The sequence below is a fragment of the Myodes glareolus genome, chromosome 8 (assembly GCF_982192425.1).
Source record: "Myodes glareolus chromosome 8, mMyoGla1.1, whole genome shotgun sequence".
Classification (NCBI taxonomy): domain Eukaryota; kingdom Metazoa; phylum Chordata; class Mammalia; order Rodentia; family Cricetidae; genus Myodes; species Myodes glareolus.
Window position 1 is genome coordinate 68,683,176 of NC_142033.1, and position 54,808 is coordinate 68,737,983.

General features: G+C 49.5%; 1 protein-coding gene across 2 annotated transcripts; it reads right to left on the reverse strand.

Moving 5' to 3' along the window:
- Positions 1-1,757: 1,757 nt before the first annotated feature.
- Positions 1,758-54,292, reverse strand: Crmp1 (collapsin response mediator protein 1). Of its 2 annotated transcripts, none has more exons than XM_085691961.2 (14): positions 53,838-54,292; positions 30,575-30,663; positions 26,276-26,460; positions 22,106-22,270; positions 18,605-18,666; positions 17,326-17,406; positions 15,560-15,628; positions 14,621-14,741; positions 13,755-13,911; positions 11,212-11,353; positions 9,744-9,914; positions 7,409-7,588; positions 4,852-5,017; positions 1,758-2,789 (listed from the first exon to the last, which is right to left on the reverse strand). In XM_085691961.2, exons 1-14 carry the CDS (start codon positions 54,216-54,218, stop codon positions 2,698-2,700), a joined length of 2,061 nt encoding a protein of 686 aa, XP_085548087.1. In that variant the 5' UTR covers positions 54,219-54,292; the 3' UTR covers positions 1,758-2,697. The 2 variants fall into 2 exon arrangements, with proteins under 2 accessions (XP_085548087.1, XP_048271082.1); XM_048415125.3 differs by lacking the exon at positions 53,838-54,292 and adding an exon at positions 50,185-50,387.
- Positions 54,293-54,808: the final 516 nt, after the last annotated feature.

Genomic DNA, 54,808 nt, shown 5'->3' on the forward strand with positions numbered 1-54,808 from the left:
ATACAGGGGGAGGTGCTTGGTCTTATGGCAGCTTGATGTGCCATGCTTTGCTCATGCCCAGGGGAAGTTCGCCTCTTTCTGAGTGAATGCAAAGGAAGGATGGATAGAGGAAGGTGGGGGGAAGTGGGGGAGGGAGTGGGAGAAGAGGAGGGAGGGAAGGCTATGGTCAGAATATAAAATATATTTCCAAAGTCTCTTTGGAAAGTGTCTGAAGTCTCTAACATTCCAACATCTCTTAGACTCCTGTTTTTAAAAAATAAGAAGACTCAAAAAAAAAAAAAAAAAAGAAAAGAAAAGTTAAATTCCTTACTCCAAGAGGAAAGAGCCAGGCCAGTCACAATCAAAATAAAACAAACCAAAGATCAGCAATGTAAATTTCAGCCGCAAATGTTCAGTACCCATTCACAACCCTGTGGACTGGTAAGAGCCGGGACGGCTCCACTTCGCTGGCTCTGCTAACTACAGCGCACACCCTGATCTCCTAGGCTCCGGCTGACTCCACTCCACACATGCTACTGTCTCTGGTGGTTGTCCCGTGGTACTGGCATCTCTGAAATGCCAAGGTCTTGTCTGCATCTGGGCTGTGCCTTCACCAGTAGCCTCTTCTGTGCTTCCTTCAAATACTCTAACCCAGCCATATGTTGCCAAGCCTCAACTTCTCTCCATGACCCCTTCATACCTTTAAAGCCAGGACCTCTCCTGCATTCCGGAGACCATGCATGGGAAGGCAGCTCAGAGGGGAGTTAGGGACACTAAAGACGGTGATGGCTGGCCTAGGAGAAGCTCTTGTCCAGCACCTGCCCACATGACTTTATTCCCAGGTCAACATAGGAGACCACAGCTCCTCAGGAGGCAGGGGATGGTCAGATTCTGGCTTTCTACGGAGTTGGTACACAGTCCCAAACACAGAAGTGGGGGAGGGAACAGAACCTCCTTCCCAGTGTGGGGCTTGTGCCCTGCAAACTTACCCTTATACAGTCAGGTACTTGCTGGGACCCAAGTTGCCCAGTGAACCTTGGGCACGGCCTGACAGGGATTCTGAAGTCAGTAGCTAGGCATGTAGAAAAGACTGTTTGGGTGCCCAGGAGATCCACAGCAAATCCTAAGTAGGTCCTAGCCTCTCATAAAGTCCTGCAATGTTTTTCCTTCATAGGAATAGCCACCATGAATAAGGATCTTTTCCCCCAAAGCCAAGTTGGTCTAGCCCCATGTCCTTTCTTACAGGGCCTCTATGGAACTGTGGAGAAAGATTGCCACCTCGATTTGCAAGGGTGCCCTTCACTTGGGGATCCTTGGGGTTCTTTAAGCCCAAGCTGATGCAAACACATCATTACTAAACTGCAACCTTTCTGTTCTCATTTGCATACAAGATGCCATGTCTATATTGGTATCACGATATAAAGCAGTATATCTTCAAAAGTTCTAGCCCCTAAAATTCACTTGGAAGGCAGTGTGGCTCCTTATAAAGGCACAGCATCTCCCAGGCCCTCTGCTCTGGAGAGCAACATGGAGAGTATCGAGCACTTTTGTCCTTAGTGACCCAATTCCTATGCAGCCCCGGCTGGGAGCTGAGCTGACAGTCAGTGCCTATCCCAGAAGCCTACCTATTGATCCGGGGTCTTGACCCATCTCTCCCAAGGCATGCATTCATCATTCCCTCCCACCTGCCATCCCAGTGTCCCCAGTACTTGGTCATCACGGAGTCAGGATGACCGCTTGACCTTTGATCCACCCAAACGAAAACACCCACGCAGGTCAACGGGCAATTTAATTTCTTTATTTTTCTTTTCACAAGCTTTGAATTCAGAAATAAGAGCCACCAACAAGTCAGTTATTAAGTAAAAATGGAAGTGAATACAAAGGAAAACTGTACAAAACTGTAAAAATCTGACTGCCCCGCTGACCTCCTCGGAGGAACAGGGACTCAGGCAGCCTGGGCAGAGCTGTTACCCCACCATCCTCAGGCCTGAGGCGGGGGTGTCAGGACACCCCTTCCTGGGTGAGAGCCTGGCTGGGCCCAAAGCCCAAGGCTGGTTGGAAGAACAGACAGACCAGAAAGACACCATGGCCGGGTACAGGGACCGGGTTGTTGACGCGGGACGTGGGTGATGGAGCTCTATGACCAGGTGGAAGGCTTCCCTGCCATTCTGCATATTCACAGGTCTCAGTCAGGGTGGGGATGGGGACGGCAGCTTTCCAGTGAAGACTCTCGGGGAAGAGCCTTCCTTTTTAAGAGTTTGGGAGTCTCCCCTGGGGGCTAAGGTCTTGGCATCGTGTCTATGTCGGTCCTCGGCGATGTCCGTCAGCCGCGCTCAGACTTGCATACGTAACTTACTAACATGCATCCTATCCTAGAACAGCTACAGGGCGCAAAGGAACCATCACTCAGAGGGGCGTGGAGGAACGGAGGGGATGGTATAGGACGATGCTACACCTGGGGATCATCACTAGGAAGGGAAAATGGAGACACCATGCTCTGAGGTGGAGTCTGTGTGAACACACACTGTGGGCAAGGAACTTCCAGGCAAACACACCACACTAGTACCACTTCTTCCTAAACAGAGAAGGAAAGAGCATCACTCAATCTCCCCTCCATCAGTACCAACTAAAACTGTGGGCTTCAAAAAACAGAGACAGGAAAAGGAATGGACATTTTCCCAGAATCCTTCACTCTTGCGTTATCTGGCTCATCCGAGGTCAACCGAGGCTGGTGATGTTAGAGCGGCCACCAGGGGGAGCCACAATGCGGTGGCCCGTACGCCTTGGATTGTTGTCGTCTATCTGGGCACCTGAAAGAGACAGAAGGCCAATAGTGTGTGGGAAAAGACCTTGGTGTGCTAATGCCCAGCCTCTGCCCTCCCCACCGTTGTGGGTATTGCACCCCATCTTGAAATGCTCCTCACTCCAACCCACCTTCAAGACCCTGTCCAGGTTCACTCAAGGAAGCCTCCCTGACTTGTAGACCTGCCTGATCTCTCCTGGGTACCTGCCAGCCCTCCCAGGTCTCTGACTCCTACAGAGTGAGTTCCTACTGTGTGCTGGCAGTCGTGGGGCACTGGTTTGTGCTGAGAACACATACTGCTATGATGGATATGTGTTTTATCCACAATTCAAAGATAAGGGAGTTGAAGCTCAGGCTGAATGTCCGAAGGACACAGACATTAGATTGAGAAGGTAGGACTCATGCCCACTGGCTTGTCCCCAAAGCCCACCTTCCTTTGCACAGTGTTCCTTACTCTAGTGGCCTGTGTCTGCTTATGACTTCTCTTTTGACCTTGACCGTACAGGGCCTGTGTAGGTGAGCCACCGAGATCCTGCCTTAGAGTACAGATCTGGTTCTCCCGGCCATGTCACTGACAGCCGTCTGTCTTCCTGGTAACTCAGGACTCAGTCTGTCATTTTGCTCATTTCCCATCATAGCCCACACACCAGGTCTGCTGGGTGACTATACCATGAATAGTTAACACTAGCACACTGCACCTATGTACTGTAGCCCTGTCCTGCCTTGAGCTGGACAAGGATGAACTTGACAGTAATGCAGGAAAACCAGCCATGTCACTGGCAGCAATAGTGACCCTTGAGCCCCTGAGAGCAACACCATGGGCTTCAGAGAGAATGGAGGGCATTAACACAGGCTTGTTATTACATGGCTATCTTTATTCTAAAGATTTTCTATTCGCATCTAATGGTAGATCTACAGTGTTTAGTTGCCTGATGGGACTAGAGAGCCAGTCTGCAAACTGGCTGTGAGATGCCACTGTCTCCAGGGCGCCTCATAGCACAGAAGGCAGCAGCTCTCTGTGCACACCAGACAAGATGCTAGGGTTGTGCATGGGGTCTCTTTGCGCAATAACGTCAGCCACCCTTAGCATCAGAATTGCACTCATATGACTATTCCAAGAAAGGATTGTCGAAAGAGAGGTGTCCTGGGGTCCCCTGACCCAGGATCCGCTGCATTCTCGCTGCAGGGTACCTCTAGTCCTCCAATACTTTAAAGTGAAATTTCATCCTTCTCTCTGCTCCTGCCCCCCTCTGTTGCTAGCACATACCTTTGCTAGTATGACCCACTTTAGCCCACTGTCTGTTTTTTACAGAGCTCATGAGCTCATGTTCATATTTCAAACGGTTGCATCTTAAAAATCCATTGACTGCAATATCACAGCCTTTGAACTGGGGAATTCAGCAGGCTTCACAACTCATCTGAAGCTTTCCAGCTGTGCCTAGCTCATTATCAAATCCCTAGGACCCTACACTGCTCTATTTCAACTGAGATCATTTCAAGGACTGGGCATTGCTCTCTCGGTCTCTCTGTCTCTGTCTCTCTGTCTCTGTCTCTGTCTCTCTCTCTCTCTCTCTCTCTCTCTCTGTGTGTGTGTGTGTGTGTGTGTGTGTGTGTGTGTGTGTGTGTGGCATGCTCCCTCCTGTGGCCATCTGGTAGAATTGCAAGAACACGTAATCCTGGAACTTTGAAACTGTATTTTGTGAAGCTTCAAACGATACCAGAAACACAGCACCACCATGTGGGGATGACATAAAATCCAGATTGTGTTTCCTAAGCCTGGGAGTGTGGGGGATGGCTGAGGGTGGGGCACAGAGCAGGTACCCAGCAAATGACAGGACCCCTGCCTCACACCCATCCTTGGGCTCCACACTTAGCTTCACGGTATGAGAGTGGTAACATTCCTTGGCATGCTTAAACCCAGGGCTGACAAGTGCCAGGTCAAAAACCAACATGCTGTGCTGTACTCTAGAAGCATTTGCCTATGCTGTGCCCCTGGCCTTGCAGCCTTCTCCACTTATGCCTGAGGCCGTGGGCCCATTTCCACGGGAGCCTGGCTACCAAGAGACTACCTGATAGGCTGAAGTTGGACTGGTGGAGGTTCCTGATAGGCGGAGGTTGGTGTTTGGAAGGCGAAGATTTGGCAGAAGGAGCAGGAGCAGCATGTTTGGGTGTAGCTGGCACCTCGTACACAGGGCCGTCGTACATTCCCCTGGAAACACCGTGTAACCCAGACACCTAAACAGAAAGAGGGAGGGGGTCAGATTAACACGTGTCTGTGCCTCTGCCCTGCCAGCAGATGACCTGAGGCCATCTAGCTGAACATCACACATATGCTCACACAAGCAAATGAGTACACACAGACATGTGCTGCAGTGCAACACGGCTATACATTTACATGCATGCATATGCTTCAGAGATGAGCACATCTGTTCACACACATGCACACAGAGCTTCGCGCTGAAGGACCTCAAGCCATTTCTACAGTCACTTTCCCTGCCTTCCCTCCTCTGCAGCTCCTCAGGCCCAGACTACAGTGTTCAGGGGGGCAGTTTTCCCATCTTTATGGAAGTACACAGGGAAATGAGGAACTGGGGGCATGTGGCTTGTTAAAGGAAGGAGTGAGTGGGAGGCAGGGAGGGCAGGGGAGTCAAGGAGCTCCTCAGTGATGACCTCAATAGGGCAGGCCATCCCCATCCAGAGGCAGAGAAGCTGTCAGGAGGCCCACACAGCCCAGAGTGGAGAAGGAACCCACGGGGCCTGCTGGATATCTCACACAGCACAGAGAACCTCAACAGAGACAGAGAGAGAAGGCACTGACTCCAGGTCTCAGAGAACAGAATTCATCCAGGGAACCGTACAAGGCCCTCTAGGGACCAGTGGTGGCAAGGAACCATTCGCTGACCCCACATCCAGGCTCCTCCCACAAAGCTGGCAGGCTCAGCTTGTACCAGTCGAAGGGACCGCCTTGACCTGTACCACTCTCCTGTCCCATGGCCCTGTTTCCTGACTACCAAGGCCTCCACTGACCTGTGCCCCTTCCTCGGCCCCTGCCATCCTGTTTCCCATGCCCTCCTTCAGTCGCCACCCTTCCCCTGGGCTCAGGGTGGCTAAAGGCAGATTCTATGCCCATTCCCAGCCTGGCTCCTGCCCACTACCCAGGCAGGAGAGCAGGGAACCCTAAGTACAGCAGCCTGTCCCCCTGATATAAACTGATGACTTAGCATTGGGCCAGATATTTTCTCAGTGGCAGTTAACTATTAACTGTGGGCCTCAGTTGCAGAGCAGATGAAAGGGCTACAGCCCAGCATGTTGGCAGGCCTTGGTGGGGAGTGGGCATCCCAACCACTCTGGTACCTGAGACCCCAGGTCACTCTGCCCCTCCCCAAACTTAAGTCTTCCCACCTGATGCACAGAGCCTGTGACGTGCACCTCTCCGGTTCTGACCTTGTAGCAGAGGCAGAGGGACAGCTGACAGATGAGGGCAACTCTGTGGGGCCTAGGGCTGAGAGAAGGTGTCTGCCTTTCTGTCTACATCAGTAGTGCTGCCACTGAAGTACAAGGGTGGGAACACACACACGAATCCACATTCACTTGTGTAAAATGTGCACGCACGTGTATACGCACCCCAATATACAAGGCACACACCTACATGTATGCATACACGTACAGTACATGCGATGAACATACATGTATGAATAGCACACTCAATGGGCACACACATGAGTACATGTATAATATACACAATGGATAAGTGAATGCATACATACGTGTGTGCACAGTACACAATGGGCACACACATATGCATACATGTATAATGCAAGCAATAGACAAATGTACACACATGCATGCAAGCACAGTATACACAATGGGTATGTGCACATGTGCATGTGTGTGCAGTGCATGCAATGAGCACACATGTATAATACACAAAGTGGACACACAAGTATACATTCAAACTACACACAAGAAACAGAGACACACAGGCAACATACACAGCTGGCCCTTCTGGCACACGTCATGCAAGTAAAAAGTTTATATGGTGACAGGAGGGTCACAGACAGGTAGGACAGCCACAGTAAGGAGATCAAAATTCCCTTCTCTGAGTCAGACAAGGACAGCACCTGCTCTGTGCTTCCAAGGTTGAGTCTCGAGATCTTGGAGAAGGTAGATACAGATCTGGCAGGACGGGAGGATGAGAGGGCTAGGGAGGTCAGGAGGGAGCCAGCCCTCAAGAATGCTGGGCTTTACATACTCTCACTGTGGTGGCTGGGTACCCAGGGAAGTCTTTCTTGGCCCTGAGAATCAGGTTCTGATTGGGGAAATGAGGCCCATGACCCTCCAACGGGCCATTTGCAGATCCTCCAAGATGATGCAGAACAGAACTTTGAGCAGCCCATGGACACCTCTCACACATAGGTGCTTCCAGCACAGCCTTCAAAGCCCTGCAACCCCCCTGACCCTGTCTGATCACCTGGGCCTAAGATACAAGCCCACTTCTCAGAAGAACAAACAGGGGCACATGCAGCCATGATCATCAACTGTGCTCAGGAAAGAGGGGATGAAGCAGCCTTCAGCTCCCCAAGAAGGGGATGGCACAGCACAAGGGTCCTGAACGCAGATGCTCACCTTGTTCCTGATCCTCACGCGCTGGTAGAGGTGCTCTGGGAATGGCTTCCGAGGGATGAAGCGGCCCATGCCCTTGCTGACGCTGATGTTTCCATCCTCAAAAACAATCTTGCCCTGGCTGATGACCACCAGAGGTGAGCCGTGGCACTCCATGCCCTCAAAGATGTTGTACTCCACAGTCTGTGAGTGCAAGAAGCCCAGATTTACTTCTGCGCTGCACCCAAGGCTTCCCCTACATCTGCATGGCACACACAATTTGCTGCTCCATTGTGAGCATTGCCCAGTGACTTCTTCTCTGTAATGGCCCACTGTACACAGCACCTTTTGGAACTGACTGTTAGCACTTACCTTGGGCCTCTGGAATGGGAGCCGTCTCCTCCGTGGACAAACACTATGGACATTCTGGCCGTAATGTCCGTTTCTGTGACATTATCTTTTTCAGGGGAGAATTTCCTAAACTAAAAGGATATGGGCTTCCCTAAAACACTTGCAGTACACCATCAAATCACATCCCAAGGACTGGGCCCAGGCTGTCCTGCCGGGGCAAGATGAGGAACATTGCCCACTTACAATATGAGCACAGGGCAAAGTCACGCTGTCACTGTCTCATCAGCTGGAGAGACAACAGTTTGCGTGATGACTCAGTGGGTAGGGATGCGCTTGCTGCCAAGTCTGATGACCTGAGTTCAGTCTTTGGGACCAGTTTGGTTGAAGGAAAGAACTGACTCCCTCAATACGTTCTCTGACCTCCATATCCCACAGCTAAACACACACATATACATATAGTTAAAAAATAAAATAAAGGGTCTGGAGAGATGGCTCACAGGTTAAGAGTACCGGCTACTCTTCCAGAGGTCCTGAGTTCAAGTCCCAGCAACCACATGGTGGCTCACAACCATCTGTAATAAGATCTGGTGCCATTTTTCTGGTGTGCAGGCATATATGCAAGTAGAGAACTGTATACATAATAAATAAATTTTAATAAATAAGTAAAAATAAAATCTTAAAAACAGTAAAAAAAAAAAAAAAGTAAGCCAGAACCTCTAAAATCCTGCACTTGGCTTGTGACCCATGAAGAGGATAGTCAATGCCATCAGCCAAACACCACCCTCCAGTGGCTTCTCACCTATGCTTTTCAATCACGTTTACTTTTTTTAATCAGTTATTGCAACAGCGGGTCACGTGTGGTTGAAAACAACCACGTGGGCGGAAGAGTATCTAGAAGAAAAGCTTCTCTACCTCCGATGGAGCTGAGTGTCTTCCTGTTTGTGACTGTCTCGCACCCAAGTGCTGTCTGCACACCATGAAAGTATTTCTTTGATGCCTTACCCAGAGAGCCTCAGCAGGAGACCAAGGCTGAGAACTCTTTACCGTTCTTCAGCTGCTGACCTGAGTCCCATCATGCCCTTGGGCTACCACCCATCTACCCCCTTCCCAACATCCCATCTGTTTGATGCTTTTGCTAAAACACACTGTGCATGCGGTCCTCAGGGGTGATCATGTGATTTCCATCACCCAAAGAGGTGACACTAGATTCCAGCTTTGGCAACACTGTGAGTCTCCCTGTTGCTGTAACAGTACCGAGGGGCACACACTGCCCCCTGGCGTCTGTCTCTGCACCTGTCCCTCTCAGTGCTCTGACTTGCAGCTGGGAGCAAGAGCGGGTCTATTCCCCCAGCAACACGTCCATCTGTACAACCGTTACTGCACACTGTCTCTGCACTCCTCTCTATTCATTAGGCTCACAGCGTCTCCCCACTTGCAAAGAAGCTACCCTTCCTTCGGTGAGTGGCAGATCCCCAACCCCAATACCCAATCCTTGCCCTGAACTTTGTATCTCATACCATGGTGCGTGTGTGTGTGTGTGTGTGTTTTGGCAGGGGACTATACAGTCAATTTTGGTTACTTTTTTCTATAGCCTGCTCACAAACAGGACAACAATTTCCCCTGCAGATTCCAAATTTGGTGCTACAATTTCTATTCAAAGCTGTTATTTTAAAAAGTTAAGCTGGGGACAGGAGTGATGGCTGTAAGGGTTAGTGCACAGGCTGCTCTTCCAGGGAACACTTGGTCAGGAATAGATATATCTGCCCTGTGTGTGCAGCCAGAGAGAGGCAGAGGGAGAAGAGCGTATTTGTAAAACCATAACCGCAGCCTGGCTTAGCCAGGTCAAAGGACCGTCTTGGAACCTCTCCAATGGAAGTGTGAGTGGCTGGTGCAGTCACAGGCAGATTTGGGAAGTCCCGGCATCACCTTTAACCAGAAGCTTCTGAAATGACCCAAAGTAAAAATCACCCACCCAAAGTAAGAGTCTTGTGGATGAGTTGGGACTTACTGATTTATGGCTTTTGGCTGTTATGGTCTTCATCTTGTCCGGATCCCAGATGACTACATCAGCATCAGAGCCCACAGCAATCCGACCTTTCCTGGGGTACAGGTTGAAGATCTTGGCTGCGTTGGTGCTGGTGACGGCTACAAACTGATTCTCATCCATCTTGCCAGTAGCCTAAAATCAAGACCCAGACATTGACGAGATGAAAAGATGGGTACAGACCTGGGCCTCCCAGTGGGGTCCTCACAGATGAAACCAGGCTTCATTAAGAGGTGGATCAGAGCAGGCTAAAAGGAACCATGGAGGCCTGCTGACACTTGCACAAGAGCCACCGTTCTCTGCCCAAGTTTTATAAAAAGCAAAAACTGGGCCCAGGAGGTATCTCGGTCTGTAAAGCATTTGCCACTTAAGCAGGAGGACCCGAGTTCAATGTCCAGAACTGATGGAAAATGCCAGGCACAGCAACACACACCTGTGATCCTAGCACTGGGGAGCAAAGGCAGCAAGGTCCCCGGAGCTAAGGCCAGCCAGCCACACACCTACTCGGTGAGCTCTAGGCCAGAGAGGGACCCGTCTCAAAAAATTAGATGGGAGAAGCTGGAGAGACAGCTCAGTGGTTGGAACACTGGTTGTTTTGAAGGACTGGGATTCCATACCAGCACCCACATGTAAGCTCACAACAGTTCATAATTTCAATTCCAAGGTCTCCAGGACCTTCTTCTGGCCTCCAAGGGCACCAGTCACACATGTAGTACACAAACATACATATAGCCGAAACATTCCAACACAAACAATAATAATTTCTTTTTTTTTAAAAGATTTATTTATTTATTATGTATGCAACATTTCTTCCATGCCATTTCTGCATGCCAGAAGAGGGCGCCAGATCTCATTATAGATGGCTGTGAGCCACCATGTGGTTGCTGGGAATTGAACTCAGGACCTCTGGAAGAACAGTCAGTGCTCTTAACCTCTGAGCCATCTCTCCAGCCCAAACAATAATAATTTCAAATAAATAAGTAAGTAAGGTTGGGAATGGCAAGATGGCTCAGCAGGTAAAGATGCCTCCCGCCAAACCTGATGACAGGAGTTCAATTCCTGGGACCTGGCAGAAGGAGAGAGCTGACTCCCAGAGGCTATCCTCTGAATGTCACACAAGGCACCGTGACACGTGTGCACCCATGCTTACACATGCACACATGACGATAGACACACACAATGTTACAGAGCCGTTTCCGGCAAGCTAAAGCACACTTCCGCCCACCAGCTGCTTTCTATCCTTCACTCAAGAATTATCACATCAGGAGGTGAGGACCCCACAGCCTGGGAGAGTTTCCCAGGAGCCCTCTGTTCCCATCTCCACCTTCAGGTAAGAAAGGAAAATTTGAGACCCTGAGCCCATACCATTGTCCTGGGTGGGCCAGGCAGGGTACATCTAGACTCTTCCAGGAAAGAGGCGGTGTAGACTTACCACTGCCTTGTCCCAGACAACAGTCATCCGCTCCTCTATACCATTGACGCCCTCGGGGATCAGAGTGAAGTTGTCCTTGCCGACAGCTTTCTGGGCAGTACTGTAGGGACAGTGGCCACTACCTGTGACCTGCAAGTCTCCACTGGCAAGAACAGAAAGAAGGCAGAGTTACACTCACTGTGAACAGCAGTCTCTGGCAGGGGTCACTCAGCACGGGAGTGCTACTTCAAGCCCCAGTGGGTCTAATGGAGGTTTTAAAGGAGGCACTGGGCATCAGGAATTGTATCTGAATACTTTTTTTTTGGTGTTTGGAATTGAACCCACGGTCTAACACATGCTAGGCAAGTGCCCTACCCATGAGCTATGCTCCTACCCCTGTTTCAATAGACAATAACACAATCAGTCATCCAAAGTCAATCTGTCAACTCAAAGCTTGCTGATTCATGTCTGTGTGTCCTATATGTCAGAAGCCTCCCATCTATAACTCAAGCCTGGCATCTCTGCACGTCACAGGAGAGTCACACACACGCACATGTGTCTCTTAGAGTGAGGTTGCTGGCCTATGGCAGCTGGGGCTTCTGTGCTGGGCTCAGAGAACAAATACTACCTGTGGGTAAGAGCTGAGGGAAACAGATCTCTGGGTCTGTCATTTGGTCTCTAGAGAGTTTGGAAGCAGGGACCATCGGGTGCATCCAGAGCCTGAACCTGGAACCTAGTATCAGTGAGGAGAGGATTGTGACTTGGGGCTTGCAAATGCAGGCTGAGGCTGTCCTCTACTTTATAGTATTAGGATACGTAAGTCACTTAGCTGCCAGGCACATGCCTAAGAACAGTCCTGTTTAGGACTATCTGTACTTACATGTTTAGCAAACTCACATCACACAACATGCTCTGTGCTTAGAATGTTGTGAAGCCATAATGATTGCCAGCAGACCGTGACATGGTGGGTATCGAAACAAGACCACAGCATGTTGGGACAGGAGTGCCCCAGATGAGCTGAACTGCCCTTGTAAATCTGACAGCCAGAAGAAGGAAGCTTCCAGCCAAGGTCGGGAAGCAGTAAATACCAACTGAGAGACACATGAGAGAGATGAGAGAGTGCCAGGCAGCGTGTGGAGCAAGCACCAAGGCCCTGAGACACAGTGTTTTCTTGGGGGTGTCACTGTCAGTCCCAGACTGGTAAACTGGGCAGAGGGAGTCAGCCTGGACAGAGGCCAGGTGATAATCTAGTCAAGGAGTGGGGTCCAGGTTATGCTGTGCCTTCTGGGCTCCACTTTGGGAGGAGAAATCATGAGGGTATTCTCTTTGGTCCCAAGGATAGCTAAAGTGCTAAGCACCATGGACAGTGACTAGGGACAGCATCTTGGAAACAGGGTTCTGTGGAGACAAGAGGTGCCAGCACACTGAGCCAGAGTGGTCATGAACAAGGGGGCAAGACATCATAAGTTCCTTTTTAAAAAAAAAAAAAAGTTTTTTTTTATTTATTTATTTATTTATTTATTTATTTATTTATTATGCAGTTAGCCAGAAGGGGGCACCAGACCTCATTACAGATGGTTGTGGAATGTGGTTGCTGGGAATTAAACTCAGGACCTTTGGAAGAGCAGGCAGTGCTCTTACCGCTGAGCCATCTCTCCAGCCCCAAGATTCTATGGACTATGGTCATGTTCCTGGTTTTTTCTGAGTTGGCCAAGGCAGTGGACAGGAGATCCTGGGGAGATGTGAATTCTTTTCATAGTTTGTAGAAGTGTCAGACATTTACAAGCTATGGGCTTGGGTGCTGAGGTGGTACCCGAATTCACCAGCAAAAAGTGTCTGTATCATGTGGGGACAAAGATTTCCACATGGTGCCCATCCCAGAGTCTCCTTGTTCATGCACACAGTTCCTTATATCGGGAAGTCCTGTCTTACCCCCAGGTTCAGCCCCAACTCGTATCCTCCACAGAGCCCCAGCCCTCTACCCTCTCCAGGGCAGCCTGTCTTCAGCTCACCGTGTGGTCTTACATAGCCCTCTTCTCTCATGCTGGCTGATGGAAAGGATGGCAGTGGCTGTGATCCACTGTGAGAAAAACACTAGACTTTCCCAATGACAGTGGCTGCTCAGTGAACTGCCTCTCATGGTAGTGAGCCACAACTAGCCCTGTGCGAATAGGTTCTGTGCCTGTGGCCAATGAGCAAGCTGAGTGGGACAGGGAGGCATTACACATGCTGTGACAAGCCCAAGACGACAGGACCAGTATGTGGCAAAGGCAAGATTTGAATCCTGGTCTCTCAGCCCTAGCCCTAGAGCCTACCAACCACACCTAACTGCCTAGAATACAGCAGGTTCATAAACAATACCGAAGTGGTGGGAGGAGATGGCCAACTAATGGGAACAGTCACTGGGGGGAACATACCCTTAGGTCCAGAAAGAATTTCGATAGTATTGTTGTCTGAGCACAGACCCCAAGCCTCCCTTCTCTAGGGTGCCTAATGAGCCTGTGGTTTCCAGCAGTGGACTAGCCACAACCCCAGTCCTACATCCCCGTCTCCAGGGCTCTCACCAGGCCAGCAAGGAGGTCAAGTAGTCAGGAGTGGTGGGGTCTGGACTCAGGGGAGGGGAGGTCACAAACGCAGCGGCCTTTGCCCAGTTCTTGCTCCAGTAGTGGGTGCCATCGGTCCCCAGGCTGGCAGCTATGGGCTCACCGAAGACGAGGGGACCTTGAAGAGGCAAACATAAGGACTATGGTTATAGCCAATAGTGTCCATGCTGGCACGAAGGGAGGGTCTGGGGCAGAGGAGACTGACGAGAAGCCAATAGCCTGGTATCTTTCTCAGGGGAAGTACCACGGAGTACCCCTTACTGTGAACACCCAATTCTGTATCCAATTAGGGCAGCTGACCTAGGCCAGCACATCTATATCCAGCTCCTGCTACCCCCGTACTATTGACGCTGGGACAATGCCTTCCTTTGTCCCAACCTACAACTGGCTCTCTCCCCTCAGACTGTGAGGTAACCCTGAACATACGTGCCCAGTGTGAGTACTGGACAGATACCAGGAGAGGGGCGAGCCAGGTGGAGGGTCCAGGGGGCAGTCCCCCCCAAAAGGAAGAGAGAATCCAGGCCATTCCTGACTAACCATCAGCTTGTGTGAAGCCCAGAGAAAGGTTCATGTGGTCTCAACTGGTCCCTGGAAGCAGGGATGAACATCACTAATGAAGAAGTGAGGTTCGGAGCTTGTTGGGGATTTGAAGAGGCCTCTGATGGAGGGCATACTAGCAGTCAAATCTAAAGCCAGCTACTGTGAACCCCACATCACCCCCTTATAACACTAGAGGCCATAGGCTACCACAGCTCCTAAGAGACCCCTGCTCTAGAGTAAACGTGGGCATCCCTCCGTCACCCCTCGAGAGGACAAGCACCACCTGCCTTTCTTCCTGGCCAGCGCGATGATGTCCGCGGCACTCTTACTCATGACCTTCGTGATATACACAGGGCAGTTGATCCGGCCTGCGATGGCAATAGCCCGGAACACGGCTTCAGCCTCCAGCTGGGGATGCAGGAAATACAAAGGTCACAGGAGGGAGGGGACAGCCACCCCTGAACCCATGCCTTTCCAGTCTCCTTAAGTGTCCTCAAACGTGAAACCTTCCACTTAAAAGGAGGACAGTAAAACCGATGAAAAGTGAGAAAAGTTCAGACGAATCTGGTGGGAGGGCTGGAGACGGAACGGTGCCCTGGGCTTGTTTAGAAACACTGTGCAGGCTGTGTTAGAGGGCACCACCGCATCCAAAGGCACACAAATGGTCAGGGCCAATGACTGTCCCCATGACATCAGGGCATGCCCATGACTGACATTGCTTTCTTAATCACTCCCTGAACCTAATTCACTTCATCTCAGCCCCTCTAGAGCTGTGCTCTCAGGAGCGGCAAGCCAAAGCACACACTGTGACTCCTATTCTTGGCTTTTAATTTACAGCCTGTCAAGGCCACAGGCATGGCACCATAGAAGCAATGGTTTGACAAGGGCACTATGGAATGCTTCCGACCCTATCACCTGTCACCCAGATACCAAGTCCTCAGTGAAGTTCCCCGCCCCCAAGTCAGGATACAAGAGTGTGTGTAGGGTCCAGGGGTGATGCTCCTGGACCCCGGAATAGGTGAGGCCTTTTATAGCCTCTCTGACTGACTTGCATCCACCAGAGCCCTGGGAAGGAGTAGAGGAAAGGGAGTAGAGTGGATGGAGGAGTGGAGTGGAGAGGACAGCGCAGAGAGAAGCAGGAGGGGCTGGGAGCAACTGTTCTACTTCAGCTAAAGGGTTTTGGAACAAGCACTTGGCAACTAGAGATCGGAGAGTGGGAGTCTTACCTCCTCAGGTCTACTCAGGGCGTGACCCTCGGGACCCGTGATGCCCATCTCCAGGATCCGTTTTTGTTCCTAGGAGACAATCACCAATGAGCTGAGAGAGTTGCTCTTCCCACCCCTGCTCGACATGAAGCTGAGGAGGCCAGGAGGTTCCCACAGGCCCATCAGTGAACTGAGGGTGACCAGCTGCTCTTAGCACTCTAATAACCCTCCCCTCCGCTGGTCCACACCCATCCTCTGCTGGGCCACAGCAGCACCTGTGTTGTTCTAGAACTCCAGAAACCAGTGAGAAGAAGCACAAGACAGGGTTTGTCTCCTCAGAACTCAGTGGTGTCTTGTACCCTGTGTGGGGGTGCTAGGAGATGAGAGAGCCTATTAGAAGTTGACGAGCACCAAGAGATACTGATGCTTTCCTGTGGGGTGGGCTTTCATCTCAGATAGCACTCATTCTGACAAGAGTGATTTTTACAATGCCTGATCCCTCCCCTGTGTTTTTCCACACACCCAGACTTCTGCACACACCTGCTTTTCTTCCTGAGTTTTCCCCACACCTGCCTGAACCCTCACCAGAAGCTCCTCAGAGCCTGGTACCACATTCTTGGACCTCCAGGACTATGAGCCTAAACTATACTTCTTTCTTTCTGGGAGGGAATTAGTTACCCCTTACGTAGGATGTCACCAGGCAAGCCTCTCTGTCCTGCCTCTCTCCCTCATGCTCCCTGTCAGCTCTCTTCCCCTTTTCCAGTTTGCAGCCAGGTATGAAGCTGTCGGTATTCACCCTCAGAAGCCTAACAGAGGCCAACATCACCCTTGGTGATCTCCAGAATGGAGACCAAAAATAAGCCTTTCTAGAAGGTGGCTGTTTGTGGTTGACAACTTGACTAATCTGGAATTAACTAAAATCCAAGAAGCTGGGTATATACTTAAGAGGACTTTTTCTCCGTTAAATCACCTATAATCTGGGCCACACCTTCTGGTGGCAGCCTATATAAAGAACGCAGAAGAAGGAAGATTTTGTTCTTTGTCCATTCCGTCACTGGTAGGAGAGTCTACTTCTTTGAGATTCGAGCATATACTCAAGATCATTTGAGACAGCCAGTCTCATGGACTGAACAACTACTAGAGTCTCGAGTTTTCCCTTGGTAGACAGCCATTGTTGAACTAGGTGGACCGTGACATCTAGTCCACTCACATGATAAAATATTGTGTAAGTGGGTAGACAGCCATTGTTGAACTAGGTGGACCGTGACATCTAGTCCACTCACATGATAAAATATTGTGTAAATGTGTGTGTGTGTGTGTGTGTGTGTGTGTGTGTGTGTGTGTGTGTGTGTGTAGGTGGGGTGGGTATGCCACCATTCTATCTAGAGAGTCCCGCCCAATACAAGGATCTTGGGGAGATGTCTCAGTTGGTTAAGTGCTGACTATGTAACTATGAGAGTGAGTAAAATCTTCAGAATTCACATATTAAAGAAGCTGGGAAGCTGGGTGCACATGGCACCCCTCACCCCTCCCTACTTGCAGGACAGTTTTGCTCAGAACCTCTGTTTGCTCAGAGGAGAAAACAGATCCCAGAAGCTGCGAGTCTTGCCAGTAGGCGCACTGCACACAAGGGAATGTCTCTTATAGTCACATGTGATACGACCCCCAGTGTTCAGTTCCTCCCTTCCCCGTGCACACATCTCACTAACAGAGGATGCACCCCTCTTTACAGTCTACTTTGTAAGGGGGTCCGTTCATGGTAGGAAGGAGAACCTTGCGCCACTCACCTGAGCTATCAAGTCTCCATTTTCTGCATGGACTAAGATCACAGCTCCCAGGCCCTTGAGGAAGGTGAAGGTTTCGTACAGCTAAAGAGGAGAAATGGGGCTGGTGAGAAATCAAGGTGCAGCAATCCATGTCTATAAAAGGCTGTTCCTCTGCTTACTCCTGCAGCCTCTGCAGACCCCATGGGTCACCATCTTCCAGATCGAGAGGCAGGAGACTGGGTGGGGCCAAACTGATTTAATCAGAGGCTCATGGTGCCAGTACAACGCCTTCGTCCTCTTTGTCTTTCTTCTGAGACTCATGCATGCAGGTGGGGTGGGGGGGGGGGGGAGAGGCAGGAAACACCAGTCATAATCTCACACGTATGTTACATACTGCCACTTTCATGCACCCCAACCAACTTCCTGCTTCTAGATACCCTGGGTGTCTGCATCAAAGGCCTCAAGGATGCTAAGTAAGCTGTTATCTACTTCAAGGTGCTGCTTTGGAGGACAGGACGTGGAAAGGCCACCATTGGCCCAATTCTGCAGTAAAAGCCAAAGAGCAATCCCTAGCCATCCTTGGACTTCACTGGTATTAAAGCACGCAGCACTCTGACAGCCTCTAGAAGGACGGAGAGAGTAAAAGTCCCAAGTCCAGAGACACCAGGAAAGATGCTCCCGGCTGCCCAGCAAGCAGCAGGTATGGCAAGCTGGTGTCCACAGTTTTTTTCTAGGAGGAAGAGGGGATCTGATGATGGAGGGAGGGTGGGTGCAAGTAGAAAGCCCACCCTTGGAAACACACAGTGGTGTCTTCTTCAACTCCTTGCACCCTGGGCCAGAAAGATGACATCCTTCTGATGAGAAAACAGACTGAATTCCTCAGTGCCTTGCATCCGTCTGAAGGCCACAGCTGGCCTCTACAGAGCCAGTGTGCACTGGTCCCCAGCCTCCCCTGAGTCCCAAAGGGAACTCCAATGTCCAGCCTGCAACAAGTACATGCATATCCAGAAGGCAACTTCTGAATAGCTACAATGAGCTCCAAGCAGCTGTTTGTTAATGAGCTGCCCAGAGAATGCTGGGGAAGAGCTATGTGAGGGACACCCCACCAAGGACCCCAGGCTCCAAACTCTCATCTCTTTTTAGGGAGGAACAAAGGTAGAGGATGGGCAATGTTGCACTTGGTACTGAGAGCAAGACCTGAGCCCAGGATGTAAATGTTCCCCACCCCCTCATCCCCCTGCTCGTCACAGCCGGCTCCAGCCTGTACTGGTAAAAGGGAGAAGCTAGCAGCAGGGCTTACCTGGCTGTCGGACATCTGGTACAGGTCCTTATACGCCATGTAGACTTGGAAGGAGTTGACACCTATCACAAGATAAGATGGAGAAAAACATGTTTGAGTTGAGATGAAGGTCTTTTCAGTAAGTCAATGACCAGGTACACAGTAGTAGCTGACAGGAGAGAAGATGCCACGGGATTCACGGCAGGGCACCCAACTCAGCTTGTGGGTGGCAGCCAGTCCTGGAACCTTCTGGGAAAGATCAGACCTGAGTTGGATGTGAAGACAAAGGAAGAAGGAAAGAGATAGAGGAGTGGACTGGGAACTGTACAGGGGGCGAGGGTGCACATTGTAGGGATAGTCTTCTTTTTAGAAAGCATCTTCCTCCAACTGAAGCAAAGGGAGCGTGAACTTTCTGACTGCATTGTTTTAAGTGTAGTACAAATACACAAGGTGAAGTTCAGTGCCAGACCAAGTTCAGACCACATGCTGGCGCTTGGCGCCCAGAACATGCAATCAACCGCTATATCTAGTGCATAAGTCTTTGACCACTAGGGGGTGCCATAGAGCACATTCTGTGATGGCCAGACAGCCCTGGAAGCTGCGAGGTCGTGGGGGTGCATGGGAAAGGCTGAGGAATCATGCAAGAGGAGGGTGCTGAGGCTCTAGGCAGAGTGCAGGCATGGATTTAAAAGAGAAGAAAGGGCAGGTCTTGATCGTGAGGAGCAGTCTGGGGGAGCATGGGACAGACAGGAGAGAGCTTGTCTCTCATCCCTCGACAAGCTGCTTGAGAACAGAGACCATGCCTCATGGATCACTTTGCCTTGCTCATCTGGGACCTGTGGTGTGTGACTCGGGTTTGTAGTTAGAATATGAAAACATTTGGAGGAGGAAAAAAAGAGTCTGAGGCAAAGAATTAAAGGGGAGGAGACTTCTCTTGCATTCAGTGACAAAGACAAGAGGCTTCTGATATGTAGAAGACGACCGTCACAAAAATTTCTTCTCTAAAAATAACGGGAAAAATTAGGAATGAAAAGTGTGCTCTAAGATTAGTATGAAAATATCAATGACTGATCAAGTATACTCAAGGAAAAATGTCAGGATTAGTATATGTATGTGGGAAGCACAAATATGGTGATTATGAGACTGCAGCCCTTGCAGAGATGAGCTTTTCCGAAAATATAAAACCTCGATACAGTCACAGACACAGAAGCAGTATCGCTGTCACCGTCAGTCTCCAGGATCATCGGGTGGGCTTTGGGGGTCATGTCTGGATCCTGAGGGCTCCGACATCCATCCATTCAGGGGGAGATGCACTCAGTGCCCTACCCTTTCTCCTCTCACTGTGTCCTGAGGTGGTGAGTGGCTCTGCTCCGCCCCATGGTTCCCATGATGCTCTGCCTTGCCTCAGGTAGAGCAATTCAAGTTCCCACCCTCAGGGAGTTCATGGGCTGGGCTGGGGTCGGGGCTGTGGAAAGACAAGCTCACTGAGCATTGTAAGTCATGATGGAGCTGAGCTAGGGGCTAATGGATGGGCAGGAAGCCCAGTGTGGCATCTGTGAAGGCCTTCGCCCAGGAAGCACAGTTCAGTTGAAAACAGAACTGACTAAGAAGAGGCAAAAGGGTGCTTTAAGGAGTAGAGGGACCGGCTGGGAGTAATGGGACAGAAAGGGAGAAGACCAAGCTGTAGAGCTTAGGGGACATTTAAAATCCTGTTCAGGAAGCTTGAGTTGTTCCTACAAGTCACCAATCAAGAAAAGGAAGTGGTTCTCCAGTCTTGGGAAACAATGTCATGAACACCCAAATCTAAGCAGACATCCTCTCCCTAACAGTGTGGCAGTCACTTGTCCCTGAAGAGCACACAGCTCTATTGTTCACTCCTCTGCACTCCCCACATCCCTTCTCCTCACACACACAGAAACGGACTCAGACCTCAGAACCAGGTGAGGACAGCGAGATCTCAATGGCAGGTTCCCCTAAGATGACTACGTGTGCAGTAAGTCACAGCAGCCACCACGGAGGAACTATGCCTTCCTGCCAGCAGGGCACGCACAGACACGGGGAATCTGTGGCAAGAGTTACGGGGACAATTGGATAGTCACACAGGGAAAAATCCACACAGAAAGTGAGAATAATTAGTGATTTAAAAAGTGTGATAAAAGCCACAATGGCACCCTGGTTTGAGATTAGCAAGGGCACCACAAATGCAGTGGCACCCGGTGGTGTAACATGCAGGAACCAGGGACTCTGATGTGGGCTATGCCTAAATGGATGGGAACATATTTCAAGAAATCAATTGCCCATCAGGGTCGTGGTCCTAGAAAATGTTGTAATTGCATTTCTCGACATCTAAGGAAACTATGAAAATTGCAAACTAAAGCTTTTGTATGGAGAGGCTCACCGAAATGCAATTTATAATAAAACAAACAGGAAACCTAAAAGCCCACTAAAAAGAAAACAGTTGCACAAATTAGCCATTGCATTTCATAAGCAATGCTATTAAAGAGTTATTCGTGGAGGGCAATGTCACTCATAAAACATTAAGTGAAAAGAAAGATTCCAAATTACAGTGACTGCACACCACATAAGGGGAAAAGTTGCTGACATAGACGGGAAATTGAAGGCAGTAATGCTTAACTAATGTCACATTGCAATCGGAAGCTGAAGTAGAGGGGAAGATGTTTGCTTTTCTGGTTTTAATGTATTAGAAACAATGATACTCTCATAATGAGAAAACATAGCCTGTATTGTAAACATTAAAGGCATATCCCAGCACCCCTTGAATCTCCTGAAGGACAGGTACTTCCTCTCTGGAAGAGTCCCTCTGAACTGACCACTAATGTCCTGACTTGTTCCATCCTGTTACCAGTCTTCACTTCCCTTCTGTCTCTCTCTGACCCATTTCCATGCAATGCAATGAATGGCTGAACATGTCTGCCCTGGGTGGGGTCACCTGATGTGAGTCTGAATGGGAGAGTCATTGGGATATAGAGATATATGATCACGAAAGTTGTGATCAACCAGACAGACAACCAGTGTTCTAGAAGCAAAGAGCAATGGAAAGGTTGTGCCCCACAAGGCCAGAGTCAACTTTCAGGTATTTAAGGGCTAAAGGAATTCTGACAGGCTAAGGAGCAAGGGCTCTTAGCCTTTGCTAAGAGCAAAGTTCTGGTTTTTTAGTTCTGGGTCTTGAGAACAAGCATTTGACAGGAAGAAAAGGGACATTCCTGTGGAGAAAATGACTCAGGCAGAGACTAGCAGTGAGGCAGGTGGCAGGGGATTGCAGCCATGATCTCAAGCTTCAGGAAGAGTAAAGCTAGACCAGCAAAGGCCCCCATGTCAGGCTATGGAGACAGGACTTATTCTGTTGGATAAGAATGCCTCCTCAAAGCTACAAGGAGTACAGGACAGACTCCCTGAAGAGGATGCATGTCCTTCCATGACTCAGCAGAAGTGTGCGGCTCTAAGTTGGGCTCACAGAAGATGGTCAAAGGATTCTTCAGCCCATTCTGGGCTTTCACTGACCTTTGTCCTGCACCAGCACCTCCAGCTCCTCCCGAACACCATCGTACCAGCTTGTGATGTCCACATGGAGGGAATAGTCACAGCAGGACTTGGTGTCTGCTGCTTCGTGCCACTTCTCAAAGGAAGTCAAGAGGCTGGACCCAGGCTCAGGAACAACATGGTCAACTGAGACAGAGAGACATGTGTCAGGGTGCTTAGATCTCAAGCTCTTCCAACAGTGACCATCACCCCCACTACCACTTATCAATATTATGATCATTGCCACAATCATCCATCAGCACTACCACCATCATTCCCATCAACATCACCATATGACCACCCTCCTATCATCACCACCATCACCCCCTACTACTACCACCATTACCATAACCAATGCCATAATCATAAACCACAACCATCAACATGTTCTCACCATCACCGCTGTAGTGGTTTAAATGGTAAACCACTACATCCATAAATCTCAGGCATTTGATTACATTACATGTTCCCCACTTGGTGACTGTTTAGAGAAGTTGAAGAGGTGTGGTTGGTTGGGAGAGGAACGTAACTAAGAGTAGGATTTGAGGTTTCAAGAAACCCCTGCCTTTCCCAACGTGCTCTCTGCCTGCTGCTCCTAATCAAGAAACACGCTCACACTGACTCTGGACTGATAGTAAAGGAACCTGCATAGAACCAAACTAGGCCCTCTGAATGTGGGTGACAGTTGTGTGACTTGGGCAGTCTGTAGAAACACTGGCAGTGGGACCAGGATTTATCCCTAGTGCTTGAAGTGGCTTTTTGAAGCTCATTCTTTTTGGAGAAATATCTTGCTCAACCTAGATACAGGGGGAGGGGGAAGGCCTTGGTCTTGCCTCAAGTCATGTAACAGACTTTGTTGACTCTTCACAGGAGGCCTCACCCTCTATGAGGAATGGATGGGAGTGGGGTGGGGGGAATGTGACAGGAGCAGGAGAAGAGGAGGGAGTGGGAACTGGGATAGGTATGTAAAATGAGAAAAGATCATTTTTAAAAAATTAATTAATTAATAATAATAATAAAGACCTGAGCTCTCAGGATGAAGAGGGAAAATAGCACCAAGAAATTTGATGTTGGATCCAAGGCTGATACTGAAAGAGACAAGGAATTTAGGGAGAAGCCTAGTGTGAACTGGAATAAAGGGAGAGATGCCCTCAGGGTAAGACCCTTTCTAGTTAAACTTTCAACTTGGGAAAAGAAAAGGACTAAAGGGTTTAAAAAGCAAAAAAAAAAAGAAAAGAAAAAAAACAAAAAAAACAAAAAACAAACCATTCTAAACTGTTGCACATGTGATCGAAGGGGGTCAAGGTTTACCCCAAGTTGGCAGCTGAACTTAGCAGTGCTATCCATGTGACTTTGGCTTGAGTTATGAAGTATACAGAAGTAAAGGGGTTCTGAACCCTTCCTCTGAGATTTAGGAGAGCCACTGAGGTCAGGTGTGGTATACATGGTCCCTGCATGGCAGCTCCGAGGGGCCATCTTGTGAAGCTATGAAAGTACTGCCTGGATTAAATTGGAGACCTCAAGATGCTGGCCATGCCTGAGCCACAGAATATCTGCCAAGGAACCAGCCCAAGCAAGAGAAGCATGTTGCAGGCAGAAAAGCCATCTAAGCCCTTTGACATCAGACAAGGAGCAACAGGAATTGGAGCTTGCCCTGCTGGGTTTCAGTCTTGCATTGATCCAGTATTTCCTTGCTTGGGTCCATGGACTATTCATTAGAAAAGAGAAAGACTTGAGTTGTCTTATCAGCCAAGTCATACCCTCCTGGTTCTGGTGGTTCAGATATGTGACTCTGTTGGTAGTTGCCTTATGTAGCCTCCTGTATGCTCTGCGGGGATAGGTAAGGCTGGGGAGCTCAAAAATGAGCTGCTTGGAATTGAAGGGTTTAACAAATGAATACTGTAACCAACTCATGTCTTTTTAAAGAAAACCTCATCACAACAGGATACAAATGAAAGCAGGTCAGATGGTCGTCCCAGGTCCAGGGGGACTGCAATGAACTGAGAGGCTTCCTGGACACTCCACTGCTTCCCTGGCTCACTGAGGCAGACAGTACTTCAGGGAAGTTAGGCCTGGCCCTGTGACTGTTCAGCCAAGGTGGGTGGGAGCCAGAGCAAGGGAAGGGATGCTGCTGCAAGAGGAAGTTGGAGGTCTCCCAGGCCATCCCTCTTACTGGCATGGGTCATGAGTAGAATGCAATGAGCGTGCCTGGGTTCCAGAAGGGGGGGTGCCCCAGGGCCCTGATCCAGCCACAGCCTGAAGTGGCCACTGCAACACTTCCTTCCCGGCCACACATAAAGATGCAGAATAGTAAACAGTGTGAATTCACTGGTGATGTGATTTGACTGAGTCCGTCAAGTACTCATGCATCTGAAGCTGGGTCTCCAGGGTTCCAATAGTGAAACTTTTAAGAGGTAGGATCTAATAGAAGATGACTGGGACACTATGTTTGTGCCCACAGAAAGCACTGATACTGGGTTCACTCAGTGAGTTGATGTCTTTACTAGACAGTGAGTTCTACCTTGTGATCTCCTCCAGTCTTACATGGTGTTTATACCATGATGTCATTTACCAGGAGTGAGGGACTCCTGAGTCACAGGACCACTGAGTTGAGGTACTTGGTAATAACAATGTATAACAAAAGAATCCAGAGCTTGTCCATTATGTAGCATTAGCATAGCATTATCGCAACAACACTGATACAGCTACAACTAATATAACTACTTTCTAGCTGTGTAACCACAGGCAAATCACTTTGCTCTGTGAATCTCTTCCACCTTCTATTATAACTTCAGCTAAATTCACACTTCAGAAAGTTGTTCAGAATGTTGTCTGTGTTTATCTTGATCTCCCTATGACCCAAAGCATTCTTTAAATGACACTCCCTCTGCCCAGCATACCCCCAGATAAAAACCCATTATACTCCTAGGATCAGAAAGGCCACTGTCATGCACTAGGAGGACCTTTACCTCTTTCTTCTCTCCTCTCTCTCTCTCTCTCTCTCTCTCTCTCTCTCTCTCTCTCTCTCTCTCTCTCTCTGGAAGATATGAAGCACACGTTTGAACCAATGTGGTCCAGCAAAGCTAAGAAAAAGACTTGACACTTTTAAATTTGCTTCATTTCTAAGACTCTAAATGCAGACTTTCATCTCATCCTGAGTACTGAAATTCATGATTCACTAGTCATTTTTAGGTAAGCAACCATAGGGAAGAGGTTAGCAACCTGGGACTCCACTTGGCTTGGGCTATGCACACCTCCGATTAAATAATAATGTACTTGGCAGCCTGAGACTCTCACCTGCACATATTAAGGACACACACCATACTCTGAACAATGCACCTAGCAATCTGTTAGCCCCTCAGAACTCCAGATATATTGAGCGTCATGCAAACCCTCTCTGAACAATGGAATAGGTTTTTCCTTCCCATAACAACCATCAATCTTAGGTTCTATTCAATCATGCTCTCTTTATGCCCAAGTAGGACCCCAGAAAAACTTAACCAACCTGAACTGGTTTGGGGTGTTTGTACAGTAAGGCAAACTGTGTTCTCAAAGGGAACTTTTATCACCTTATTTCTATGCATACTTGAGAGTGTATGTGATTAGACTTAGATGCATTATGGGAAGGGATATGTACAGTAGAAAAATAATTATGTAACCTAATCTATCAATCAAAACAGAACCACCCTCACTATGGCTCTTGGTAACAAAACTACTTGGATCCCCATAAAAATAATGGGGCTCTTGCATGTCTTCCTCATGTCCCCTGAAGTGTATTCTGACCTGTTCTAGCTCTGAGTTGAACCACATGTCTTTGCTACATTTGCAAAACTATGGGAACTTTTTTTCAATTCCTTGAATACAAGGCCAAGAACCTGCAAACACCCAACCTGACTATGCCACATTGGTAACAATTTTACCTTGATGCAGAGTAAAGTAACTTTTAAAAGTTAATGCCCATGTATCTGAACTCTTTTGTGCTGGACAAGAGGCACACACAGCAGTGACCTATATTGATTGTGACAGGGGTGTGATGAGGAGTTTACACAGAACTCTGAGTACAGGGCTTGGTGGATCAAACACCAGTGTGTATGAACAGGGAGGGGAGAGCTCACCGCCCACGTTCCTAAGGCCAGGGACAGTGCCACTCACTGATCATTGTGGTTCCACCCGCCAGTGCTGCTTTGGTGCCCTGGAAGAAGTCATCGGCTGAGGTCATGCCCTGGCAGGGCTTCTGCAGGTAAGTGTTGACATCGATGCCCCCAGGAATGACCATTCGTCCATTGGCCTCGATGGTTTTCACCCCACCAGGGACAATCAGGTTCTCTCCTATTTGTCTAGAGGCAAATAATAGAGAAATCTTTAGTTTTTTAAAAGAAAACCAAGCAAGGCAGCCATTTGTACAATGTCAACTCCTCGGAGTCCATGTTTCCCACCCAGGCTGACACAGGCACTGGGCCGAGAAGGAGAACTCAGATACAGCACCCTCAGGGCTTAGAGTCTGCTGTAGCATTTGACAGCAGCCTAGGCCAAATCCAGAAGCACCACAGGACTGGTAACTTGGCCAAGCTATCTAGAAGACTCCAGGAGGGGAGATGGCAGAGCTGAGAAGAAACCAGCCTCTCTAAGAAGTGGTCAGGCCTAGGGTACTTTATGATTTTTTGACAGTCCCCTAAAGGATACAGAGAAGAGCCACTGAGTGAGACAGCGATAGGTTCTATCAGTCCCACCAGACTTCACAGACACCAGTAGGTACTGAAATGTGTCCCCCTAACATTCTTATGTTGACACTTTAACCCCCACAAACTCAGAATATGACTGCAGTAGGGACAGGGTCTTCACAGAGGTAAATAGGTCACTGGGGTGAAGCCTAATCCAATAGAACTAGAGTTTCTATACTAAGACATCAGGAGGAAGGCAGCCAACAGCCGTACACAACTGTGACACCTATGAACTGTATCCATGATCAGAATGGCATCAGAACCCTATATCAACGATCAGTAGTGGCAGGCAGACCTAAGTGGTAAACAATAGCTCTCTAAGTGGACTTAAGAACTGCTCAAAAGAGGGAAACCATGTCTGGGACTGAAAACCTAGTCAACCACCCAGAATTAGTGAAGTCCTGGATCTTGGAGGAGAACCTCAAGTCACTACTAAACCAGCATAATCCCTAAATACAATCTAAACGTTTGTCTTCATACCCACAAGCAAGTGTAGTCCTCAACCCTCAACTAAGACACGTCTCTTCACAACAGGTAGAGACCATGATAAAACCACAACCAATCAAAATGCAGAGCTGGGGAGCCCAGTCTCAGGGGATGCATCTATAAAATACTCCCTCACCTGAGGAGCAGGAAACACTGCAGAAGAGGGGGTGGAAAGATCGTAAGAGCCAGAAGATGGGAGACTTTCTTCTGAGACTGTGTCTGCTAGTAATGTCAGGAGCTGCACCCGTAAAGTCTCACTGACGTGACTGTTCACACATGAGCTGAACAAGGAAGACAGCCACTGACATGCCAAAGGGGGACAGAAAAAAGTCCATGAGGACTCAACCCTACACAAACAACTACACACAACTAAGGACGCTGAGAGCAGGAGACATAGTGTCTTCAGGGAAACGTACATCAACGGGTTGCCACATACCACATGGCCAGCCCTGACAACATACATACAAGCAGCATTGTAAAGACTAAGAAGGTTATATTTGGGAATATGTAGGTATAGAAGTATACATATCCTCATGTAATAACAATTCATGAGAAAAGAGGCGATGAATTTGAAAGCAGTCAAGGAGGGATATATGGGAGGGTTTGGAGGGAGGAAAGGGAAAAATTTAATTATAATCTCAAAAACAAAATAAGACAATTCACTTTTTTACAAAGACATTAGGACAATGAAGCACACAGGGGGATAAGCCTGTGAGGATACGGGTTCAAGATAGTATCAACGACCAAGAGAAGCCTTTTTAGAGGCACCTGCCCTGCCATACCCAGACCTGGGACTCTAGCTGAACAAATCGATCTGTGTGTTGCAGCGCTGGGCTGTGGGAAGGCATTACATGGACTGGGCACAGCGCCCTCACCTTAGTCAAGAAATTGGAGTACAGTTTTAAACAGGTAGGAAAGCTTCCAGAGCTACCTGCAAAGCCTCTGGCAAATGATAACTTCCAGAGGGACTCCTAGCTTCCCAGAGGGCTGGACCAGCATGACCAAGTGTGCCATGCTGGCCAGCAATCTGGTCCCTACTTGAGATAGGAGCCCAGGAGGGAACCTCACAACAGGCCTGGGAGGGACAACCACAGCAACTAGCAGCCTGGCCCCTGTGGAAATGTCTAGGCAATCTGAGACAGGGTGCACCAGAGCAGGAGGGGAGCTCAGCCGCTTCCAAAGTCATCACTGGGATGGCATCACTAAATCCAGGTGGCAGCAAATTTACTTGAAAAACCAAATCCAGATGCTCCAAATGCCCCCTGACTTTTATAAAGTGGATAAAGACATCAGTAATGAAGAGGAGGGTATTGCTATGATGACCATAACGCCAGTCCCAGTAAGCACTCAACCCAGGTACAATGCAAAAGCCTCAGGCCTCTTGAGTAAGAATGGACCGAGTTAGGATGAACAGAAACAGATGAGCAGGCCCACACAGTGATTACGACAGCTGAGTTCTCCTGAGGAACCCTGGCATCACACAGGGCTGCTCCACAGCCAGAAGTAGTGAAGTGGAGGTCTATCAAGGGGACATCCAAACCCTAACTGTGACAGCTGTCATGAGAGTTGTCTGCCTCCCTTCCATAGTTCTCACCTGAGCGCACAGTCTCCCCTCCAAACTCTTGGGATCCTGTGGAAACTGGAAACTGAAGGGGGTTCAGTTTCCCTGAACATGTGGCTCATTAAGGCTAAGGGTGGCCCTACTAAGCACCGGGCCCCTACTGCAGAGCTGAATTTCCTATTCATACCATATGAATCATCTCATGTAGTACCCAGTATGCATTCAACATGGAAGGGCAATGATCTAAATGTGCCCGCCCCCATTACAGGGGCGGCAGCACAACCCAGTGAGGTCACTGTGCTGCACCTGAGGAGCCACAGAACCCCAGCCTGCGTGGCTCAGTACCTTGCCAAGGTACCCAAAAAGCACTCATTGTAGGGCCCATTCTTACCTCCCTATTAGCTCTGTAGTTCCCAGAACTGGAAAGAAGGAAGGCAGGGGCCAGCCCACACTCCTGAGCCCCACTCTTCACTGTACTTTGCATAAGTGGTCTCTCCTAATGCACCCCAGCATTTCCAGCCTCTTCCTCCCATCTTCTTCCTCATCCTAAAGCACACATGGCCCCAGGCTGGTCCTACTGACAAGATACCTTCCAACCTATTACTTCCTCTTCCCATCTTCTTCACACACACCCCCATTTGCTCATGTACCCGATGCCCAGGGTGGCCCTATGATGACCTTCTTCTCTCCCCCCTCTCTCCTCAACCAGACCTCAAGGGAAGAGTTGGGTAGAAAATCAAGGCCACCCCATATCAAAGGCAGAGAGCAGCAATGCTCTGTCACAGCCACAGAGATAGATGTGATCATCTGTTGTTGTGGACTGCATAGGTCCCTCATAGTTCATGAGGAAGCCCATCCACCACCCATTCCACACTGAAACAGCTGCTAAGGATGTATTGAGGTTTAAATGAAGCCCCAAGGGTGAATCCCTAGTCTATAAAGACCAGTAACCTTCCACCAAGACAGCTGTTTCTATGTCACACAGAACAACTGTGGACATAGCTAAATAAATAAATAAATAAATAAATAAATAAATAAATAAATAAATAAATAAATGAAGTGGTCATTTAGAACCAAGGAATGCAAATCAATCACTGGTGGCACCTTGTTTTACGACCACCAGTCTCCAGAACCAGTAGAAATAAATTCCTGTCTTTCAAGTCACCCGTGACATTTTGATGCAGTAGTCTAGAGCTGATCTCATCCTTGGTTGTCATGAATAGGACAGAAACCACGGGGACATCAGGGAAAACTCCAATACCAAGAGGCTTTTCTTGTGTGGAAGGTAATAGTCCCCTTCTTTTCTGGGTACACTCAGCCCAGTCCCAGAAACTGGCAGGTAAAAGACAGAACTAAAGATTCAGGCAGATGGCTAAGGGTGGGATATGGGTCCCTCCCTTACGCTATACTGCAGGCAAGCTGCTACTCCCATGATAACAAGAGCTGAGCATCTGCATCAGACACCTGAGTGATGAGCGTCGAAGAAGCAGAAGGTAGGGTGTGTGCGGGGCCTCCATGCATGCCAGCACGTGCTGCACCCACAATCTGACCTCCCGCCCTATATGTGTGACAAGCAGTAACACGGGAGAATCATTCAGGGAAGAGCATCAGCCTTCCACAGGGTGTAAGGCCAAGGAGCCTAGAGGGGCCAAGCTCTTAAAAGGTCTGTTCTGGCCAACCCACTTTATGAGTCCATCTTCCAGGTAGACATCGGCGTAGAAGGACTGGTCATCGTTGATGATGCGTCCACCTCTGATGAGGAGCCGGTCACTCTGAAAGACGAAGCAACATGTTAGATCGCCGGTGAGAGACAAGACCTAGATATTCTTTTAGCTTTTGGGGCCTTTATTTATATTCTATGTGTATGAACATTGTTGTGATGGTTTGAAAAAGAATGGCTCCCATAGGTTCATATATCTGAATGCTTGGTCCTTAGTGGGTGGAACTGTTTCAGGAAGGATTGGGAGGAGTGGCCTTGTCAGAGAAGGCGTGTCACTGGGGTGGGCTTTGAGGCTTCAAAAGTCCATTCTAAGCTCTCTCTCTCTCTCTCTCTCTCTCTCTCTCTCTCTCTCTCTCTCCCTCCAACTTGCACATCATTATAAAACCACTAAGCTCTGGGGCCAAGCCTACCTGCCTGCCTACCATTCCCCCCACTATGGTGGCCATGGACTCACCCTCTGAAAACATACGCAAGCTCCCAATTAAATGCTTTCTTCTATAAGTTGCCTTAGTTGTGGTGTCTCTTCCCAGTAACTAAAACAAGGCTTTTGCCTGCATTTACATTTTGTGCACCAACTGTATGCAGTGACCTTGCAGGCCAGATGAGGGCATCAGATCCCCTGGAACTGGAGTTACAGATGGCTACCAGCTGCCACGTGGATGCTGGGAATCAAATCTTAGTCCTCTGAAAGGAGGGCTAGTGCCCTTAGCCAGTGCACCACCTGGCCACACCCTGTCCCCTTTAACTTTTGATATAAAGCTTCAGATATCTTCAACAGTGAAGACAGCACTGGATGAGGCCCTGAGATCCATGCACGGCCCCTCCTCTGTCTGACGGCCCACCATTATTGGCTTGCTGCATTTTCCACCGTCAAATGTTTCTCAATTTTGCCGTGTATTTAAAAAGCTTTTTGCTTTACTCTCATTAATAGTGGGAGGGAATGGATGTGTACATGTGCTTTGTGTGCTTGTGGAGGTCAGAGGTCAACTTCCAGGAACAGGTTCTCTCCTTCCACCTTTACACAGGTTCTGGGAATTGAACTCAGGTTGTGGGGCTTGTGTGGCAAATGCCATGACCCACTGAGCTGTTCTGTCAGCTCCCGATGAATATTTAAACAAAAACCCACCATCGCCGCATAACTCTAGCCATAGAAACTTAGGACACATCTCTGTTCAGGACATGAAGGGGTGGTGTTTGCATGGGTGTGCACGATTGGTCCACGCATGTGCAGAGGACGTAAGTCAACACTGGGTGTCTTCCTCAGTCACTCTCCACGTCAGTTTTTGAGACAGAATTGGTCACTGAACCTGGAGTTCATGAATTAGACGAGGCTGGTTGGGCCGTGAATTCCAGGGATCCTCTGGTCTCTGCCTCAACAGCACTGGAGTTACAGGCACACTCTGTCATGCCTGGCTTTTTACGTGAGTGCTGTGGATATAAACTCAGGTCCTCTGCTTTCTTGGCAAGAATTCCTAACTGAACCATCTTCCCAATCCCTTTTAAGGACTTTTAAAATAAACTGTAAGCATAATTTGCAATTCCCACTAACCCGATTAATACCGCTTCCTTTAACCCAATCCCCCATCAGACCATATTCAATTTTAACTTGTTCAGAAATGTTCACTGGGGAAGGGGGGCGGCCTCCGTGCACCTACAATGAGTTCTCTGACTCCCTGCTGCCTGCACTAGCTCCTCCCTCGTGACTTCCGCTCATTAGTCAGAGAAACTAGGTCATTTGTAAAATAAGAATTTCTTAAGCCACTTTTTAAATATGATCATAATCATACTCAAAACACAATAAAAGATAATGAAAAGATGAAAACTCCTCCTCCCCTCACACACAGTCTATGGCCAGGCATTCTGATGTTACAACTCTGTAGTGGTCTTTGTGCCATCACCGCCTGCATGGGCCATGTGCTGGCTGATTGATTTTTCAGTTCGCAGTCAGGGTCACACTCTGAAGAGACAGAGGACACGGGAGCATCTGGGTCTGCTCTCCTGGGCTGATGGATGAGATGTAGATGTTTAACAAGCCACAGGGTTGATGGGGGTCAGGAGGGCAAGAATGGGCCTTCCAAGTTCATCGGGGGATTAGGTAGGGCAGGCTCAAATCCATAAATAAGCTGAAGAAGGCTGGACCACAAAAAGTATTGGAAAGGGAGAGGGCTAGGGGACAGTGTTAAGAATTCCAGACACACCGAAAGCTATGTGAAGCCCAGAGGTAGCAAACTAGAGAGTTCTGCCTTTACATTTTGCCATAAGCATGTCCCAAGTTACAACATGTTCTTTATGGTTCTGATTTGAAATGCCTATACGATCTGCCTTGTGGATACATAATTGTGCTATCATTTCAGCAATAGCTTTGTTCAGTATTAAGATTTGGTCATTTGTATCTCTGAGGCTATACATTTTCCCATATGTTTATTTACAGTTTCCATGGCTCCCTCCCCACAAGCCGCACCTTAAACCCCATTCCTTGAGAAGGGAGAGTTTTACAGAGTTTTACAGAGAAGAACCCAGTCTCCTAAAGCAAGACGTGACAGGATGACCTGGGGGGGGGAGGGGGAAACAAAGGCTCTAAGGGGAGCCTAGAAAGTCAGTGGAGGAAGTAGAGAAAGGAGGCAGATGCAGAAATACGAAATCCAGTTATCGTGGATCTAGTTAGACAGAGTGCAGTTGGAGCTGGAGTCTGCTGTCCTGAAATGCGAGGACAAGCTGATGGTCCCTCTGCCATGGCAGCTACTATGTCAGGGAAGTAGAAGATGAGCAAGCCCAGCGAGGAATTCACGCTAAGGAAGCTGGGGCTTGCTGAGCAGAAGCAAAGCGTGGGATCTTGCAGCTGGCAGCAGGGTTCAGACTTTGCTCGGACAGCATCATCTGAGCAAGTATCACATTTTACCACCTGCCTGCAGAACCTATATACCACACCTGCTTTCTGTTTTCCCGGCCCTTTCGAGAGTGTATGCCACATGGATTATATCCATGTCGGGCTAATGTATTGCTTGACCCATTAGATTCCAAGCTGCTGTTGTGACAAAACACTGGCCAAAAGTAACTTGACAGAGGAAAGTGTTCACTTCAGCTTACACGCCCAGGTTATAATCTATCACTGAGGGAAGTCAGACCAGGAACTCAGGACAGGAACCTAGGTGATGTGGGATTCTACTCTGTATGTTGTGAATATCACTGATTAATAAAGAAACTGCTTTGGCCTATAGCAAGCTATAGGGGAATAGAGCTAGGTGGGGAAAACTAAATGGAATTCTGGGAGAAAGGAGGCAGAGTCAGAGAGAAGCCATGTAGCCCTGCCAGAGCCAGATGGAACATTAGCCAGTAAGCCACAGCCATTTGGTAATACACAGATTACTAGAAATGGGTTAAATTAAAATGTAAGAGCTAGCCCGATAAGAAGCTAGAGCTAATGGGCCAAGCAGTGATTTAATTAATACAGTATCTGTGTGGTTATTTCAAGGCTAAGTGGCTGGGAACTAACTAGCAGCCTCCTTCCAACACCTAGAGTCAGGAACCATGGAAGGAAGCTACTTATTGGCTTGTTCAATGGCTTCTCCTGTGTCCAGCTAGCTTTCCTATTTATCCCAGGATACCTACCTAGGGATGATGCCACCCACAGTAGGCTGGGCATTCCCACATCAATCATTCAATCAAGACAGTACCCCACAGACTTGCTCATGGGCCAATCTGATGGTGGCAATTTCTCAAAAAAGTTTCCCTCTTCTCGGGTGATCCTAGGTTGTATTGACTTGAAAGTAAAACCTAACCATCACAGAACCATTTATGGAAGGAAGGAGGGAAGGAAGGAGGAAAGGGAGGAAAGGTGAATAGAAAAATTAAGGATGGATGGATGGCATGATAAATGAATTATTGGGTAGATGAATGGATGGGTAGATCAAAGGATGACAGATGGATGGATGGATGGATGGTTAAATGAAAGGATGGATGGATGGATGGATGGTTAAATGGATGGATGGATGGATGGATGGTTAAATGGATGGATGGATGGACGGACGGACGGACGGACGGATGGATGGACGAATGAATGGATACACTGAAAGACGATGGGCAGATAGGCATCCTGAGGCATCTGAACTGGTTCTTGAAAGATGAGTGGGTGAGGCTGGAGTGAAAAGAAATGACAGCATTTGTTAAAGGGAGAAAAGTGTGGGGCAGCCCCCATTTCCTGTCTGAAATGTCTTTAAAACAATTTGTTCAAGGTCAGTCACTCTCAAGTCCAAGCTCCTGTCCTGTTCTCCTAAGGCAGCAGGCAACGAGGATGTTGCAACCCCACAAGACCTTGGAGAGCAGTACAAACATCCGACAGAAGAGGACAGGGCCCTGCATGTTGAGGCGGCGCCGACAAGTGGGAGGCCAGGTTTCCCAGCACCAGAAAGCAAGCAAACATGAGTCACCCACAGCTGGCACACAGCAGGGAGCAGTGTCTGACTTGTCACATTTAATAGTGGGTTTCTCCGGTGCAGCCTGAAAGGATGTATTTAAATGCACAGTGTGCCAGTGTGCTGGGTCAGTCCCAGCCTGTGCTATGCTTCCAGAGTTACGTGGCAGAGCCTGTCTGTGCTCAAACATACCCCTCCATCTAGCTCCAGATGGTGTACGTGAGAGAAACCACCAGGTGACGGGCACCAGAAAATCTGCAGAAGAAAATATATACACAAGGCAAGAACTGCTGTATCTGTCTGTCTTCCTCCATTCCTGAAAATGATTGCTACTCTGCCTTTGACAGTCCTCTCTCTCCCGCTCTCCTGAGTGTGTGTGTGTGCACGCGCGTGCGTGCAAGTGTGTGTGTGTGTGTGTGTGTGTGTGTGTGTGCATATGCGTGTGTGTGTTCATTTCTGGGGCAGTGCATGTGCATGTGCATGTGTGGTGGGTACATGCAGATATGTGGAGGTTGAGTATCATATCCCCTAATTTGCTCTTACTCTTTTGAGACAGTCTCTCATTGGCTTGAACCTTCCCAATTAGGCTAGGCTGGCTGGCCTATGAGCCCCAGGAATTCACCTCTCACAGTCTTTCCTATGCTGTGATTATAGGCTCGCCACCATGCCTGGCTTTTTTATGTGGCTTCCAGGAACCAAATTCTTCCGCACCGGCCCTTACCAATTGAGCCATGCCCTTGTCTGGCTTTTTATGTGGTTTCCAGGGACTAAATTTACTCTTACACTCTGGCGGCACTTACAAAATGAGCCGTCTCCCCAACCATTTTCAGAGTCATTTCTGCAAAACTCCAGCTCAGCTACTCAGAAGATGCCATCACGGACTAGGGTTCCCAGGGGCAGCAAGTCCAGTAAACCCTGCCTGGCACAGCATTAAGGCTTCTCTTCAGGACAGCCCTCACCCTGCCAGTATGTGACGCATGGTGAAGACTCCGGAGAAGTTAATAAAGCCTTTTCAAACTCACACTGTCCATGAACAGAGTGGGGGTGGGCCAATTTAGTGGAACAATTTCCACAGAAGACATGCTGGGTTTGAAAGTCATGTTTTTTTGTAGGTGATACATGGAATGTTGTGTATCAGACAGATTAAACCCAGGAGCACGGGTGGCCCAGCTTTGCACAAATAACCGAGGCGCAGGTCAGACTCAAGGACTCTCAACTTACTGTCCACATGGGATCCACCAAACCACACTGCTGACAATTTTAAAATATCTCCACACTTTAGAATTTGTGGCACCTCATGAGCAGATGGAATTTGGAAATATTCTCTGATCCAAGGGCCTTGCGTTCTAAAACTCCTTTTCCCCATGAGTAAAAAATGGATACAAGGGCAGAGGAGATAGCTCCGTCAGTAAAGTTGTGCTTGCCTTGCAAGCTCAAGGACATGAGTTCTATCCCCAGAATCCACATAAGGAAGCCCAGGAGTGGTGGCACATGGTTGTCATCCCAGCATCAGGGAGGACACAGGCAAATGCCTACAGCTCACAGCAGCCAACCGCGTATAACCAGTGAAGTACACACAAAGTCAGTGACTTAAAAAGGACACGTGGCACCTGGGAAGTGACACTCGTGACACTCAACGGTGTCTTCTGGCTTCTATGCACACAACATACACATGTTCATATACACCTACACACACACACAAAAAAAAAAAACCTTGCAGAAACAGTTGTTTCAGATAGCTGAAAGAAACAGGTTTTGGTCCTTAAGGGCATTCAACCTAGTGGGGGACACTAACTACCCAGCCTTTGCAGCCCAGTGTGGCAAAGTCAAGATGATAGAGGGACAGGAGGGCAGGAAGGAAGTCTCCATTCACATCCCTGCAGGAGAAGAAAACACGCATTCCCAGTCTGAATGAGTGTCATGCAAAGGAGGAAAGAGGCTCCAGAGAAAGGGGGTCCCATGAAGAAAGAAGCCAGGCTACACTCCAAGGAGGGAGTCTCATGAGGAAAGAGGCCTGAAAAGCAGAGGTCTGGGGGCGGAGTCTTTAGCTGAGTATAGCCCCCACATATATAAAGAGATGTGGCTCTAAGACCACCCACAAAAGCCACAATCCACATGGGTTTCGCTCCCTCATATAAATAGTGCAGTATTAGCATCCAACCTGTATCCATCCTCCCAAATATTTATGTCATCCCTGGGTTACACATAACACTGAATTCAATGGAGACACCATGGCACTAGTCGGTAGGCTGTGCTGTCTAAGGAATATAGACAACAGGGCGGCGTGGGGTGTTGCTGGTGCATGCTAAGAACAGGTGCAAAGTACCACCTGCCATTTTCCATCTGTGGTTGACTGAAGCACGACACATTGAACATGCAGACGGGGGAGCTGACTGTAACCTCAGAGTAAGGAATATGGGAGAGGTCTCCAGAGCAGCCAGAGACCCTGAGGGACATGAAGGCCCTTCACAAAAAGGAGTTCAGGCTCTGCATGATGGTAACAAGGAAGGGGGAACTAAGTTGAAGCGGAAGGTCATTGGTTATCCTATATTTTCCTAATAGCTGAACGGTAAGGTTAAAGGGTTACAACATGTGTCAAGGAAACCGGAAACTGAGTGCTGGGACATGGTCTTCAGGAAAATGTCAAATATGGATACATAATAAAGAATGCAAAATCAAATGTGATGGCATAGTCACACTACTAATAGCTTATCACTGGGCTACTCATAGTTTCTAGGAAGTTTTAAGGACAAATAATAAAATGTTGGGAAAAAAAGGAAAACATAACTCTCTAACTGAAAGTGACTGGAGGGAGAATGAGTCTTTCTGGGAGTAAATGACCCTGGGTGTCCCCCATGTCACCACTGCAGTAAGATGCATGCCTTCCCAACATCCCTGCACTGCACCTGTCTATGCACACACATACACACACACACACACACACACACACACACGCACACTGTTGAGCTGCCCACACCTTATAGCCAGAGAGTCCTGTGCATAGGATCCCTACATTCCCAAATTCCCAAGAACTAGCCTGGGGCCACATAGTATTTAGAAAGACTTGCTGAGACAGAAAAATGCATCACTTTCTCTGGAGTCCTTGCCCCACTGGCTGGAGAGGGACACCTATGGAATGCAAGGCCCACAGAGGGTAGGGGCTGCTGAACACCTCTTCCGAAGGGTCTATCTGAACATGGGCAGCAATGCCATTTCTTCTGCCAAGAGTCTTGTGAGTTGGAGTGTGGCCCGGGCCAGAGGAAGGACTTCTGCTCCAAACCTGACATTGTCTGCTACCAGATCCACTGGAGAGGGGGCACGCTGGCAGAAGGCCTTTTTCCTCCTCCAGATGGGAAGTATTTTGTGCAGTTCTACTACAAAAAATAGCTCAACACTTCAGGCATTCTTATCCACACAACAGAAAAATCATCCACATTAAGGCTCAGCTAGGGCTGGGTCTAGCACGTACGACATGTCAGTTCCCAAGAGGCATCACACAATCCCATCTCCCATGGGTCCGGCTCTCATCTCACACAGTGGGGATGAAATCGAACCTTTCCACAAAGGTAGTTGTCAGAAACTGCACAAAAACCCACTATGATCTGGGACTCGTCACAGCAAAGCGGTGCTATTCTTACCTAACTAACATTTATCCAAAAATGACAGGCTGGTCAGCCGCGCCATCTAAAAATTAACAAAACATTAAAGCTGTGATTAGACAAGAGAGACAGTGATTGAGTCTTCAGAGAGGGGGGCTTGGGCCAGGCTCTCAAATGTGAGTGGAAATTTACAAAGCTGTAAAAGCAGGGAGGTGAACACTTCCATAAACAGAGTGTCTGCAGGCACAGACCTCAGGGATGAGCCTCGAGGAGCGGCGAAGGTGCTGTCCATGGTTCTGAAACATGGTCCACTGGGCACCGTGGCTCCCCAAACCTGGAGATCCTTCTCTCCCCCACCTCATTCAGCACTGCAGGTCCTTGTTGGTTTTCTATTTGGGATGGCTAGAAATTCTTTTAATTTTTTTACATCCCCAAAGAACTAAAGTAAAAATGGCTTGTTTAATGATGGACATCGTCAGCTTCAAATATTGCCCAATCTCCCTTTCAGCATTTTAATTCTCCAAAGGTTGGATATGGGGCCCCTCCCTCAGCTGATGCTGAGGTTGACCACTGGGATCAGTGATTGAATACCATCACTGGTCCTCAAGTCACAGATTCTGGGAAGGCTCCCGGATTCACAAGCAGGAAAGAGAGGAAGACAAAGACCAGGGTAGCTGAGCAGTCGCTCCCACTCCAAGGAAGGGGGTAGGACTTCCTCTTTAAGGGGCAAGAGTGGAAACTAGCTTCACAGAGACCAAGGAGGCCCTATCTTAGAAGAAATACACCTGTCAGAAAATGAACACAAGTGGGGTTGATTTCTCTTATGAAAAGGGGAAGGTGGAGCTGGAATTAGAAAGTTATTAACCCTCCAAATCCTACCAGTGAGCAAGGCTCACATTCGAAACTCCGAACTTCGATAGGGTATTTAGGTGTTCCACACATGCAGAGAGAGAGAGAGAGAGAGAGAGAGAGAGAGAGAGAGAGAGAGAGAGAGAGATCAATGGACAGACAGACGGACAGATCACAGCACAGCACCAGGCCTACTTCCTAGCCTCCAAACTACTCTGGGTGACCTGGTAAAAATTTCATGCTAGGTGCTTTTAGCAAAATTCTTGCTGTCCAGATGTAAGTAACAAATGACATCACTGAAAATCCCCAGATCTCCGGGTGTCAACTCTCTGCAGCAGGTTATGACTTTAATTCCGAATTGTGACAGCCTCCCTACCCCCAGTCACATACACACCCTGGTCAAGCTTTGCAATGGCTGCAGACCAGCCCTGTGAATAGGTTTGACCAGCAAGAGGAGAGACTAGGATGCACGAGACAAGCAGGACTTTCAGACACAGATAATTTAGGCCAGCCCTCTCTAGTCAGCCTCCCGCAGGACTCAAATGACATGTGACCCAAATGAGATGCTTGAAGGAGCAAACCTGACCCAGACAGAATCCCAGAGACAGACCTAGAGGAGCAGTGCCCCGGCCACCCCTGATGTAGTAAACATCACTGTTGTTTTCTGCAGAGTGCGTGGGTGTTTGCTGTTCAGTACAGCACAGCACCTCCGTGAACGAGCGCACAGGCTGGCTGTGGGCTGAACAGCCCAAACACTTCACACTGCCACAGTGGGGCTCCTACCCTCAGTAGCCCCTCCATACCTCCCACCAAGCTGCCTGGCAGCAGCAAGTACCACCACACAGCTGCACACATCTGTTTATTCAGTCACACAAATTATCCTGGTGGCAGCCTTTCCATCCACAGTCAGGAGAGACCCAGGGAGTGGGAACCAGTGTGGGACTCAGTCTAATTAACACCCACTCGCCCTTCCTTTGCCTGGAAGGAAGCAGGGTGGTGTTTCCCTTTTGAGTCAGAAATGTAGATGGGCCCCAGGGAATAGAGCTCAGGCCTGTTTCCATGACAACTACAGCTGTAACAGCAGGATCTCAGGCCCATTGTACTGGTCAATGTTCAGGAAATGCTCAAATGGCAGAATTATGTCTGTGTAAAATGGCACAATCTCCAAAGACCCCACTGGGTAGGTCATTCATGCTGCCTGCAAAAGGTTGCCCTAGCCTAATCCACACGGGTCTCCATTTCTATTTTTAAGTCTTAAATCCCCACAGGAAGCAAGAGTAGTTTCTACAAATGGGGAAACTCAGAGAAGGCAAGTAGTTTGCTTCAAGTCACATAGACAAGAGATGGTTTCAGAATTTGAACCTTGTTCCACTTGGTACCTATACAATAACCCCCCCCCTTCTCTTACTCCTGGGAAATATCTAGGAATAAGGATATCTTCATTATACATGAGCCTCCACCCCACTCCACCCCCCCATTAAATATGTGACACCAGAGTGACTTTCTGAAATACAAATTCAATTGTCTGACCTCAACCCACAACCTTTCAGTGGCATCTCCATCCACAGGATGGAGGGCCCTTCCCGGGTCCTCCATGAGAACCATCATACTTACTTACCTACTAAAGCCATCATGCCTTTGTCTATGACATCCCGGAAGGGTGGACCACTTGCCAGGTCTGCTCAGCCTGCAGATCCTTGCCTCCCCATCCCCATCCCAATGGCCTGGTTCTAGCACCCTGTGGAGTTCCCCCAGTGAGAGGTATGTACCTTTGGCTGCATATTCAGGGTGTTCCATATTTAAGCTCAGCCTTATCTGCCTTATTTCCTGAAGACAGATCCTCCACTTGGTGCTGAGACTTCAGCTTACCCCCACCCCCCTCCATGTCACCTCTGCAGGCTGTGCTCCTCCTCTGTAAATGGAGGCAGTCAGAGCCCTGGCCTCATGGGATTACCTGAAGATCTAGAAGCCCACAAGCTGCCTACACCCTGAACATCAGACCAGGACATCCAGGATTCCAGGTCACACATCTGCATTCAGGCATTTGAAGAAGTAGGAAGAATTTTCCTTGTGTGTTCTTTAAAAATCAGTGTCAAATCATTCAAGTTCAATTTTTGGGTTCATATTGCTACATGTGCCCAGAAATAAAGCTCAGTGAAAAGGAAAAAAAAAGAGGGGGTGGATCCTGTAGCTTTCACTGTCAATTTGACATACCCAGAGCGAGGAGTCTCGTCCTCAATCAAGGGACTGCCAAGATCAGACAGGCCTGTGGACGTGTAGATGAAGGGTTGTCTTGTTAATCGACGTGGAAGGGCCCAGTCCACTGTGTGTGGTATCATTCCCTGGGCAGGTGGGGCTGTATCATGAATGAGCGTGTGGGTGAGCCAGCACTCAGTGTACCTTCATGGTTCCTGTTGTATATCCTTGGCGGTGTGTGAGTTCCCTTGTAAGAGTTAACATTACATAGAGTAGCAACCAAACCTGCCTTTGATTTGCCGTTCTGGCTCTCGTCCTGACTTCCCTCAGTGATGGACTATGACTTGGAAGTGTAAGTCAAACAAACCCATCCCTTCCCTAAATGGCTTTTGGTTAGAGTGGCTCATCATGGCAACAGAAAGCAAACTGGGGCAGAGAAGTAGAGAAGCCAAACATGACGCTGTTCTTGGCACAGAGAAAGGATAGAGGAGGTGGTGTAAGAAGAGGAGGCCCTAGTGTGGAAGAACAGCTTCCCAGTGTTGAGAGCAGCAGGAGAGAAGAGCACTGGGTCATTTATCATGGGCACTTCACAAAAGAAACACCTGCCACCCAGAACTGTCCCAGAGCTAACCCAGCTGTGTGTGAGGCGGTGACCTCCTGTAACTGTAAAGATTCTAGGAGAAGGCATTCGAAATCCCTGCATGAGCCAGGAGAATAAATCATGTCAGACATTTTCTACACAAACACAGAAAACCGCCCCAAGTTTATAAGATTCCCTTCAATGCAGAGTTTACAGAATGCAAATATTTGTGGAGATTGCACTAGGACTTGAGCCTTCAGGATCTGTTATGACAAAAAGCACCTTTCTGCTAAGGAAATAGCTTGATGGTAGAGACCTTGCCTAGCGTGCCTGACACTCTGGGTTCAATCTCCAGCAACACGTATGCCTGCACATGTGTGCATACCAGCCCGGTCTGAGGATAGGGACTACATCCCTTGAGCAGCCATGTGCTTGCTCTATGTGGTTTGGTTCTGTATCAGATCCACTGAGTCTTCCTTGAAACTGACACCAGGTTGTTACTGAGTCAAGCCACTGGGAGTAAGGTCATACACACGTGTCCCCACTTGAACGTGAACAGTACTGAAAATGGTGCTGTCCAGTGTGAAAGCCAGCAAAGCCCCCTGGCAAAGCAGATCTGTCCTCTCCTTACTGCCAAGGTTCCACTCTAAAAAAGCCCCCATTTCTAAAGCCCTTAATGCTGCAAACTAGCCCAGAGCTAAGCCCAGACAGACCTTAAGGAAGGAGAATCCATGCAGGGGCAGCTAAAACTCACTCAGCCGAAAAGTATGGCTTACCGTGTGGATTCCATCCATCCCCACACACAGTAAGGAGTCCCTTAGGTGACTGGCAAATGAAGGGGCGCTCCTGAAGAGAGGCTGAGGAGGAGTGACTCTCCCAGTCCTTTGTGTGCTTATGGCAAAGTGGAACGTACAGACATGAGGAACTAACCAAAGAGCTCACAGCTCCCACCCCGGGAATAAGGGTGCTCCTTAGAGAATAGATCTTGCTGGCAAAGGCAGAATGCTAGGGAGAGCGATCCTACCCAAGGAGGGAGCACCAGGTTCCTACAGCAGAGGGCTGAGTAAAGTCTATGGGACTGGGGAGGTCACACAGTCACAGGCACCAATGTTTGCTCTTGCTTTCTGATGTGTGTATGTCATGCAAATGTGTTCGTGTGGACGCGTGCCCGTGTCCATCAGATAACGTTCATATGGAGAGTGAGACAATGCTGTGAGCCGCCTTTCTCAATTGCTCTCCATATTCTTTAAGATCGGGTCTCTCACTGAATCAGTAGCTCATGGATTTGGTTAAGCTGGCTGGCTAGTGAGCTCTGGGGATCTGCTTATCTTACTACCCAGTGTCTTCCCCTCTTCACCCCTCCCTCGCCCGAGCTGGAGTTACAGAGGTGTGCACCACACCCAGAATTTTCACGAGTTAGGGATACAGACTCAGATCCTCATGCTGCGTGGCAAGCATTTTACTCACTGAGCCACCTCCCCAGCCCCACTTGTGTGTGCTGAATCACGTTCCCTGTCAAGTATCCCAGCTCCCACCCCACGGTGTGAACCACCAACCAGCATTGATTCATAGTTGTATTAGCTTAGAGCAAACCTTGCGATCTAGACATCATACCAGGGAAATGGGGTTCTCAGCCTCTCTAACCAGGAAATATTGACAAATAGTCTAAAACCCAGAAACACTCCTGAAGCGTTTAAATAGCAAACACCACCAGCTAGGTTGGCAGCCATGTTTCCTTATCTCAGAGGTTCTTAGCAGCAATGACTGCACAGATTTGCCCTTCAACACCATCCCACTGTCTGATGCCCTGACCTAGTTCTTCTTGGTCCTGTGGGAAGGAGGACATCCTCTGAGGCTTCTTTGTCTTGTCAGCACCAGATGCTTCATTTTTGCTCACAGCAACAAACCAGGCTCTACTCAGCACCTGGGAGTGCTCAGAACTCTAAGACAGATGTTGTTAAAACACTCTGTAAACTTTGTCGCTGACCCACAGTTCAGTTGGTGATGGTTCCAGCACACCACATCACTCCCAGGGGCTGAGAAAACAGCTTCCATTTTTCCTTTCTATAGTGTCTCTTCCAGACCTCTACATGGTTCCCTCTCTACACCTGACCCTTGCCTCACACCGCCATGCCAACCTATACTGCTAACTGCCCTTCGAATCAACGCCACCTAAGAACAATCACTGTGCCTTTTCTCCATCACACATATATTCCCATAACAAGGTCGGCATTGGTTTCAACAGATGATTATAAGTATCTCTTCGGCACCAGAACTGGCCCATGAAGTCCTCCAGTCACCTCCAGGAAACTGACTTCAGGTTTACCCCAACTTGAGGCTCAGCCCTATGACTTGAAATATGGCATGATATATATGGTATACACCATGATGGGGCAGAAGTTGCTAAAGGCCTTTTAGGTGGCTTCCAGTTGGCATGTTCTGCTCCTCCTTCAGCCTGGTCTCAATGTGGAGAGATACATGAGGCAGATGCACCTTCTCATAGCAGCAGAGGCTGTGGCATGCACTGGATCTCAGTGATTTGTACTATTGTGCAACATTGACCGATACTGGCATGCTCTGGATCTCAGTGTTTTGGACTATTGCACAACACTGCCCCATGGTGATCGTGCTGACAGCTACCCCATGTGGTGTTTACTCAGTGCAGAAACAATTCTCAGCACCTTACATGGTTTTTCATCTAGTGATCAGGGGATAGGGCCCCATGGTGGCTGGTATTATGAGTCTTCTTTTATAGATGAGCATAGAGAAAAGTTGATGAATGGGGAGACTGTGTGGACTCTCAAGATTCAAGCCCAGAAATCCTGACTTCAGAACTGTCACTGTTTTCTTCTAAAACACCATCTTTCAGTGCTTTCCTATGACCCATAGGGCTTCAGAATTGTACACTGTAACATTGAATCTCAACCACCTCACCTATTTCACAGTAAGAAAAGGAATTCAATATCTAAGAAAAGGAAATGACTTGCCCAGAATCAGACATCTCCTTGGAGTCTGTGTAATTTCTTTTACCTAGGGTGCACTCCAACCTCCACAGTCCTAAAGCATCCTCAGTTGCCTGAAAATTCAGATCTCTCTCAAGTCCCTCACCTTCTGATTCCTTTGTGTAAAACTCTTCACCTTCTTTTGGTGACGATTCTCTCCTCCCAACACAGATCTCATGGGTGCTGTTCCATCTTTGTGTCCAGCAATCAAATTCTTATTCATGCCTCTGTGAAACCCATGAAGCCTTCTGTGGCTTCTAGCCAGTACCACGGCCTGGTCCTTGTCTTAGAATTTTCCTGGCATGCTCTGACCCAACTTGTCCTTTAGCTACTATTAACTTGTCTCGGATGTGTGCACTTTGTCACTTTGATGGCCAACTTGGTAAGAAAACCTGCACAGTCACTATTTGAACAGTACTAGTCGCTAAGGTGAAATTCAAATTTCTGTTTCTTCGGGGTGAATGAGTAAGGAGCTGCATCTGACCTGTTAGATACTTGCTATGTGCTAGGAACTCTTGGGAGTATTACACTGAATGTGTACCATAAGCATTGGCCAAGTTCACTTTGTAACGAACCCATGAAGCAACTGATACAAGGAATCATGCCTGAAATATCAGAACTGTTACAAGGAATTCACGCCTGGAACCTCAGCACTTGGAGACTAAGCAAGAGTATGGATAGTAAAGGTTAGCCTGAGCTACAAAGTGAGTTATAGAATAGCCTAGGCTACATACAAAGTGAGATCCTGCCTCAAAAAATTTTAAAAAATTCAAAGGATGAGTGTTCAAAACTGGTGGATCACTGTGCTGTGACACCACCCTGTCACTTCTGTGTTCCTTCTGGAAACCTCCTTAAGAATTTGGTTTTATTGGTATGCCAAACTTTGTTGACTCCCCAAGGGAGGCCTTGCCCCTCTAAGGAGTAAATGGGAATGGGATGGGGGGAGATGAGGAAGCAGGAGAAGAGGAGAGAGGGGAACTGGGGCTGGCATGTAAAATGAAAAAAAATTAAATAAAAGACACAAAAAAGAATTTGGTCGTAATAGAAATATTTTTTTCTTCGAATTTGGCTCACTTCTTCCTGCCCATAAACTTTACATTACTGGGGTTTCTGCTTCTGTCCTGGATGGCAGGAACTCAGATCAGACCACGGTGGCCCTGGTGTGCTGTCCTCTGCTCCTCCTGGGTCCTTAGTGCTGGTGTGTGGCTTCCAATTGATTTTCCAAATTGTGCAAGTATCCAAGTCCTTTGTGCAAAGACTCAGGGGATTAGTGAGCACCTATTCTAAATGAAAGTCCCCTTTGGGATAGATAGCCACATGCTTCACAGGTTTGCTTTTTTTTTTTTTTTTTTTTTTTTTTTTTTTTGGTTTCTCTTTTCCCCCATAAGTTTTATATTAGAGTCACAACTCCAGCCTAATATGAGTTTCTTCCCTGCCTTCACTGTTTGATTAAACACACACACACACACACACACACACACACACATTTTCACACCACCATATATTCACATATACAAAGACACACCACAAAATGCCCACCCCATGATTTTTCTCAGCAAGCAGAGCAGTCCACTCACTCTGCCTGTTTGAATGTAAACTTGAACATGAATCTTTCCTCCTTAGCCCAGTACAAGAACCTTGACCTGCCTGTGCATACCTTCGAACCTTAGTTTCCTCTTTGGGAAGCAATGGTGATTGAGAACACACCTAGGCTACCCTATTCCCATGGTTCTAAGATCCGTGTGGAAGATGATAGGAGTCAGGTAGACTACAGCAAGAGCTGCATGTCCCATTGTTAATAACAACCAGAAGCACTATAGCAAGCTCCCTTGACTTCCCCCTGCATACAGCCGAGCAAGCACACACACACCCTGTGGCTTCTCCGGGAGCTCAGAGCTTCTGCAAGGCCAAGGAGCCCAGTGCCTTTGTTTGCTCAGAGCCACACCCAAAACACTGTACTTGCTAAACACAGTGGGCACCTGTAAATAGCTTCAGCTATGTTAACTCCCCCCTCCCTGTCTGTGCTATTCATTACAGAAAAATCCACCCATGAGAGAGCTTCATCAATATTTTATCTAGCCCCTGGGGATGGAGACTAAGAGTGTGTTTCCCATCCTCCTTCTCCATCAGGCCAACCTGTCCATCATCTCATGAAGGATTGGGATGCTTAAAAGAAGAAATGACTCCAAATCACAGCCAATCAGAGTAAAGCATTTTTCTAGTTCCATCTCCATGTCTGTCCATAAGGTGCATGGCCTGTGTGCCCCTGTGCTCCCTGTTCTAGTACACATCTCTGGATTCCCCACTGAAGCCTAGGTCTCCATCACTGTGGATCTCTCCCCATCAGAGAGATTAATAGGCCCATGGGGTGACACAGCACCCTACAAAAGGGACCTGAGACTGCAACTGTACTCTCTGCTTGCTTCTGTGTCCTGAATCTTGAGCCTTCCTGCACCTCAGGCTTCTCCTCAGGCTGATTGAAGCACCTTTGGCTTTTCCAAGGTTTGCTTTCAGTGTGCAGAGAAGCCACACGGCAGCAAAGGTGGAAACCCATAATGGCTTTTCTCCTGCCTCCTCCAAGAACCACCTCCTTTGACCCTTGTCCTCTACATACCTGCTGAAGTTGCCTGCAGACTCCTTACTCCCCTTCACTATACCTACCATTTATGACCATTTATGAATTGGATGTCAATTATTGCTAACTTGGGAGCTAAGGCCATTTCCTTCCCACTGTCCCTATGTCTGGCAGAGACCAGGCACTTATTATAAACTACCTAGTGACTGCTGGGGAGCAGGTGAGGGCTGTAGCGTCTAGAAAGCCACAGTGGCATTTTAAAAGGGGACCTGATCCCCATCACAGTCCATGTACCATTAGCAAAAGGTCCCCATGTATAGAAAGGGTTCTTACCTTCCCATCCAGCCTCTAAAGCTTGCTATTTCCTCTTAAAACCACAAATTTTTGTGGTTGGGGCAGACAATGTGCTTCAAAGGAACAAGTGCCTTCTCATAGGCCTTTTTAAGTATCTGAGATACCCTTTCTGCATCTCTCCTCACCACACTCCTTGGAACCACTCCTGAGGTTAGCAGAACATCTCTGCAATTGTCCCACAGGTTAATCGTCTACTTTGCATAAAGGATTAAAGCAGCAGACAGGCCAGCAGTACCCAAGTCTTTCATAAGTCAAGGGTGCCAACACACTAACAACTCTGCTGGGATGGTCAGACTGCTCATGAGTCTTGTGGGGGTACCTGCTAAGGATATCAAAGCACTGGGGCTCAAAAAGCCACCATTGCAGGACACATACCCACCAGCCATCTGGTGTAAAGGCTGAGCCCTTCATCTCTATTGCAGAAGGTCACAGTAGGATGGCCCTGCAGCTCAACAGACTGAGAGCCAAAGGAATGACTCCAAAGGAGCCCTTTCCACAGACCTGCCTAGCAGCCATCTGTTGAACTTCAACCTGAGACACTGGCACCCTCAAGCTTAGATCTGTCAGGAGCACACAACACAGAGGGACCCAAGCTATTGACTCATTAGTGCCTGCACCAGGCCCACCTTATCACCTGCCTCAATTCCCCCGGCAGGGGCCCAAGATCAGCAGGCCTTCCCACAGGAACCTGCTCAAAAAATCCCAGGCTTTCTTCCCTCGTTGTCTCACAAATGGCCACCACATTCCCTCCAAGGACCTCTCGTATCTACAGGGCTTACAAAATGGATAGATATGGCTCTGCCTCCATCCCTTGGAGTCGCTTCTGTAGGTAGGAACTCAGTAGAGTTCTGCTGGCTGAAGCTGGGTTCAGGAGGGGTGAAAGCCAGACAGGGAACCAAGATTCCTCCCACCCTCTTTCTAACCATACTCACAGCCCACTTTCTAGCCTCTCCCTGCTTCACAGCAGCGCTTCCCTGAAAGGACCACCCTAGGACCATAAAACTAGCAGGGTGTCACATTTGACAGCTCCCTAGGAAAAGTCAGCACCCACCTCTAACCAGAAGCTGCCCAGCAGGGGCCCTGGAGCTGCCCCTGAGTCAGAACCCTGCATGAATCAAGCTGAGTCTCCACCCTCAAACCTCAAGATTACCCCTGGGAATGCCAGGTCTGGGAATCCCACCTCCCAGCACCTAGATGCTCCAGGATTGCCACCCCATCTCTAAGCTGCCATCTCTGGGCAGCTGTGTGCTGTTTCTAACATCAGGCAGGAACTCAGTGGAGGATGTAGCTTCTGACCTCATCACCCTTAGCTCCCAGCCTAGACAAAGCTTAGAGATCAGGGCTCCTTTGTTTCCGGCCACACCCAGGGACACAGCCCAGATGTTCAGCCTACACTACTACCCCATTTTCGGGCAGCCTCAGCCTTTGCGGTTAACCCTTAAGAAGCCGCAGCTGCCAGTGTGGATCACTGGGTTATTTTTAGCTGCAGTGAGACATGGGAGAGGTGCCTCTCCATCATGGCGCAGCTCCAATTCCGGCCTTCCACCTATCAGTAAGCAAAGAGTGAAGAACCACATCTTTTTCCTTCCTCTGCAGGCTGCAAGGTGCAAGGGAGGGGTGCTGCAGGAACCAGGTGCACTAGGCCAGGCACACCCTCTCCATCCTCGCGTGAGGCCGAGGGAGGGGGCTGGGGCCCCGCGCCCCTCCCTCTTTTGTTCAGCTCCACGTCCTCCCGGCCACGCCATCCTCCCGGCACATCCCGCAGAGGGAGGGGGCTGCACGCCCGCAGGGAGAGGGACCGGAGCCTCCAGCCCCGCCCTGCCATGCGGGGCTCCCCCTCATTGTCCCCAGAGGGGGAGGGGGCGGCCTCGGCGAGACGGGCCCCGCCCCACTCGCGGCGACGCAGGAAGCCTCCGGGGGCGCCCCTGCTGTCCCCCCACGGGTCTGGACCCTGTTGGCGACCACCCCCAGGCCAAAAAGCACCGCGGCAGGGCGGGGGCGCTTACCGTGATGTGCGGGATGCTCTTCTTCCCCTGATGAGACATGGCCCCCCTGGAGCCCTCTACCTAGCTTCTGGACCTGCCGGCTGTCTGACGCCCCACCCGGCTCTCTCCCGGCGGCACTACTCGTGGGAGCAGCGACAAAGGCCCAGAAGGGATGGAAGAAAGGACAGAAGCTCGGCGACCACCGCTGCCCACTTCCCGCTGCTCGGCCCGCCGCCGCTGCTCCGGCTGCCTGCACCTCCCGGCTTGGCAAGGAGGGCGGGAGGAGGAGGGAGAGGCAGGGCGAGAGGAGGGCGCTGAAGACAGACAGCTCCTCCCGGTGGCGGCAACAGAACCGGATTCGCCCCTCTCGGCTCGAACCAGGAAGCGCTTCCCTTCCGATCTCCCCCACTCCGCCCCCGACCCCCGCCCAGCGCCCTCGCCTGAGCCCCGGCCTCGCTCGCGCAACCAGAAGAATCTGCTTTTTAGTGTTGTTTTAAAAGCAAGGATCGGCCTATGGGCGCGCGGGCAAAGGCTTTGAGCAAAGCCACAGGTGTCTCTGAATCTCTGCAGGTAACCTGTGCTTGAAAGGGATTGTGGACCGGGAGCCAGCACACTCTTTAATTTCTTGAAGCATCCTTGGCCCTTCAGGGTCGCGCTCAAGGACCCCGCGACCCGCAACCCGCTCCCCGCCACTTCTTTAATGGTCTCTGTTTCTCCGTCCCCTGAATGGGCCTTTTCCATATCCAAATCCAAGCCTTCCTTCACGCTGTACCCTTGAGTAGTCTACCTTGGTCAAGGTGTACTCTTTTATTCATTTTTCCAGGCCCATTTCCAGGGTCTTCACCTCTCTTTTTACCCTCTCCATTTTCATTCCCGGTCAGAGGCATTGCAGCAAAAAGGACTAGGTTAGCCCGAATCCATGGGTAACGGGCTCTGACCCTTCCGCCGCCGCTCTCTCCTCTCAGTGTCCTGTCATTGTGACCAGTAGCTTGACAGGGAGTGTTTGGAAAGCTAGAACTGACACCAGGGTCTCTACAGCTCTGGGAACAGGGAAACAATGCGGTTTTCCTGCCTCTCATTTGAGTATTCAAAACCCTGAGGGCCCATAGTGCCGATGTTGCTCTGGAAGAGGTAAGAAAGAAGGCAGGACAAAGCTTGCCAAACTTCACCAAGAGAGGACAAAAGATGGAGAGGGAGCCCCAAAAGACCTTAAAGCACTGGGCAGCTGCCCCCAGGCAGGAGCAAGCCATTTCCCTGCCAATGAGCTCATTTCCTGCCTGCACAATTCCCTCCACTGACCCCGTGCATAGACACTCTCCTCCACTTCCGGGTTGCCACGGAAGGTGAGGCGTGAAAAAAAATCTCTGGACCCTGATGGCACCTGGCATCCTACACCACAGGGAGAAAGGCGGTTTCCTAGTCTGGTGCAGGAGATCAGGTGGGGGTACAGGCTCAGAGAGAACAAGTTTACATCTGGGAACACACTAAGCCACGATTTCCCCTTTTTACAGATAAGAAAACTGAAGCTTGCAGAGGTAAAATTCCACACATATACAGAGATATAAATAACATATCTTAGCTGCCGCAGGGCAGTGTCCGGAAGCCAGACCGATGCGGGTTCCCTGCTCATTAAGTCCCTGTTCTGTGGCTCCTAAATTCTCATTAATGACCGGAAGCTGCGGATGGCAGCGGCATCCTTCCAACTGACGCCTGGATTCCCATCCTCAACACTAAATAATAGGTTCCAGCACCCCGGCATTCCCTAGGGTCAGCCAGAGGGGTCTAGGCAAGCAAGCTACCGAGAGGGACTGGGCCACGTGCAAGTCAGAGGGAGGAGTCATGTTCGCGACTAGCCAAACAAATTGCTGCTCCCAAGCAGACTTTGAAGGTACAAAGCGCCGCAGCCACCGGCCTCTGGCAACTGCAAATGTTGCGCCTGCGCTGTAGAAACCTCTCCTCCCTCCCAGAAAAGAGCCTTATGGCCGGGGGAGGGGCCCAGGCACCCTATGCAGGAGTGTTGAGGACAGCCCCGATCCCCAGCCCTCTGCAATCCAAGCCCTGCGGTCTCCAAAAAGTAAAGGGGCCGCGAGCTCTTTCTCTCCACAGTCCCCACCAGGAAGTGCTTTGGGAGAAATCGGACCAGTCTTTTGTCCAATCCCTAAGAAGCCTGAGAGAAAGGACAGAGGGGACCCAGGAGGGAAGAATACAGGAGCAAGTGAAGCAACCAGAGTCCAGAAATACCAAGGCACATCTGCCCCGCCGGCCATGGCAGAGCTGAGGACAAAGCTGGTGAGGATGACCCTGACCACCACCGCCAAGCCAAGGTCAGTTCCGAACCAGGCACAAAGAGCATTCTCCTGCTGGGTACTCCCGTTGAGGGAAGCTGAGAGAACAGCCACTCTCGGGTCACAGAAGGAGACAGCTTAAAGAAGGTGAAACATCTCGGCTGGCTCCAGGTGGTGGCTGGGTTTCGGAACCCTGAAGCGAGAGATCCTGTTTCCCACGCGAGGTTCTACTACCAAGGAGGAGATAAAGGGATAAGGAAACCGAGGCTTCAGCTAGTTCTTTGCTCCTCACCCCTCAACCCCTGTCTCCCACTCCCAGGCCCCAGATTCAGGACCACGGAGAGCTCCCAAGCAGGCGTAAAAAGCCAGAGGCCGGGATACCATCCTCAGACCAGTCCATTTCCTTCTCCAAAACCCTAGTACAGATTATAGTCCTGTTCAAGATCTCCCTCCCTCTTGCTTCATTTTGTGCCTCTTATAGCGCTAATGGGAAGAGTTAAATAACTAAGAATGATAATAAAACTCAGCAGCAAACATTTATTGATCAATCTTTACCTAGAACTTAATTCTAGAAATGAGTCCACAGCTCGCCTCAGCCTGGGAACTTCTGGAGGGTGGGGCCAAGATGCCTAGCCAGACCAGCCAGCGCTCAAGGGAGAGATCCTAGCGTTATTCCAACTTCTATTTCCCAGGCACGTGGCTCTGACCTCACCCACCCAGTCCAGGACTCTTCTGTCAGTCCAGCCGTATTCCCTGGCAAATCGCAACTTAGGGAAGAAACATATAGGGCCCAAGCCCTGGCCGTGCCTTTCCCTGATATCCCTCCCCACTTTGAGAACTCGGGATTCAAATTCCACATTTCCTTCCAGTTTGCACATTCAGGAGTGTCCCTGGATGATTTCTAACTGACCGCCACCCAAAAATCATCCCACAGGGAGGGTCGGGATGCAGTCTTATGAGCAGAGTCATTTGGTGAACCTCTCCCAGAGCCGGGTGAAGCGTAAGCACTCCACAATCACTGAGGAGAGAATAGATGTTGGAGGAAGACAGAGAATGCTCCCTATTCACAGAATCCAAGAAAGAGAAATGAGGCTTAAATTAAATTTACAGGTCCCTTAGCGGCAGCTGCAGCAACTTACTTCCCCTCTCAGAACCTGATTCTGGCGTTCTAGACCTGAGTGATCCCTCCAGAGTCCAGAGGCTATGCTGGCCAACCCTGGCCTAGCGTACAACCTCTCTGAACCTCTTGTTGAATAAAATGGGGGAAGGGCCATTGCAGTCCCCCAGACCCTGGTGACAGCGGGCCCTAGCACTCGCCCTCGAGCTGCCCAAGCCCTGGGTCTCCAAGGGCCCCGCCCCCTACGTCCGGTCCACGCGCCCCGAGGGTACCTGGCCATTGTCCCGACCGAGGGGCAGGTCGCGGGGCGCAGGGCATCGGATGCGCAACGCCGGTGGTCTGTCATCACGATCGCCTGGCGAGCTGACTGCAGAGCCAGAGGGCTCACTCACATCGCTGGCGGTGTCCTCGCTGCCGCCGGGACACGGCAGGCCCACGGCGTCGGGCCGGCCAGCGCTGCGTGGCGTGCGCGCGGAGCCGCGGCGGCCCACGCTGTAGGCGTCGAAGTCGATGGTCTTGTTCTCGTAGGCGCCCTCCACAGCAGCGAACATGCCGCCGTACTTCTGGCGAGGGGTCTGCGCCGCGCTGCCCGGCCGCGCCAGGTACACCGGCAGGTCGTCCTCCGTGTTCCACGCGCGCCGCCGTTCCGCCATCCCCGTCCCCGGCGGTCAGCCCTCGCCACCGCTGGCTCCGCGCTGCGCGCCTCGGTGCGGGCCCGCGGCGGCCCAAGCGCGACTGCGGTCGGGCAAGGAGGGAGGGAGGGAGGGAAAGGAGGACTGGGGCGTGGCCCACGAGGGGCGGGGTCTGGGCGGGGCGGGGCGGGGCCTGCGGTGACCGGGCCGCCTCCACGCCAGCTACAAAGGACCGCGGGGGCGGGAACCGCGGCCGGGGTGGAGAGGGTGGTGACGTTCTGGAGCCGCAGCACGGAGGGCGGGCGGCGAAGCGGCAGTGCCCTCCATACACCCGACTCTCCGCCTCCTGAAGGAACACAGGGTGCGGACAGAGATGGGGTGGGGGCGATGCGCGCGCGCACACCACACACACACACACACACACACACACACACATACACACGGTGAAGCTTCACCTCACACACCAGAGTTGCACGGGCATGCTAGTACATACCCAAATCAGGTACCTTCGCGCTCCCTTCAGACAGTGTACACACCATGGGCACATATACACCAGAGATTCTCGCTGTCAGTCAACCCCACCCATCAAAAAATCAGAAGTTAAATGAACT

Coding starts and splice junctions, on each gene's coding strand:
- Crmp1 (XM_085691961.2), bottom strand. CDS start 54,218: ATGGCGGAACGGCGGCGCGCGTGGAACACGGAGGACGACCTGCCGGTG. Junction 18,667..22,105: donor GGTGCTGGTGCAGGACAAAG/GTCAGTGAAAGC, acceptor ATCTTGTGATAG/GTGTCAACTCCTTCCAAGTC. Junction 2,790..4,851: donor GTCCAACTTCAGCCTATCAG/GTAGTCTCTTGG, acceptor TGTCTCTTTCAG/GTGCCCAGATAGACGACAAC.